This window comes from Tiliqua scincoides, chromosome 4 (assembly GCF_035046505.1).
Source record: "Tiliqua scincoides isolate rTilSci1 chromosome 4, rTilSci1.hap2, whole genome shotgun sequence".
NCBI lineage: Eukaryota > Metazoa > Chordata > Lepidosauria > Squamata > Scincidae > Tiliqua > Tiliqua scincoides.
Genome location: NC_089824.1, coordinates 77,857,186 through 77,929,274, shown reverse-complemented (window position 1 = coordinate 77,929,274; position 72,089 = coordinate 77,857,186). Strand labels below are relative to the sequence as shown.

Genomic DNA, 72,089 nt, shown 5'->3' with positions numbered 1-72,089 from the left:
TGGTCTAAAATAGCAATCTCCAAACTGCATGCTGGGAGTGCCTTCCCAGGCACAACCAGCACTTACAGTTCTGGCGCTTACAGCCATGCTGTGGAACTTTGTGTCCCCAGATTGGGACAATGTGACACTCTGACCAGTTCTGCCATCGTATGTCTATGGGGCAATGCCCCAGCGGACATTGCATCTGTATTTCTAGGCACACGCAACTGCCTGGAACATCATGTTGTCCTGATCTGATGACATGAAGTCCTGCAGCGCAGCAGAACTGTAAGTGGAAGTCATGGGAGGGTTCGCCCAAACCCTGAATCCGGCCCTGAATCATTGGCTAAAGAGAGGCACAGAGGATTAATAAGTGCAGAGGAGGCAGAAATAAAACAGAGAATATACAATTTGCTGTACCTGGTTCTTAAATGCTGGCATTTAATCAAGATCTGTCCACTGTTGGTAAAATTCTCTGCAGTTTGTGTACTCAGTCTTACTTCAGTTGGTGTTCACACATCAGCAGTTTAGAAGATTTGTTTAAACTAGGAATCCTTCACATGATATAAAATAGAGAATTGCACAAGAAACTGTTTTCTGTGTAATGTTTGCATCTTATTATAGAGATTTGCAAGTTTTACGGACTCTAAATGCCATTTAATTATTAGTATATTTCTTTTGCAAGGGGTTAAGTCAAAGCAATTAGTAGTAAAGCTAGTTAGTTGCTATACTAGCAATAGAATGAGATCTAAAATGTCTACATCTTACTTTGATTTAAGAGATTTATGGATAGGGCTATAAGTAATGAGTGAAGGGTCCAATCTATTACATATCTAATAGGAACACACACCCCATAATGTAAGTGGACTGATTCTTAATAAACACTAGAAAAATGCCTAACAATGGGCAAGAGGTGTATGGTAGAATGGCAAATCAGCACAGTATTTACCATTATAGGTAGTGGATAGTGTTTGCTTTTGCTGCACTATTCTTCAATGCAGTATTTCATTTTTTCCCTATAGGTTCAAATTGCAGCCACTGATTTATGTAGGAGAAAGCAAATTGATGTTTTCAGAACATACTTGGGGTGGGGGCTAAGCCCATTTCCTGCTTTTGTGCCCTCAGTTGTAATTAATTGATTCTGTTCAAATATGTATAAGACTTGTAGTGTGATTAGGTACCTTAAGTCATGCTTCATTTTTGAATGTAATCTCTAATGAGAATAACCTTAAATCTCTTCAGTAAACATTGGTGTATATTCATGGATTGGATAAGCAAAGAAAAGCTATTTTTAAATGAAACAAAAATAAAATTTTAGGGTTAACTAACTAAACTTCATGCAATTATTTTGAAAGCTGCATTCTTGTTTGGATGCTGATCACTACAACCTGTCTTCACAAAATAATTGCAGTGGATTACTCATACAGATTGACTTCTAAATAATGCATCTGAAGTTGTTTAGTTGTGTTCTAATTTAAAATGGTCCATTAGGTATAAGTGTTCAATTTTGAACTGCTTAACTTTCAGTGACCTCTAACGTACAATAGTTATGGGCTTCTTAAAACAAAATCAATTGCAACAATGAACAGTGGGTTTGTTACATCAGTGTAAAAACCCTACTGAATAGATCTTTTCTTCTTGAATGATCTTGACCAGTATTGTGTTTGGCAGGGGTGGGTAACTTGCTTAACACTGACAGCCATGTCAGAATTGCTTATGTAGTAGACACTCAGAATTCTGCAATTATTGGAGTGGAATTTTTAATAAGGAAAGTTGTCTCATCCCTGCTATACATATACTGTAATTTCCTACACATATATCACTTCTATGTAGAAATTCTGTGTATACAATGTTACATGCGATGACTGCACATGTGTACTTCACTGCATGTGCAGGAGACAGAAGAAGCGTGTGTGTTTGTCACTTACGCTGTATGCACTTTTTCCTACTGAGAAGTGATGTTTCTGTAGGGATCTCCTGTGCTTAAAGGCAGCCACCTATCAATTCACTGGCTGCATAGAGAGAACTTCAAGGGATACAGACTGACTTTTACAATTTTAAGGTATTTCCAAGATGTAAGCCAGCTAAAATAGTTTGTGGTGTTTAGACTGCTTCTATTTTGTGTCTTCTGTAAAGTGAGCACAAAAAGGGATGAATTTGACTTTTGTAGGAACATTTTCAAAAATCATACTAAGGTTAATAAGGAAACGAATGAAGAAATTCTTATGGCTTTTGAGGAAAAGGCATTTTTGGACTGAAAAATGTCAATGAATTGAGCTTCATAATGGCATTTGGAAAATGTGGATAAAGCAAAGTGACATTAATATAAGGAGTTGCTCTCTCTAAATGAATGGGGAAACCCATGTGCTTGCAAACTGTGTACAAAAATCAGCCGAGTTTTATGCTGGTTTGTTCTAGCTGAGACTTTATTGGACAGCCTAGAAGGCAGGAAGGTGATTTAATGTGGACATTCATTAGAAGAAGTAGAAGAATATATTGTACAAATAGAATGTTTCAATTTATCCTCTTAAACTATATGTTAACTGATAATGTGCTGGTGTATATTGCATGTTTTATATAATAGTTTAGTCCTAAAGAAAAAGGGATAACCATGTTTTTGTGTATAATATGCTGTAAATAATGTATACTATTTTTAATTTTATAAAAGCAGCTTTTTTAATTTCTCAAAATATGTACAAACCTCACTGTAAATAACTTCTTGAACAATAAATGTTTTTCATTGAAATTCTGGACTCTTTATTTAGAAGAAAGGCTTTGATATAATACACCCTCCCTATGTATTATGGAAGTGTTTGCCCTTGCTGCCAAATCTGTTTCTGATTTTGAATCTTGGGTTGAACATGATGTCCAGATAGTGAATCTAGTTCTGATTAATGAATAGGATACAGAAATTTCTTTCTTTACTTGATTTCAATAATATTTATGATTCAAATTCTGTTAATACTTTAAGTTACCATGAGCTTTTCTTTGACTGATGTGGGAAAGTTGGGAAAGTGGTTGTCTCTGACCTAGAGAATCTAACAGTATATGTTGGTCCTGGTACAGTAGTTCATAACCAGCACCTTGAATTGTGTCCTGAAGCTGGTATGAAGGCCAAAAGATCAGTAATTCATGTTTCCTCATGCTAGTTCGTGGTTAGACAGTTATTGCTCATTTTAAGACCAAATCCTAACCAACGTTCCAGCGCCAATGCAGCTATTCCAATTGGGCATGTTCTCCAACTTGCTTCGGGGGTGGGGGTGGTCATGAAGCCCTCAACAAGGTAAGGGAATGTTTGTTCACTTACCTTGGGCTTCACTGTGGTTGCATTGGCACTGCAAAGATGTATAGGATTGGGCACCGAGTCCCTTTATGAGCCCATCCAATCCACGTGATTAAAATTCCTCATACTGAAGGTCATATTCCTGGTCACATTTTCCTCAGGAGTATATCATGGCCATGGGGCCTTATCAGGAAGGAATGTTTTGCACTACATCATTGTTTCTCAACCAGTGGTATGGGTACTCAACCAGAGGTGGTGTCTGGTGCTACTCGCGGTGCCCCTGGCCACTTGCCATCCAGCAGCGAGACCAGGAACATGACACAACAAACAGCAGTAGGAGGTTTGGCTCAGTGGGCAAAGCTCCAAAGCATGTGTTTCCATGCTTGAAAAAGCCCTCCCATCCACCCTGATCCTCTTACTGGTGTTTATTGCATCACATCTGGTTTCCTGACTCAGAAGTAACAGGCAATGATGTCATCACCATTTACTTCTGGTGGTACTTAGGATAGGTGGATCATGGGAAGTGGTATGGTGGACAAATGTTGAAAAACACTTGCACTAGGATACAGTCACCCTTCTCCATAAGGTTAGCACCTTTGTTCCCTGAATGTAGACGCTCTCCTGGCTTGGTCTATGTCCTGATCCTACTCTAAAGAGAGAGACTGGCACACATTCAGGTGGATTCCCCAAACCGCCTGAGCTACAGTGAGCAACAGGCGTTCACTGTGGTGTCCTTTAAGAAGTTTTCCTGATCCAAGGTGTCCAACTCTACAATTCTGTTGCTATCAGAGTTCTGTTCTATCATTTCTTCTTTGGTGTAAGTGCTGTGAGTGTGTGAGTCTAGGACTCTTGACAACAAAGCTATTGTGGGTGGGTGGAGTTTTGCTTGAGGGAACAAAAGGTGTGCAGAAACAGACAATGGTTCAAGGGTCCCATGTCCTAGAGTCAAAAGTTTTTCTTTTCAAGTATGGTACCTGAGGAAAGTCCACCAAAGGTGTCATTCAAGCCTTCAAGTCCACCAATTTGGCATCTTTAGCACCCTAGCTCTAGCACATCTTTCCTGCCCCAAAATCCTTTCTCAATTTAGTATGAGAGCCACACCGCAGGTGGTGTAGCAAAGATTTTGTTGCTGTTCCTTGGAGTAGCAAATGTGGGATGTGCAGAAGAGTATGCTTATGATGACTAATAAGAGAATATATGCTTGAGAGCCACAGGACCCTATGGTTTTCCAGTGTGTATCCACATGTTCACAAACACTTTTCCATTCCATATGCCATTACCACTCCAAAAACTGGTGTATATCTAGCAAATGTGAAAGGGTACATTGAACCTAGCCCAATCCAGGATCTAAACCGCTGCCCCCAAAGCAAAGAATGAGGGAGAGAAGAAAGCTTTGGCGGTGTTTTGTTGAGCCTCTTGATGCCTCTGAGAAGCTTGACCAGAAAACCCCAGTTTTTCTAATCCCCCACCATGTTAGCCTTCTGTTCTTTGAGGCAAAAGGGCCTTTGTTCTGGTTTTAACCTGATACGCTAAAAAGGTTAAATTACTCACTGAAACCATGTGATCTTCCTAATCTAGGCTGCTGCTGTTTGTGCAGATTGTGCTGCAGTGAGTGGGGTGTACAGGCTTATAGCAGAGGTGACTGATGTAAGTTGAAAAATGTAGCTTGAGTGACCAATTAACCCTGGAAGAAACTGCTTGGCAGCATAACTACTCAGTTCACATTCTGAAACTGACCAAAATATGAAATCTCATGATGTATCAGATAATCGGGTCCAAAATGGGCTATTGAGTTGTTTGATGTCAACAAGAAACTCACCTAATGAGTGAGTGTAAAAATTTTTGAGGTTTATTGGTGGTGGCCATGGGCCAAAGCAGTGTGGTTGCAAGGCAGGAGGGCTGCCACTAGATGGTGTACTTGGCCCAGTAATTCTACACAGACAAAAGACAAGGTGAACATTTTCATAGCTGCAAGTATAGAACCACAGAAATCCATGGTACTGCAGGCTACCGAAGGTTTGGAGAACTTCCACAGAGATCTAACTGGCGACTTGATTTAAAGTGCTGAGCTGATGGGATCATCAAGTTAAAAAAGTTAATTAAACTGAAATTAAAAGTACAAAATATACTGGCAATTGGCATAGTTGACTTGAAAAAGATGGGGGGGGGCAGGTCCACTCTATTTGCTAACACAGTACTTGTTCTTCATTGCTAGTAGCCAGCAGTATGTTCTCAGTCTGTCCAAAGGCAGTATGTTCTCAGAAGGACTTTCTGACATGGTAAGCAACTGGTAGGGTTTGCAATTGAAAGGTTATGTTCTGCAGAAGTTATAGTAGTTGGCATCCCTCAGTCTCGGAAGACTATGGTGTCACGCTCTGAATGGTGGTTCTGGAACAGAGTGTCCTCTCCAGTGTGCGAAGCCTGGGTAAAGTAGGTATGGAGGATAGGCTGTTACCCATGCAGCAAATCCCCCCTCTCCACGTCGCTGAAATGGTCCAATGGAAAGGTAGAGGCCAATACGGTTGGTTCCAGCGGCATTGCAGGAATTTGCAGAACATGACTGTGTTCAGCCATGAACTGCCTCAGGGACTCCGGCTCCGGATTTTGCCTCAAGGTTGACTCCTGAAGCCTTTTCCATAACTGGATGTAGCCACAAGGCAGTGGAGGTTTGGGATCAGTTTTCCTTCTCTCAGATGAGCTGCCTTCCCAGGCTGACGAGTCCCATCTACCCGGTGGCTGTTTAGTCGCCTCTTACGACAAGTACAGCCAAACTGAGGGCCTATTCTTATCCCCAGCCCCCAGGGGAATATGCAGAAGTTATATGACATTGTATACCCCATTTTACAGCTCCACTTGACCTCAGTGGAGGATTTTTTTTTCCTGTGATAAATAGAAACCCAGTTCAGGACAGCGATGGGTATAGGGTTAAAATTCCCATTCACCTCCTCCTGCTGTGTTCCTGATCTATGGGTTCCTGATCAGTCCAAGGCAAGTTTCAGATATTTCAGTGAAACTTACATGTACAAGGAAGTCACCAGACTGCACTGAGATGATGTTTTGCCCTTTTGTGAGACCCACCACACTTGTAGTCTAAGTGATGTGCTTACTCTGGAATTGATGGTTTGAGGATCAAAGCCATAGATTTCCATTATCAAAAGTAATGACTAGGTTTTTTCTTCTTTCCAGGACATGCTCCAATTGGAGACTTGTGCAGGCATCATGAGAACCTGTATCCTAAAAGCTATTACCAAGCTACTTACAATGTCATCAAGGTTATTTGGCCCCATATCTCTTGCACATCTCTCCTGATGAGGAACAACCTGCTTCAGGGTCATCTACCAAGGCCCTGGGTTCAAGATAATCTGGGTTGGACAGCTGTGATGAGCAAAGCCTTCTCTGTAGTGGTGCTTTATCTGTGGAATTACTTGCTTCAAGAAGCTTTACATGTTAACTAGCTTGCAGTAGTGGCATCAGATGGGATCTAGCCAAGGGCCCAGACCCATCAGAGGACCCACCTCACTGAGCCATCCTATGAACCCTCTGAACCAATGGCAGTGGTAGGACCCAGTGTGCCTATAGGGAGTGGGTTGGGTGTGCCATGGGGTCCAGCACAGGATTTTGCCTTGGGGCACTCAGCACTGTTCACTATGCATGTTTTGAAGCACTCAGCACTGTGCATGTTTTGAAGGTGGCTGAATATGGCTTTCTAAATTACGAGACTTGTACACAGACTCTTGGGTGAAAAAGGAAGCTGCTGATAAGGATCAATGTTCTATTTTATTGACTTCCACTGAGTTGATTGTATTATAATATTTGTAAGTCGCTTTTAGAACATGTTTATAGGTTAAATGTTGAGGTGTAAACTTTTCAATAGATAGATCTCTAAGTTTTGAGAGATTGAGACTGAAGATGTCTGAGTAGACAGGGCTAAGTTTTAAAACATAGGAGAAAATTGAGTTATCCCTTGTGTGTGGAAGTGTATTTGCCTGTGATCATGTTGCCAGTGAAAATGGTTTGAGGGTAAAGCCAATTAGCAGAAGAAAATGATTTACTGACAAATTAGTTATAACATTTTCCCAAATTCCCAGTATGTTTTGAATGTTTGTGTTCTTCCTCAGGGGAAACTCTCAGTATTTCCCCAAAGATCATTTTAGTGGGAACAGATAGATACTTGAATCATCTTCAGTTTTTGCAGAAAAAAGACTTGCTTTCAAGCAGACTGACTGTATGGAACTTGATTACTACACCTGATGACGGTCCACTGATCATGCAAACTGACACCACTGGCAAGCATTGTGTGTAAGCCAATAAATCTAAAGTGTTATATCCTTAAGCACACCATCACTAGATGTGACTGTCATTGACTGATGAGCAGGCATGTGTGAACCAATTCTCATTTAACACACGAGGAACCAGGATTGAGATATACAGGTGCAGCCTATTTATCCACAGATTTTTTTTATCTTTGGATTTGTCTCAAATGGGGTGGGGGAACCGAAAGTCACACAGACCTTTGCCTCCTTTGCCCTGCGCTTGTGTCTCGCTCCATTTCCAAGCAGCCCAAAACACTGAAAAAAGTCTCTGCCTCGCCCAGGCAGAGAAATAGCCCTGGAAGAGGTTCCCCTTGCAAAGGAACAGTAACGCTCCTGGAGTCCCTGAGCTAGCAAAGACACTGAAGAGGGAAGGGGTACCCGAAAATCTCTGTATCCAGAACACGTGCAGCAAGGTGGAGCTCTCTCTCTCTCTCTCTCTCTCTCTCACACACACACACACACACACACACACACACACACACACACACACACACACACACACACACGGGGGCAGGTGTGGTAGCAACAGAGGGGATTGCTTTAAAAAACCCAGGGAGTGTTTGCCAAATCCCCCCCATTGAGATGGTGCAGGCAATCACTGACACAAGCCACCCCCCCATGGTGCAGGCTATCACCGACACAAGCAAGCCTTCCCACCAAGCAAAGCATGAGATATAGCCTACAATCCTCTCCACACTTTCCTGGGAGTAAGCCCCATTGACTACAAAGGGGCTTACTTCTGAATAGAAACACATAGGGCTGGACTCTTAAAAGTTCAGCGGGACAGTTGGCAACGGGGAGGACTGAGAATGGAGTGGAAGAGAGGGGATTGAAAACAGCTGCCTTAGTTTCCTTCCATCCGGAAGTGTTAGGCTGCAGTGTATTTGCATAACTCTATGGAATTTAGCACAACGCGTTTTTTGTTAATCGCGACAAGTCACGGAACTAATGCAGATAAATAGGCTCCACCTGTAGTGACTTATTGGGGGCCCAGCTAGTTGAGTTCACACTAGATGGAGATTTGAATACAGGCTTCTTGGACTATGTCCACCAGACCACAAATGAAGATTAATTTCTTCTATTTTCATGTGTTTCTCCACATCAGGACAAACAACCCTTTTGTCTGTTTTTACCCAAGCTGCATTACTTCTCAGAATGGTTTTAAAAGAAATGTTTCTTTGAGATTTGAACTATTTTCTCAAGAGTCTGTTAAGCACTTGGTAGTCTAACTCCTCACTTTTTGAACAGGATGAGCTGTAAAATTCGTTGAGTAAACATCACTAAAATTTCATCACTGTGGAAACTTCCAGGGGAAATTTGCTGAGCTATGGGAAATGCTTGATGCTGTCAACTGCCAACAGAACTGGGTTGACTCCTCCCACACCATTCATAAGAACATAAGAACAGCCCCACTGGATCAGGCCATAGGCCCATCTAGTCCAGCTTCCTGTATCTCACAGCGGCCCACCAAATGCCCCAGGGAGCACACCAGATAACAAGAGACCTCATCCTGGTGCCCTCCCCTACATCTGGCATTCTGACTTAACCCATTCCTAAAATCAGGAGGTTGCGCATACTCATCATGGCTTGTACCCCATAATGGATTTTTCCTCCAGAAACTCGTCCAATCCCCTTTTAAAGGCGTCTAGGCTAGACGCCAGCACCACATCCTGTGGCAAGGAGTTCCACAGACTGACCACACGCTGAGTAAAGAAATATTTTCTTTTGTCTGTCCTAACCCGCCCAACACTCAATTTTAGTGGATGTCCCCTGGTTCTGGTATTATGTGAGAGTGTAAAGAGCATCTCCCTATCCACTCTGTCCATCCCCTGCATAATTTTGTATGTCTCAATCATGTCCCCCCTCAAGCGTCTCTTTTCTAGGCTGAAGAGGCCCAAACACCGTAGCCTTTCCTCATAAGGAAGGTGCCCCAGCCCAGTAATCATCTTAGTCGCTCTCTTTTGCACCTTTTCCATTTCCAGTGCTCCGGTACTTGGAAACATAAGATCTGGATGTACTTGCCCAGCCCCCTGAATGAGATGGGTGGCCATGTAGGGTGCAGCAAAGGGAGGCAGGCACTTGAGAGAGACTGTGGGCTGTTATTGAAGTGAGTTGTGGTGGTGGTAATTTTTGTAAGTGAAGAGTAAGGAACATTTTGTATCTAGTCTGGTTACTCTTGCCTTCAGCCTTGCTCCTGTCAAAACATTGGTGAGAAGTGCTGCAGCCCACTCCATGGCCTGCTTGAATGCTACAGTCAGCATTGTCTTAAGTGGTTTCCAAATGGAGGCTCTTGGGAGGGTTAGGCATGCTGAAATGGCAAAATTGACTTTGCAACCCCAGTGGACCCCTTGAGCAACATGAATTCAGCCAAGAGCAAGTCTACACAGCCACAAATAACAGAATACCATTTGAATGCTCCTGGAATGGAAGATGGAGGCTAGGAGCTTGGTGCCTTCTAACCAGCACTCTCCCTCTGTCTCCATTGCATCTGCTGGGCTGGTGCTTATACTGGGATAATTGTTGCTGCCACCACTCAGGATTGGGGGAATTCAGACAGATGGAGGCTGTCTTGGCAAAACTTTTCTTCCAGGTTTACAGAGAGACCTCAAAATCCAAATCTCTTATGACTAGGCAGGGGTGGTGTGGGAAGACAAGACAGTCAGCTCTCTCCCAACTGAACTGTGCAGTGCATTTTATTAAAAATGAGTTGAAAAAGGGCCAAGGCACTGGAAGGAGAAGAAAAGGGAGGAAGCAAACACTTGCTAGGATGAGGTAGCTGCACTGTGCAACCAGGTGAATGGGTTGGACCAACAGTGAGCGGAACCGTTACAAGGCAAGCTGAAATAAGACAAAACACTAATGTCTCTTTCTGGGGATTTTCTCTAGCCTAAATTCCTGTGCTAGGTCAGGATCTCAGTCATCACCCCCACACTGAGCAAGACAGGCAGGTAACCCTTGTCAGTGCATCCAGTGTTTTTAGTCCAGTGTTTTCACTGAGAGACCTGTGAGTGAATGAGTGACTGATTGACCCTGCTTTTTATAACCTCTGGGTGTTACCTTAGATTTACTCTTGGGGTTGGATACTTGGAGTCACCCAAGCCCCATGATTTTCATGGGAATCAGAGCTTTATGGTTCCATGAGCTGGCTCAAAGCCAAGTTCTTTGTTTAGTGGTCAGTTGGGAAAGAAGACGAAGGTCAAATTGTAAACATACATAAGGCAAACATGGGCACTGTATCCAAATGACTCAGCAGCCCATTCAGACTGCAGAGACTCCTATAGGAGCCTCCTTAGATGATAGAGAGGTAAAAAATTGGTGAACAATAGGAAGAAATAAGAGATTTTCACCACAGCTCTTCTTGGTAAGGAGAGTAGAGCCCTACACAAGGAAAATGTCATCTGTATGGTAGTGGGCTAGGCTCTCGCTCTGAGTTTCAGTGGAGAACAGCCAGGGGGGAAGGGCTGTTCTACTCTTCCTATTCTAACCATTTTCCCCACTCAAACCTGATCCTCACCCAAGCTGTTTTTCACCCCAGGGGTCCCAGTATCTCTCCCCACCCCGTGATGTGAAAACCAGGTGTAGGAGCACAAAAGCAGCCGGATGGGAAAGAGTTAAACTGCATCCACCCACCTACCTAATTGTTCCTCCACTACAAGTCTTAGAGACTGTTTCTGATGAATTAAAACAGAATGAGAAAAGATGCACTGGGCTGTGTGCAATGTGTAGTTTGCCCATGCTGCAAAGAAAGCTGTCATCACTGTTCACATGGAATTCTAGATGAAGGAAAAAATACTTCCCAACCTTTTGCTCATGCTCAATAACTTCTGTATTGGACACTGCGCCTGCAGAAGTAACACATCAATGTGAGAGCCACATGCCAGTTGGGGAACAGTGACAGATGGCTCTGCACCTGCATAAAAGTATTACCACTGGTAACATAATCTGTCCAATTACTTCCTGCAAAGTGAAGATGGGTCAGGACCAGGTTAAACCAATTTATCTTTTCCTGACAATTGTAGAAGAGGAGCTGAAAACTAACCTTCCCTTTCCTCCTTAAATTCTACAAACATGTAACTTAATGGGGGATGTGGCTGGATTTACCACCTTTTTCCGTCATGTGCCAAGGATGCTTCAGAAGCTGATCTGTCACAGGAATGCAGTGGCATACACAACTTCAGCAAAGCTCAAACATTTTCTCTCTGCCTGGAAGGAAAAATAGCCTTGCCTTAGACCATTTGTCAGCCACCCACACTCATGCTTGATGGCACAAGAAATCCATTCCTTCAACAATGTACTATGAAACAAATAACTAACGACAAAAGCAGGCTTTCTGTAATGTCACAATACTGACAGAATACAATCACAGTCGTATATAATGAACAATGCAAAACAGAAAACTGAGAGCATACATACCCCCCCCCCCCCCAATATAGCTAGAAACATTGAGCTCTACAGACCAACAGGGGTGTAAAATTGCTGAAAAGTGCTTGGGAATCAAAGACTCTTAATGTACTGGGTAAATTTCAGTGAAAGGTCAGCATATTACTCCCATTTGACTGATTCGTATTCATAGGAAACATGACAGCCACACACAGAATAGCAAGAAGGCTGGTAGCCTTCTTGGAGTGCAAGTGGCTAGAGGAATGCTTTGACATCTCTTGTTTAGTAACCCATTTCTGCCCAGCCCACAGGTGTATACATTTGATCACTGTTGCATATATGCAACATTGGGCTGACGTGGCTTAACTCCTGAAGTTGCTACTCTAGGAAAAATAAAAGAGGAAAAAAAGCAGCACTACCTGTAACACTGATCCCATGACTTGTCCAGGATGAACACTAGAGAATACCTGTGATGGCTGGAAAAAAAGCTATCAATGACTGTAGAGTACAACCACCATCTTTCTTTTGTCATGCTGTGGTCTCATTCTGGTTAGGTGGACTTTTTCAGGATTTGGAAACTCTTATGAAAATCTACAAACATTGTAGTTGAGAGTGGGATGACTATTCATAGAGTAAGTAGTAACACTTGTAACGCGTGACCTGAGGGTCAAATGATATGAGCACACAAATGCCTTTTGGGGCCAAGTAGGGATTTTTTGCACTTCACCAGCTTGGCTTACAGTTGAAAGGTTTTTTCACTAACTTCTTGGCCCAGTCCTAAACTCCCGTGGCCACTGGTGTAACTAGTGTCACCACTGCAGGCCCACTGGTAAGCAGGACAGACTGTGAGCCAGTGGATGGCTGACGATCAGCCAGCCCACATAAACTGGATTGGGGGCATGGGAGTGAGGTGGGGAGGAAGTTGAATGGTGGCAATGGGATGGTGATGGGGGCAGAGGAGAGGGTTGATCTGGCCCAGGAGGGGGGTGGGTTTGGTGGTAGAAATGCATGCCAAACCCCAAACCCCTTTCTGGGTCTGATCCACCTTCATGGAACAATGAGGACTTGCAGCAGTTCTATTGCTGGCACAGGTCCAAGTTGTCCCATAGCAATTGTTGGGGCTTACCCTGGGGCAAGGGGACAAATGTTTCCTTTCCCTGAGGAGATCACCAGCAGCCAGAAATCCCATGTGGGGTACAGTGGTAGCCACACTGCGGCCACTGCCTCACATGGCCATGGATTGAGTTCTGCCATATCAAGGCAACTGCTGTGCAGAGGTGGTGTAAGCTGCACTCAACTTGGCAGGCCACACAAGCTGTGCAAACTTATGCTCTGTTTTACCCAGCTGTGGTTTTAACTCCATTCTCCTGTTACTTGAGGTGCTGTACAAGCATGTGGTGATCAAGCTTAATGTTACCCTCAATAATGTCTTACCCACAAGACCAAATGCAGCCCATGCCACCGTTCACCCAGGGCTTGATAAACTTGGTTTTGCTGCCTGCCTGGGACTGCAAGAATGGCAAAAAAGAAGTCAGGCGGTTGAGTCAGCTCGGGAGGTTACCAATGAGGTACACCTGGTGTGTGGTATGAAGATTCTTTTGACTATCTCAGATCAAAGTCACAAGGGAAAGACCACAGCCTTCTGGTCTTTATGTAATGAGAATTAAAATAATCACTGTTGTCCAGTCAATTTACAGCAAAGAACTGGAGTGTGGATGTTGTGAGATTTATTTTTTGCTGTGCAACCCAATTGACTTATCTAGGAAATAACAGTAATTTGTATCACATACTCCCTGCAACCCATTTAGGACATACTCTGGATGTACCCAGCCAACTGATCGTTTTCTTCCTACGTCCAAAGAAGCACAAGAAGTGATGGGTTGTTGTTTTTTCTTCTTTTCTGCAGCCTTGTTTTGTTTTTGGCTCTTCTGGAATGTGACACACATTGTTATTGTGGTTGCTTAAAGCAAGGCTCCAGTTTATCATATAGGCCAGGCTCATGAATAATTTCCCTGGGGGATGGGGGTGAATTCTTGCTTTGTATGGTGTTGCTTGGCCAGCCAGCCCGTTTCAGCTCTTGTCCTCTTGGCATCCGGTTGTAGAGAATGACCTTCTGTTCTCTCCTCATGGAGTCAAGTTGCTAATGAAAAAAAAAAACTGCCTTGTGCTCAGGAAAGCCCTGTGTGACGCCTGGCAAGAAAGAACAGTGTTGTTGGGGTTGAGGAGGCCTCAGTGACACACACACGGACGCATACAGGTCCAGAGCATCTAAGGAAATATGAAGAGGTGCGTGTTCCTGTTTTTGAAATGATGGAGCATGCTGACAAGAATGTCACCAATGTCCAGAATGCAGCACGTGCAAGGAAGACATCTGTACTGTAAGCACCAAACAGGAGGAGGAAGAGAACGCCTTCAGGATGATGGCTGGACGCAACCAGTGCAGTCCCAATTCTCAAGTTGCCTGCATTCGCATTGGGAACATGAAACTTCAGACTAAGCGGCTATCTGTGCACCATAGTTATCAGGAGTTGCCATAGACTGATATGGAGTATTGGAGCCCTTTTGTTCCAGCTGCCATCTTTTATCCATGTGTTTAACAGCCTCAGCAGAAATCAGCAGGTGAACTTTTCCCATCACTATGGCTGTCGTCATTGTCTGCACCACGTAAATATACAAGGTGAAGGCACAGATAATTGGAGTGAGGCACAATAATATATTTGCTCCTGAAGGGTCATGACATGATGCCTGAAATGTGGGAGAAATGTGAAGAACCTTTCTCCAAATGCCAGTTGTCCAGGGATTGTAGAAGCCTATGAAGGTATGCTCTGGTCTTTATGGCCATCAGCCAAAGGGACCCTGGGGACAGGCATTCCTTGCCTTCTAGATGACAACCTTTGCAAGGCAAAGACCAGCCTTGGCCCCACCACTTCCTAGAGCAGTGATTTTTAACCTTTTTCATCTCACGGCACACTAACTAGATACTAAAATTGTCACACCATTAGTTTTTTGACAATTGACAAGGCACACAATGCTGTTCCCCGGTGGCCCTATTAATAAATGACACTCCACCGAACCCCCGCAGCACACCAGTGTGCCACGGCACAGTGGTTGAAAATGGCTGGCCTAGCGTATGGAGCAGCTGCAGAGAGCATGGCTCCCCTTTCTGCCTGAAATGACCTCTGCTCCAAGTCCCCAGTTTGTCCAGAAACTGGGGAAGCAAGCAAAGGCATTGATTGGCCAGAGGACTTCAGGGTTGTATTCTATTCTTGTAAGCTGCCTGGGGGAGCATGTTGATCAAAGGGCAGGCTACAATCTATAAAGAATCAATAGAACAAGCAGCCTGAGGGAACCTCTGCTTAACAGAAAACAGCTGCTTTGATTTGGTTCCAAACTTTCCAGCAGGTTGCCTTCCAGGTGTCAGCCTCCAGGAGGTGAGCCTGCCGGCCAACTGAGAAGCAGCCTGCATTGTGCCACGAATCAGTTGGGTGGTGGCCCAACACATCAGATTCTGATGGGCTGCATCTTTGGCCACCATTATCCCACTCCACCTGATGGTTCAGCCCCCTGCTGCTTCAGAAGAAGAAATGCTGCAACTGCTGTGACCATCACAGGCCACTTCTCCAGTTCTGTGTCAGATGGATCGATTGACGAGAAATTTCCACACTAGCCAATGCTTCAAGAATTCTTGAGGTTCTCCAACCAGTGAGTGATGGCTCTTGAGTATTAAACCAGATCCCTGTGTTTGTTATACCAGGAAGAAGGCCCTTCAAATGCAGTTATTGTTTTGAGTTTCCCTTAAGCTAGAGCCTAACTCGGCCTAAGTTAGGAAAGCATTTCATGCCAAACAGATATAAAGTGGAAGGACTGGAAAGGATTTAAATTGGAGAGACAGAGGCGGCCAAGGAGGCTTGCTTTGAGTCTGGCAGGGAGTAAATGGTAGGGAGGTGTTTCCGGGGGAGGAGGGACACTGTAGGAAGGCAAGAGTTCATGCCAGATTATTTTTTTCTTGTTAGCCCCGCTGAAACCAATGAGACAACTGAGAGCATACATTCAAACTCAAATATGCACACACACTCTCTGTATAAAGCCTTCTCCTGCCTGGGCTGGAAGGATATTGAGGGTCAAGTCCTCTAGGTTCTCTCTCAGTATTTCTTTGATCCAGGAATCAGATGTAAAAAAACATTCCGTCCAAGGAATTTGAAACAACAGAATGCCGCTGAGCAGGAAACAATGCAACTTGTCCGTCTTGGGGTTGCATCCTCTCCACCACTCCACCCTTAGGCTTTGTTGCCAGGACACACCCTTGTAACCACCTTGTCAGTGTGTCAGATGTATTACTACAGAAATAGACCCTGATTCCACTGCCCACACGTCATAGCAGTGCAGCTGTAAACACAACCCAGCTAAGTTGTCAATGCATTCTCTTCTGCGCATGCGTGTGCACGCATGTGCCTGTGTTTGTGTGTGTGTGTGTAATATGTGGGATGGAGTCACTTTTAACATATTTTGTTTGACTGAGTGCATTTCACAGTGAGAATTTTTGGAAAACAATGGATTTGGCTCTGTGGGTTTTGCTAACTGCAGGAAAGCATTGCAAAGCCTGCTGGTCTCGTGATGTCCAAATTTGTTTTTCAGGTCAAAACTAGTGATTCTGATGACAGGGTGGGAATTTTTCTCAGACGATCAATATCCACCTTTCTTTTGATCCTGACAAGTCTGTTCTCCTCTGGCAGCCACTGTTGTTGCTTTGCTGCCGTTCCCCCCCCACTGCGTTCTTCCTGGATTAATCACACGCATGATTCCTCCTGATCAAGGATCACACAGTGAATGAAATAGCCTGATAGTGCAGTCTTGCCCATCAAATTTAGTTCCATTGCATGCTGATGTTGCCGAGGACAACTGTGGGTGAGTGCAATGTAAACCAACAAGTGAATGTGTATTCCTCAGGAATGTTGAAAAATAATGGGGGAAAGGGAGGCATTTTTGGGCAACATTGAAAATGCTCACAAAACACAGTGAATTTTTTCAGATATCCAGTTACAAACGTAGCATACAGCGCAAGCAAAACAATTCCCTGTGGGTCTGCTGCAGGCTATTTTCCACGCGTTCCTGGGAAACCTACACCAGCCAGATCCACCTGTTCAGTTGCCACAGATGTGTTTTGGAGAGAGCAACCACCACGTTCAGGGGGAATCACCCCTTTGCTAGGATTATTCTGTTCTTTCATGCCACTCCATCTTCTCAGAGGCATCCCAGCCTATTAAGTGGGAGACTATGCTTTGCTTCTTGGAAAGATACAGCAAGCTTCAGGCTGCTTTTTACAAAGGCCTTATGCAGTCAAGGTGAGGCATTAAGCCCTGTTGATTCTGACTGGAGAGTTATTTGTTTTTTATTTATTTATTTTTCACAGTTTAATACCACCCTTCCCCCAAGAAGCTCAGGTGGTGTACATGAGGTTCCTTCCCTTCTTTCGTCCTCACAATGCTGTGAGGTAGGCAAGTCTGAGAGATAGTGACTGGCCCGAAGTCACCCAGAAAGCTTCATGGCTGAGCAGGGGTTCAAACCTGGATCTTCCAGGTCTAAGTCCAACTCCAGAACCACTACATTCCCAAACCAGTAATGTACACATTAGGTAGACATGTAGCTTTCTGCACATGTATGGGACTTAAAGAACTTAACTTAGTTGGAAACATGGCCAGCATCTCTTTCTGAAACATTCCTAACTTTGAGGCTCACATTTTCTGACCTGTACAGGATTCTTACATGCTGAATTCAAGTACACCAACTGCCTTCTTTCCTCCTGCCCAGTTGGCTGAGCTGTTTGTCCTTGATGGAAACTGCACAACCACCAACACCAATCGTAATTGGTCCAAAGAAGCTCAGAGTTGTTGCAGACCGCTGGGAATGAGACTGGGCCCTTCCTTCCCCCCCTCACTTTGTCCCTTCCATAACACAGGAATATAGTAATCAGGGAAATATGTCTTTGCTGCTTAGCAAAAGGGTCAAATCCATTTAGGTGGAATTCCAGTCTTGCTCCAATAACAATACCAGGAAACCTGGGGAAGAGGGGGGTTTGCTTCTGCAAATCTCTGACAGAGGATTGTTGAAAGAGTTGGCTGGCATTCGGCTGCTTTCTGTTTCTTCTTTGTGCTGGAATGCTGTGCGACTTCCAAACACAATGGAAGATCCGAAGCTCAAGGCAAGCGAAGCAAAATTACAGGAACCTCTCCTTTTATCATGAGCATTTTTGGCTTGATTCTCCTTTTTTGTCTAGGCCATGAGTTGTTTACGTTAGCTTGAAAGGAGCACCTAATTGTAGACCTCACAGGAGGACCTTCCCTCCATGGCGCAAAATCAATGCCCAGAAGAAAAATCTCTGTGTCGTGCTCCATTTGTACTGTGCAGTTAGATAGAAGAAGTTTGCATTGGCATTCAGGCTGGCCACATTAGCATTAATTGACAGGTTGGCGACACACTGAAGCACAACCCATGCAATGCACATAATGGTTGCGCAGACATAGGCACGTCTTGCTCATGCAATATATTTTAAAGAGCTTGAACAGTTTTCTGCAATGTTTGCAGGTATGTTCCCAGGTTGAAAGTGGGTGAAGACATTTTTCCCAGACTGTGAACGGATTCCCAATCTTTGTTAGAGCCTCAACTCAGTAATGGGGGCACTCCAACACAGCGGCGTGGCTAATGATCATGTAGCCCAGTGCCAAGCTCAAAATGTTGCCCCAGAAGTGATGTCACAACTGGAAGTGGCGTCATGCCCGGGCTTTTAAAAAAATGAAAATTGAGAGGAACCACCTCCTCCCCACCCACTTACTCGCCACTCACTTGCTCCACTATCTCCGCTCTGTCAGTGGCATAGCTAAGGCATCTATCTGCTACCTGGGGTCAAAGAAGAATTGTAGCCACCACCACCACCACCACCCCCAGACAAAATCAAATTTAAGTAAATAAATAAGAAGTGTGCCTCTGATCAGTTCAAGACACTGTGCTGGGGTGAAGAGGGATAGTTATTCTCCGCCTGCTAAATATAAGAGAGGCACCACTTGAAAAAGTGCCTTTTTACCTTGTTAACAGGGGTAACTGTAAAGTCTTAGAGAAATAATAAAGAGACTTGAATAAAGTCTAAGGAGAAATCTGAGGACCAAGAAAGGCGGTATAGAAATACCTGTATTATTATTATTATTATTAACTAGGGGTAATTATGATGCATGGAAATGAGAGCTGACTCATATTAATACCTTATTGGTTTCATGCTGTATCATAATAACATGTCATTGCAACATGTTAGTAACATAATAATATGTCATTGTTTCTCAGAATAATCAGTCTCATAAGTCAATTTTGAGTTAAGAAAATCCACTTTTTGTTCCATAAGGCAGTGACATTTTCATTTTCTGGTTAATTGGTCATAACTTTTGATAGAATACAGATATTCCAATGCAGCTTGCTTCATTGCATTCAACATTAAATTACCTTTCCAGTGATATATAACATGATGGTATTATTCATACATACCAAGATTTTCATAATTGTGGTCACTAGTGTCAAACTCACCTTGTTGCCCCTCTAAAGCTTGATGCCCGGTGCAACTGCTACCCCCTGCAACCCCTGAGCTACGTCACTGCTCCAAAAAACATATGGTGTGCGCCATACCCCTTCCCCACGCCTCATCTGCCAACACAGAACAACACAGACTTTCACCAGTTATATAGTGGCTGTTGTGGCTGTTGAAATTTACCCCAGGCAAGGGGGAAAATGTCCCCTTACCCCAAGGAGAATCTGTGAGCCGATATTCCCCCACAAGATGCAGCAGAGCCTATGCTGGTCTGCTGTATTGGCACAGGGGAACTTAGTAGGGTTGGACTGTCCATCCTTAATGTTGCCAACAGCAGCAGAAGACATACATGCCAAGTGGAAGATACTTAGCCTTACTGTTCTGCAATGGATGGAACGAAGGAGGGGTTTGTGCTGTCAGAACTATCCCAGACTGCAGCAATTATGAGCAAAAAGTCAACAAAGGTCATCCAGATCAATAGCTACGTGGATCAATAGCAGTGCAATGGTTGGGAGTGCTGATTCCTATCCATAACGCAATGCAGATGGAAATACACACCCACACTGTGTCATGCGACTGGGGGCTGCATCAGGCACCTTACATCTGATTCCACATACTGTACATACCAGAGTGCAGCTGTTTAGACACACATCTGCACCCAATATGTATGCACAGTCCCTAATCCAGCAAGGAAATGTGTATGCTCAGGTAGCATCTATGCTCATTCCTCCAGTCTGAAAGAATGATGGTGTTCTTAAACAATGTTCTCTTGAAAAGCTGGCAGAGAGAAAGATGCAGACCAGAGGACAACTCTATTTGCAGACAATTTGCAGGTGGCCAAAGCGTCATTCCCACCACAGATGGCAGCGCATTCTAGGAATGACATGTGGTTGATTTTCTCAAAAGCCTTTTCCTTTGCCTAGTTTTGCAGGCAGCTTGCCCTGGATGAACTCAGGTGATTGGAAGGAACTTGCTTGAAGGAAATGTATCTCAACAACAGCAGATGGGAACTGCTTTAAACAGGAAGAAGCTGTTTCACAGACAAGGCATCTTGGTATGACAAATCCACACATTCCACTGGAAATCCATCACGTCAACATGCATCTCTGGCATGAATGTTAAAGTTAAGCACTTTAACTTTTTAGAAAATGGATTTAACCTTATCTGGATTTTTGCTATGATTGTATTTCAGGTCGGTCTAGTTTCCATGGGCATAGTCCACTACAGAGGTTCACAAACCTTTTAACACTGCGACCCACTTTTTAGGACAATCTGTCAGGACCCACCAGAAGTGATGTCATTAACCTGGAAGTGATGCCATGGCATCAAACAGGAAAAATTTTAACACCTGCATATGACCAAATCAATTCAATCAAGTAAGTAAGTATCTGGCCTAGATGCTTTTAAAGGGGATTTGGACAAATTTCTGGAGGAAAAGTCCATCACAGGTTACAAGCCATGCTGTGTATATGCAACCTCCTGATTTTAGAAGTGGGTTACCTTGGAATGCCAGATGCAAGGGAGGGCACCAGGATGCAGGTCTCTTGTTCTCTTGTGCTCCCTGGGCATTTGGTGAGCCAGTGTGAGATGCAGGAAGCTGGACTAGATGGGCCTATGGCCTGATGCAGCAGGGCTGTTCTCAGCAGCGGACCTCCCCAGCCCCACGCTCGGGGCAAAGGTCCATGATGGCGCCCCCTGTGGGCTGTCACCACCTCCCCACTCACCTGCTCTCCTCCCCACTCGACCCCCCTCGCCTGAGGCTCACAGAGCCTTGCACGACCTTAATGCACATTGGGGGAGCTTGTCTGAGGTTCCCCAGTGCTTTAAACTGTGCTTCCAGAAAACCGGAAACACTGTTTTTGGCCCTGTCGGGAGCCTCAGAGAAGCTTCCGCAGGGCCCTAGTGGCTCGTGCCTGGGGCATTTGCCCCATTGGATCTAATGGCAGATCCACAACTGGTTGCTCTTATGTTCTTAAGTAAATAAGTAAATCAAAAGTTTACAATAAGTATAAAAATTTATTTAAAATAAAGAAGAACCCTCCTAACCCTCCCAAGCAGTTGCTGATCTGTTTAAAAAAAATTCCCCAAACATCCCAAAGGCTGCAGTCCTATCCACACTTACCCAGCAGTAAGCCCCATTAACTATCATTGTTAAAAGCATATACATAGTAGCCACACGTGGCACTGACACGCTGGCACACACCGTGCCCAGGCACTGCTAAGCCATCTGCAGCAAACATTGTCACCCCTGTGCCATGGTGAGTCTGCATATGGGATAGTGGGGGAGGGAGGGGATGGGCAGGGGGGAAGGAACACAGGTAAGGAAAGAAACAGTGGGACCCTACTGGCTTGCGCCCATGCCTGTGGCTGGCTCCTCACCCCACAGCCTGATGCCCAAAAGGTGGTTTTGCTCTCACAGCAAGCAGCAGGGCAGACTACTGTTCCTGCTGCTCCACACCCTCCCGGGCCACCACCAGAATGAAGTCCCTGCTGTAAAGAAAATGGCACATGGTGTGAGAGTGTGGCAGGACATGCCTTGGACCAAAGACTGCTTCTGGAATTCCATGGTTAGCCAAATAGCCTGGCAAGAATTGCTGCAAGGACCAGCACAGGTGCTTGATGGTCTGTGTGACTTGGAACCTGGTTTGTAGAAGGGGGTCCAGTGTGATTAGGTTGGCAGGGAATGTTCTGCAAGTGCACAACCACAAAAAGGTAGGGAAAGACCTTTCCAATTTCCAGATGTAGAATTTTCAACTTTAATAGAGAGCAGTGTGTGTGTGTGAGCGTGGGGGGGTGTACTTCCCACAGATTTTCTGTTGCCACCTCTTTCTCCTCCTCCAGCTTCCCTGTATATTTATGTTCAGAGTTTCAAAACAGACTTTGTATGTGGGTTAAGATGCACAGAGGCCTCCATAGAAAGGACCACACAGCCCTAGAGAAGCTGTTTGTTTTCAAGTACTGTCACAGAGCCAGGAGTGGGAGCACACACAGTAGTCCCAAATATTGGTTTTGGCAGCTCTCTGAAACATGCACAAGAGCCATTGTTTGCTTCTGGCAACAAAGAACTGTTTAGAGTATGTAGCTGTTTAGAATCTGGAGGATGTTTCTTATCAGGGCAGATCTGATATGAGGTTGAAATTGTGTGGTAGAAGCTTGTAAAAAAATATCAAGACCAATTTTTTTTTTTTTTTTTACAAAAATAGATTAATCAACTAAATTAAAACTTTTATTGATTTATCAGTGGGGAGCAATTTTAATAGGCGAGGGCATAGATTACCGCATTTATTTCTTTAAAAAAATTCTATTACAAGAGAGTAGAGATAAGGAGGCACATTTTAATCTGTGGGGCTGCAAGTGAAAGAACATGCTTCATTTTTGGAGGCTAGTTTACAGCCCAATCCTGTCCAACACTGATGCAGCAAGATTGCCAGGCCCACGCTGTATCCAGTGTTGAATTCAAGCAGGTGGGAGGTCTCCCTAGAGTAAGGGGACATTTGTTCCCTTACCCCATGTGGCACCCCAGCTTGCCAAATGGGGCTATTCTGATCTGCGCCAGCTATTTAGAACTGCACCAGTGGGCCCAGGGGTTAAGATGTGGCAGAGGCCTATTTTGCTGTCCCACACTCTCCCAGGCCTGAACCACCCCCTTTCCGCCTTCCTCCACCCCAAAATACCTCTCCCCACCTCTGGAATGCCCTCCCACCACCCTCCCTATGCCCCGCCACTACCTGGCCCAAACCTTACCTCCACCTGTGGCTGTCAAGCAAGAGTAGCACCTCTGTGACAGGGCAGGCCTTCCCCCCAGCCCCACTTACTCACTAGGTGTCAGAAAGCACTTTACAGCACTTTTACAACACCCAGCTCTGGCACTTTGGCCACATTGCCTGCAGTGCCCAACAGTAGGACCTGATTCTTAATTATATCTAGAAGTACAATATTAAAGATGGCATTTTTTTTCTAAGAAAAAGGGTTGCTTTGTTTAAGAATGGCAAGCTATCTCACACAGGCACTTGCATAAAAATTGGTTGGTCAAATGCAAATTGATTGAAACTGATTAGGTTGATCAGTTAAAAGGCAGATGATTAAACATCTAAAACTTTCACTGGGTTGACAACTGAACTAAAAATATATCACATTTTTAAACACCTTGCCAAAACAAATCTATGACCACCAGGCAAAATCCAATGGAAAGTCCACCTGCTCAAGTTACATTAAAATGAATGGGTGAAATGCTCTTGCCAACATCCCTTCATTTCAATGGGGCTTAAGCTGAGAACTTCTCAGTGGAGCCCAGCCCTAAATCAAACCTACAGAGCCTAAAATGTGACAGATGGATGTGTTTATGTACAGTATATAAAAAATGAAGATCTACCATGAACAATCAAAATAATCCTGACCCCAAACATTTTGTAGCCCTAACTCTCCCACTAATACTAGGCCCATTTAAGATCCTTGTCTTAAACCAGCTCTATGGATCCTAAAGTATATCTGAAATCCTATGCACACTTACAAGAGAGTAACAGCCCAATCCTAAGCTTCCCTAGCACTCAGGGATGCAGTGGTGCCAAAATTGCAACCGCTGCATCCAGTGGGGCCAGGGAAGCACAGCCAGGTCTCCTTGGGGTAAGGGCCTGCCACCATCTCCACCCCCCTCCTGGGCTCACTCCTGCCCTCTCCCCACACAGTTCTGTGCCCTCCCCATTCTCCCCCCATCCCAGAACACCCTGCCGCCAGCTGGCGGCAAAACTTTGAAGAGCCCCTGCGACATGTCCTTCGGCCCCACGGCACCACGCCAACTGTCACTGGGCCCATTTCCTATTAGACTGGCATCTGGGCTGAAACAAAGCTGCCCCACCAATGAGATGTGATGAAGAGGTTGCTTCCGGTAGTGGACTGGTGGAAGCAGCATAGTCTAGTGACAGTGGTGTAGCTAGGTCATTTGATGACCGGGGCCCATAAATTTTTGACAAGACAAAATTAATTATAAAAGATTGATTAATTGATTAATTGATTGATATTTTCCACATTTTATACCACCCTTCTTCTAAGGAGCTCCGGGTGATGTGCATGGTTCTTCCCCTTCTTAATAACTATAGTCTACCATTAATCCACTAAAAATCATCTGAGAGCCCAAACCTGTGCACATCTACTTAGAAATAAGTCCCATTATACACAATGAGGCTTACTCCCAGGTAACTGTGGTTAGGATTGCAGCCTAAGTCAGCGACCAACAGCAACCAACCTTCCCACCAGTGGCATCACTAGGATTGGTGTCATCCAGTCTGGCAATTCAAGGTGTCACCCCCATTAACTTTATTTATTTTACTATAGAACAGTACAGGTCACCCTACCAATCAATAACCAACAGAAAAACAGTGGCTAACTTGATGACACTCACACAACTGAATAGGAGTTCAAGTATTAGCTCCGATACATGGAAAAGGGAGCCAAATAATCATCATTGTTTATTTACAGACACAGACCCAACATTCATAAAACATTTAAAACATTCAAAAACATTCATAAAAACATTTTAAACAAAACTTTTATAAAAAAGAAGCAAGAATCTTCTTTCGTGTTCTTTGTGCTGAAAAAAGAAACTTGGTCACTGATTCGGTTATGGACTTATTCTTATCAGCTAAGATATATTTTAAATACCATGTAAGAGTCCTACCTGGGAGATTACACATAATAGGGTTAATATATCTTGTACGCTCATCCCTGTAAAACTTACATACAAAAAGAACATGTTCCAAGGTCTCTAGTTCCATATTATTACAGGGACATAATCTATTTTCATATGGCACATTATTATCGCGTCCTTCCAAGACTGCAGATGGAAGACAATTAAATCTAGCTCTTGTAAAAATTTGCAGATATTTTGGGATGGTTAAATTGTCCAGATATCTAGCACTTTGATTAAATTCAAAATTCAAACCAAAGTGCAGTGGTGAGCAAGTCTTGCGGGTGCTTGACATGACATGCTAAAAATCAATATCTTTAATCTGTTTTTCCATAATGGACTTAAGTGTGTTAAACTCATAACCATAGATAGAATCCCCAAATAGGCCCAGGAAAAGCCAAATCATAATAACCTCTTATTGGTTCTATGTCCGCCCCGCTCCCCTCTAGCTACAGTGCTGTCTAGTGACCCAGTGCAAGGGAATTTTATTCCAAAGAAGGCCTACCAGCACCTAAAGTTGTAGCCTTTGCAAAACATTGTAACACCTCCTTCTTCTACAAATCATTTTAATGATCTGACATTGCAGGAACTAATATGATACCCTAGGATGTAAGCTGTAGCAAGTTTGCTACCTTGACTCTGTTGGAGAGAAGCACGAAGGGGCATGAGTGTGTTTCATAGTCAGAAATTGTTTCCAAAGTCCTACTGACATACTGTCTCGTGTTTCCATGAAAATATTACTGTGGTTGCAATCCTATACACACCTACCTGAGAGTAAGCCATATTGAATACAGTAAAACTTACTCCTGAGTAGGCATGCATAATTTGCCCTTCCAGATAGTGAACATGTACAGTAACCATATTTATTTGGACAGTGTGAGAGCTGAATAGGATCTTGCTTCCACCAATGTGATTTTTTCACCAGCAGGTGGTGCTAAATGGTTTCACTTAAATCTCTCTCTAGTGTTCTTTTCAGAATTCTTTGCTTCAGACTCAGAATTTTTCCCTGCATCCAGATAGTAACACTGACGATACAACTAAGGCAGTGTTTCCCAAACTTTTTCAGCTGGCAGCTTCCTTGACTTACTGGGCCATTGGCTGTGGCTCCCCATTAGGACTACACTCTTATACGGCAGCAGGTTTTTTGCAAGGGTCCATGGCTCCCCTGGCTGGTTTCCGTGGTTCTCTGGGGAGCCACGGCTCACAGTTTGGGAACCACTGAACTAAGGTCAGGGGAAACTTGAACTGGGCCAGTGCCCACTGAGGAGAGGAAGGAAGGAGAAGCTTTTCCATTGGAACTGTTTTCTGGTGTTTCTGTGGGCTTCTGAGAAATAGCTGCTCTTTGGTAATTGGCATTGCTCCTTTTAGGTGGAAGTTAGTCCACCCTCTTCACTTCCAAGGCCTTGGCCAGATGAGGTATTGCGTACTGCAGGGGTGCTTGCAAGGGGCAGCCAGGTCAAAGCCAGTGCCTGTCTGAGGACCCACCTGGCCAAATCACTCCCAGTAACCCCAGTACCAGTGACAGCAATGACAGAAGTCAGCCAAGTGATTTGTGCCACTCTGTGCCCAATGCCCTCAATCTACAAGCTGAAGTATCCCCAGAGGCCTCTGCACTGTTGCTTAGGTGGCTTTAAGGGGATTAGGCAAATCCATTTTGTCTATGTGGAACTTCTGTGTTCACTGCCAGCCAGTATGCCTCTGAGTAACAGCTACTGAGAGGAACATGAGCAGAAGAGGGTTATGCAGATATCTTGTGGTCTTGTATGCTCCCTGAGGCATCTGGTCAGCCACCAGGAAGCTGGACTAGATGGGCCTTTGGCCTAACCCAGCAGGGCTCTTCTGATGTTCTTAGGGTTGTTGCCTTTGTGGCCTACTTGTGGCACTGTGGCAACTGTGGGAAACAAAGCACTGACATTTGTGGATTATTTGGTCTGATTTGGCAGGGTACTCCTATTCTCCAAATGTTCTTTTTTCTTGCCTGTTTCTTAATAAGCAAAATCTCTGTCTGGGGAAGACCCTGCAGGGCTCCTAAGTTCAGCTGTTAGGAAAATTGTCTGATTTTAATTTAGTTCATCCCATTACAACTCATGTAGCCCTAGCAACAGTCTTTTTTCCACAGAGTAGCTGAAAAAAGATCCACCCCAGAAATTAAAAGTCAATGTAACATGTACGACGAACTCATCCCAAGCTTTCTCCCTTCCACACTTCATGTTCAACAACTTTACTGTTAAATAGAATTATTATTTTTCAGATTTTTATTCCTAGAGCTAAAACACAAGCAGCCAATCCTAACCAAAGGCCCACGCTGCAATGCAGTGGCACTGGTGCAGCTTCCACTGCATCCAGCATGGGAATAGAGGCTGCTGGAGGTCTCATTGAGTCCAAGCAGCCACTATGGGGTTACTTGGGTTCCTTCCAGCAAAATCGCTGGCACAAGTCCAAACAGCCCAATGTCGGGAAATCAGGTCCAGGAAAGGGGACAGGATACAGTGGTAGCAACTGCCATCATTCCTGCCCCCCTCCCAGGCATGACCCACTATTCCCTGCCATCCTGCACCCCATTAAACCCTCTCTGCCTCCATTCTGTTCTTCCCTTGCCTCACCACCAGTGTCTAGCTGCTCCAGTGGTTGCTGGCTGACTGGCACCAGCAGGCCAATGCAGGCCTGGCACCTGGGTCCTCTGATGAATCTTTTAATATTATTTTTGCATCCTTCCTTTTCTCAAGCATAGAGCAGCAGGTGCAGATGTTTTCTTCACAACAACCCTGTGAGGTACATTGAAAGAAGGAAATGCTTCATGGATGAATGGAGATTTGAACCTGGGTTTGCATGATTTAAATTTTGCATAACTGGATCTCAGATGTTCCATTAGACTCTCAAATCTGCGATTTAACTCTTAACATCCATCCATATATAAAAATATGTATTAATATATGTATCAGCGCATATTTCTATATACATATATTTTATATAAATATAAAAATTCTCTAGTTTCATGCAATACATAGCAAAGTAGCATGGAAGCATTTGTGTACAGCTGGGTTCTGTGAATGTGTGGGTGTTTTTTTGCTTAGCAAAATTTTAAAATGGCTAAAAATAAATCTAAAAAGTTTAGAGCTGCAGATGATTACTTTGTTGGCTTCTATGGCTCCTTGCTTTGTGTGTGTGTGTGTGTATGTGTGTGTATTTTTAAAGAAAGTTAAAATTTAGAATCCAAGGGCATAATCCTAACCAATTTTCCAGCACTGGCATAGCTGTGCCAGTGGGGCCTGCGCTGCATCCTGCAGTTGGGGGGCAGTCATGGAGGCCTCCTCAAGGTAAGGGAGTATTTGTTCCCTTATCTTGGAGTTGCATTGCCCTTACGTCAGTGCTGGAAAATTGGTTAGGATTGTGCCCTTAATATTCTGAACCACAATGTAAATACTCTGGTTAAGAGTTTCTTGATAATTCTCTGAATTGCTTTCTACCTCCATTCTTCTATTTTGGCTGACTGCATTCCTCAGGTGAAATTGAATGGAGATATCTGAATTTTATTTAATAAGATTGCAATTTTAATTTTCCTATTCACGTGCTTTGGTGGTACACTAACAGTGCCATTCCAATAATGTCTACTCAAAGGTAAGCCCCAATGAATTTCAATGAAACTTATTTCCAACTGCAATTCTAGGCACACTTCTCTGGGAGTAAATCTCAGTGAATTCAGTGGGGCTTCGTTCTGAATACATAGGACTGCAGTGTAATATTACTGTAATTGAGTATGTTTAGAACTGGAACTGAAAATGTTCAGCAGTGATGGCACCAGGTTGTTGGAGGCCCTAGAGTATGGAATTTCTACACCAGGTTCCCCATGGCACATTGGGCCTGTGTGTTCTACTGGACACCCCCACCCCCATTTACCCTGATGCTGCCCCTGCCTGTATGCTCAAGTTCTCCCATTTCTTCTAATGGAGGGTGCTGATCAGCATATATTGATCATGCTGATTAGCACGTATTGACATATTTTCATGAATCTGCTTCCCAAATGGAAGGAAATGGGGATAGCTTTGTAAGCAGAGGAACTCCATGCATGTCACAGGGCTTCAATGCCCTCAGCTACTTCCTAGATTAAGATGTATCTTTTTACATTGGCAGTGAGGCAGGAAATGCACCCTTAATGCACTCACACTGATAAGAACTTCCCATTACCTGACCAGGGCTGCACTTTGCAGTTCAATCTGCATGGATGAGAGAGCACTTAGGGCCCAATCCTATCCAATTGTGCAGTGCTTGTGTAGCCATGCCAATGGGACGTGCGATACATCCTGGGGTGGGGAGGCAGTCACAGAGGCCTCTTCAAGGTAGGGGAACGTGTTCCCTTACTACGAGACAGCACTGCAGCTGCACCAGTGCTAGAAAGTTGGATAGGATTGGGCCCTTAGGCTGCAATCCCATACAGTTTCCTGGGAGTAAATCCCATTGAACTAAATGGAACTTACTTCTGAGTACACATCCCTAGGATTGCGCTGGAAGATATATCTGGTGTCCATGGAATATTTGTTTCATTTACAGTTATACAAGAATTTATTTAAATCAAGATGGCGCCTAAAAACAGGCAGCAAAACTGCTAATCAGATTTTTCAAATGCAACAATATGTTGCTTTTACAACAGTGTGTGTATGCATATGTGACATAATTTCTAGTCCAGCTCAAAAGCTTCAGCTTTCTGCCAATTATCTACCTAATCTATCCAATTGTCAACATTTCTAGCTCTCTTTCACCCCAAGCCTAATGGGTGCCACATTTCCAGGGTTGGAGAAAGAAGCCAGATCATTCAGGACCATCAAAGCCTTTTTGCTATAGCCATGATGACCTATGGAATTTGTCAGGCAGAATCTTAACAACATTCATGCTAATTGAGACAGCCATGAAAACCGTGATATTATGTGTCCTTAATATTTCCAAAGCTGACCATTAAAGGATACTTTGGATTATGTTCATTTCTTTATTTGTCACTTCAGAAGAATTGTTCCAGGGTTCTAAGGCTTAATAAGACTCAGCAGCTAATAACAAAATAAACTAGCAAGTGAGGCCAGTAAGCAAACATAAGATATGGCAGAGATTGACGTTAAATAGAGCTGTAAACCATATTCTTTGTCAGCTCATTCATGTCATCAAAATGAGATTATTTCGACTCAGGATTACCATATCTGAAGCATCAAAGAGAAAACATGTGACTGGTAGGAATCTTATTAGCTCTTTTTTGAAAAAAATGTTATGCATATTCACAGTTGAGATTTCTTTGCTGCAACTATATTGATTTCCCTGGGCACGTATAGATCTGTTTTGATAATTAGGAATGAATACTTATCCCATGACACAGTGTTGGAAATGAGTTATTGTGCATTTTTTTTCATTTATGGCGGTTTACTGTTCTTCCTTAATCAGCTATTTTAATGCCACCTTCAGTTTTCTTCCGCGAGTCATCATGCATTATAAAAGATTCATTTAAAGACAGACAAACTGTGTTGGTGTGAATCTCCTTTGAAGCATGTTTGGATCCACCAGCTGATTTAGCCGAATGTCTGGTTTATTATTCTGAACTCCAAAACTGATGAATCGGGTTCTCTGGGCCTTTGGCACACACTGATGCAGCCAGCAGCACCAACTAAAGTTAGAAATGCTGCAAACTTGCAGCAATCCTTTCAATGCAGATAATGCTCTCCTCCCCCCCCCCCCCCAATCTTGGTGACTCTGCAAGGATCAGTCTGCACTGGGCAGCCCATAAAAGGGTTTCAGGCCCTGGATGCTTCCATACATGCACTGGATATCTGGGTGCACATGATATTGTGAGAACTTTGTTGTCACCAGCCATGTAATACATTCAAGAACATTCAAAATCTCTGAGTCAGCTAAGGCTCTCCCAGTGTAGACGGGTCTCTTTCACCCACCCCCAGATGACTCCACAGGGATGGCAGAGGTGATGGAGAGGGTGCAGTGCAGATCAGGAGAACTGGAGAAGGCTTGAAGGAATCTATACTCTAGTGTGCACCAATGCTTTCATTGACACAGGATCAGAGGCATTCCAGCAGACCCAGCATAAGGCCCGACAGACCAGGGGACATATGTTGATCCAGGGGAATGACTTTCTAGAATCCAGTGACTTCCTACAGAATCCTCAGAAGAATCCTACCCAGCCAGATCCCCAAATCAACACCCTGAATCCAGTTTTTATTTGGAATCCTGTGGCATCTGTGCGTTCCTTAGAAGACAATAAAACTTGGACAGGAGTAGGAGATGGTTTCGCTCAGAGAGATCTTCCTCCTCCACTTGTGTCAGGAATGTAGGTAGATAGCACTCTGGCACCATTCAAGTTTCATTTGCTTTTCCTCTTGTAAGTATCAACTACTACTACTGAATCACCTGTGCAAAGGTATAAAAGAACATATTTGCTTAATGGAGAGCAAAGGAGCAAAGACTAAACATAAAGCAATGTTATTTTACACCTGGGAAGAGAAGTCTACTAACTTGGGGGTCAGCAACTGATATCCCCTAAGCCAAATCAAGTCCCAGAAATGAAAGAGGACTGTGGCAATAGAACTTCATGGTGGGCAACAGGGGAAAGAAGAGAAGTTGTGGCTTTGGCCCATTTCCTGGAGAGGTTCTGCAGCAAGTTTCTTGCAGACTAGAGTGGGTCTAACCTTACCTGTGAATAATAATAGTAGGTAACCTGTTCCACAAATGTGAGCTAAGACCCCTGTCACAGTAATTGCATCCACAGATTTCCCTGGAAATTACCTGGCAGGTCCCAGACCAATCCATTTTCTTACTTACATTTTTAGAAGCCACAAGTATAACAATAATCCCAAACACAAAAAAGATTTGTTTTTATTTCTCAAAATATAATAGGCAGCCCAATCAGTAACTGCCTCAGTTGTGATACAGCAGCACCAAAGTGGCACCTACTGTATCCTGTGGGCAGAGGCCTCCTCAGGGTAAGGGGACATTTGTTCCCTTGCCCCAGGGTAAGCCTATGCCATGCTGTTGGGTCTACTCAGACCAGCTGATTCAAGTCTGCATGGACCCTTCTAGGAATGAAGAACAATTGTATGTCTTTTGCTTTGCCATGTGCCTTTGTATATCTGTTTCTTCCAGTGGACTTCTCCTTAAGCAGCAATAAGTACTGTTTGCCCTATTACTGGCCAGGTCTAATTCATAAGATTAATTTGTGGTTTTAGTTTGGATTTACACATTCACTTAGCATGCCAAACCATGGTAAGTTCAACCCATATATCTTTTCTTTCATCATGCATACTGGAACACATGTATGTAGGGTAGAAAGTTAGCATGTATAGGAGTCTCCTACTACTAAAAATGACAATGACCAGCATTCCCCCTCTCACATGTGTGCCTATATGATTGTGGCTATACATGGCAGCTGGGTTTCTAATGTGGCTTACTTAGTACATTTCCATTTTTAGCTTTAGTCTCTTACTATGATTTAGATTGAGGTGGGTCATCTTCATTTCTTAGTTGTCTTTTTAAAAGCAATGATCTAAAGACAATAAATGAATATGACCCACCTAAGAAAAATGCTGTCTTTGGCACAGTGTAAGTAACATGTGAAAAGAAAAAGAAGGGGACCAGCCTCTTGCTGGGTTACTGGTGCTATTAAGAATTATTTTCAGGTGATGAGACAAGGAAACTAAAAGAGATAATTACCTTTCTTCATTTTTTAGTCTGCTGAACACATGAGCCTCTGTGAGCCATGAACATATGAATACATGAGCCTATGTGAGTCAATAAATATTTGTGGTGGGCTAGTAACTGTTTTTTGCAAGACTCACCCCAAATCATGCGGCAGAGAAATTCACCTGCATTATATGCAAGTAAAAGAAAGACGCCACTCCCAGCAAAAAAGGCTGCCTTGCTGAATGGGCTGAGGGCTTCAAAGACAGGGTATACCCAATTCCCAGTTACAAAGTGAATCCACAAGAGCCTAGAGAAATGGAAAAGTGTATTTTAGTTACAGTATTTCAAATGTAAAACAAACTTCATGACTTATCCTTGAGGTCTTCAACATGGAGGATGACCTGAAAGAGCTAGTCCTTTTGTGGTAGGGGTGTTTACCTGTACATTGCAGGGGCAACTATAAGTTGCACAAAACAGCAAAAATCTAAATGCAGATAGTCTGATAGAATTAAAGTTCAGTATTTGTTTAACAGCATGATCTTCTGTTTGTTCACAGCCCAGATGAGTATGTTCCACAAGTGGAAGGGTTCAGGAGCTTCACCACCACCATGCAAGGTGTTTAAACCTTAATGTCAACTGGGATTTTTGGATGCAAACACCTATGCAAGCAGGCTTTGCTTACAGGATCCTTCCACAGTGAAAAAGATGACACCCAAGCATAGCCTACATACAAAGGCCTTAACCTCACATTAGAGGTTTTAATACAATCACCTCAGGTACCAAAATGTTTTTGGGTGGCCATGTCCTTCCTTCCTCCTTTTCTTTCTTTTGTGGAGAACCCAAAAGAGGTGAGAAAAAAGCTAACAGGAGTTCAGAAGTCAAAAGAATAATTGGAAGCTAAGGGATGGTAGTTGAATATTGAGTTTCCTGGGATCTATCATTGCTCTTGGGAAATTTTTTTTTGGGGGAAAGATGTTTCCAGAAAGGTGGAGGGCTAAATATGCTTCCTAAAGTCCAAATACAGCCAGTGCTATAAAAGGTCTAGCAAAATGGGAAAATGGGAGGCTAAGTATAGCCTCCTAAGAGGGAAAATGGGAGGGTAAGCATATTCCACAAGGGACAGGTCTTCCACCCAATGAAGGAGACAGTATTCAACTTATTTGCAGTGTTCTCTTATCATAATGGGCAACACTGCCACAGGAGGAGCTGTAGCTATGATTAGAAAGTTCTGGTATGTGGAGGCGTTAGACAGGAGCTCTGAGAGAAAGCTCACCTGCCCCATCACACACAACACACCCCATCACACCTCAACACAACACACAGATAGCACAAATCACAGCACGTGAATAACTGAGCAAACTAGTACAGGGGAAAGGAATGTTGATAAGCACCATGCATAATCTCATTACATGTAGGATTTCATTAGGCTAAAAAGCTCCTCAAACCACCGAATATATAGTTGTATAATGCCGTTGTTCAATAGCTCCAAAGCTCTAAAGTCAGATCAGGAGTGCGTTGCAGCTGAACAGTGGGGATTTCTTTCAGTGGGGATGAGAAAGGAAAGTCTTTTTTCACCTTCTTGGCTGCATGTAATCACAAGGTGAGAAAAAGAATTCCCTCTTGGCTTCCTGCCTGTAAAAGAGAAGTGCCAGGGTGGCATGTGAAAGAGATTTTGCTTGTAGAAAAATTCTTACCAACACAAATAGGCAACCATTGTGATTGTTAACAAGCTGAGCCCTTTCCCCTTTGATGGATAACGGCGAGGGGTAATCAAGAGGTCCAGCAAGGTCAGTGGAAGTATTGAAGTGTGCTGGAAGGAAAATACAGCAAGTTATGCAAAGCTGTACTTGGGGTGAAATGACTGCCTTTTGTTTCTAGAAATGATGCTCATCATTACATAGGAACACTTGTACAAAACTACTTTCTGAACTTTCTGCAGCATTGCTAATTTGGCTGAAGTCTGGCCAGTCTGCAACAATTCACACATCATCACTCAGATTAGCTCTTGACTAAAAGCATTTGATGTGCTACAACAGGGGTGTCCAAAGTTTTTGGCAGGAGGGCCACATTATCTCTCTGACACTGTTGGGGGCCGGGGGGGGGGGAAAGAATTAATTTACATTTCAAATTTGAATAAATTTACATAAGTTTACGTAAATGACTATATTAAAGATGAACTTATATGAATGAATGAAGGTCTTGCAATAGCTCAAGGCCTATAAAAGGCCTGGCACAAAGCAAGGCCAGCCTTTCCTTTGCTGCCCCTGCTGCATCACAGACGTGAAACAGCAAGCAGTGGAGGGAGCCCTCATCCCACAGCTCACGCTCAGAGGTCAAACAGTCGCCCTCATGCTGAAAGCAGTTGCATCGGGCCAGCATGGGCTCCAACAAATCTCTAGAGGACCAGAAGTTCATTAGAGACTGGGGGCTCCCTGAGGGCCACACTGGGAGTTCTCAAGGGCCGCAAGTGCCCCCAGGGCCAGGGTTTGGGCACCCCTGCTCTACAAGATGGGGTGGAAAGTCCATGGCCAGTGCACCTGTGAGACTGGGTGAAGTGTCTCCTTCACACAGTGGGCTGGAAAGAAGCAACCTTGGGGGGGGCACAACAAGGTTCCCTGCAGTCCACTGCCTCCACTGGCCTACCACTCAACCAACCACTTACCCCGCTGGCCATGCAGGGAAAGGAAGAAGATTTCCACTGCCATTCCCTATCCCATATTCTCCCCCACCAATGTTCTTCCTTGCTGTTTCCTTCTAAACAAGCTGGGTAGTCAAAGCCTGTGAAGAATTTCTGCTCTCTTTCTCTCTGTCATTCTGGCTTCCACCTTGTTTGAAAGAGACAACCAGGAATACGCTGAGAGGACAAGGACATGCTGGTAGTGACTGCTGAGGGTAAGGAGACAAAAGTAGAAGGGGGGTGGGCAGGTGCATGCAAAAAAGGGGGGAGCAGAAACTTTGGCTCTGCACTGGCTCAGCCCTGGTTGGTTTCCAGGTAAAACGCAGAAAAAAAAATAACATCAAATGTTTGTTATGCTACAAAGTTTGATACCTGAAGAGTAGCACCTTTTTGATATCCCTTTTTAAATGGGGCGCCCTCTCCACCCTGACATGGCACCTTTTCTAGTGGCTGTTGCTGGTATTGCTTCTGCATCTCATTTTAGACTGTGAGCTTTTGGGGGACAGGGAACCATTTACTGATGCAGTTTGCTATGTAAACTACTTCTTGTTGTAAAAAGCGGTGTATAAACATTCTTAATGAAATAAGAAGAAGACTACTATGACTGTAATTATGATGGGGCAGAGGAGAGTGCTTATGGATTTCAGGGACGCTTGGAATTTATCTTTGTTTTTCCTCCCTTCTTCTGCAGTGGTGCTTCTGCCAGTAGAGGCCACAGCACAATGCACCAAGGCAAAGAAGCAGCCTTCTTCCCTCATCAAGGTCCAGCTTAGCCTGGCCTTTGTTCCTTGGCACCTGCCATGCTGCCTTGGTCACCACCATTAACACCCCCTGCCATACGTCAGCCCTTGTTCTTGCTGCAGAAGCCATGTTTGACTCACACTGATCCTTCCAGTGAGTGCCTCCCCCAAGAGGACAGGAGGGTATACTTCACCTAAAGGTCACCATGAAAAATACCACAGATGTCAGAACTCGCTTATCTGATTCTACGTGGATAACACCTCTTTAAAGAACTCTGCAGTCTCCATAGTCGTCCTTCATACAATATTTAGATTCCCCTTGATTAGATTCCCCTTGATTATACTCTTTCTATCACTTTTGTACATGTTGCTCCACTGCTGCATATCTGAAATTCTGAAAGGAAACTATGATCAATAAAACTAAACTCATTGGCTTTTTGGGCCACAGGTCCTGGGATGATTAAGGTGGGCTGGCCAATGATTTCAGATTTTTCATTTCTGCCTGCTTCCATGTTTATTTGCTCCATTCATAGCCGCTTACAGCGGAAGAACAATACATTCAGAAGAGTCCATGAGTTCTTGGCTATTAATGTTGATAAAATCAGATACCAAAACACTGCATGATTGGTCACTTATTGAAAAGTCTTCCTTTTGCCAGTGGCTTTCAATTAGCTCTGCAAATGAATTCCTTTTGCTAGACAACGGAAGGCTGACTGTAGTGATGTCATTAGCAATGGGCCATATACTGTGATTTAAAACTAGCTGAAAACCCCTTAAATGCATTTTGTTCTCTTCTCGGAAAAGTAGTCCCTACTTATAGGAATTTTTAATATGGCTGTACGCACACCACACACCATGAACCATTAAAGGCAATTAAACTTCATTTCCACTATAATGCATTGTTTAATCTAGCATTCATTCAAATAAATGCAAGCTTTGTTCTTGGAGCAAATAAAAAAAATGCTGTTTAAAAGCAAATCCTCATAATTAGGCCTGGATTGACACCAATTTCTGATGGCTGGCAAAAATGTCTAGAAACAGTGACTCATTCTTATATTTTCCATTAACAGTTTTCTTTTCAGTTTCACTTGTAACAAGTAAAACTGACAAAGGAAAACAATTATCACAGAAGGGGGAAGAAGGCAATTCATTCTCAGGATTTTTTTTTCCCTCCAAACCCAGGGCTGATCAGACCAAGGGTTGCATGTTGTAGTCTGACCATCAATGAATGGAATGCATAAAGAGTTTTATTCTAACTGCACATGGAAGCCTCGTCTCATTCTGTGGAGTTCTGTGTTTTGACTAATGTAGTCAGATAGTTTAATTATAAGCAATGCTTTTTGAACAGTTTTTTAGCCTTCTGTCCTTACTGGGACAGAACAAGAGCAGTATACAATTACATATATAGATTGATTTTTTTTGTTAATCTGCATTTGGCTGAAGTAGTGTTCATATTTTCTGCCTTTAGAGAATACTTTCACATTGACTTGGTATTGCTCTATGTCTGCATGGGAATCCCAAGAGCTGGTCTGAATGATCCTTTAAGTGCCAAAGTGGCCCCATATGATTATGGTTGCACATGTTCACAGCCATTCCCCTCACTGCTGTGTGTGGGCTCTTTTCTTAATTGCTTGGGGGGAGAGTGATCTGGCTGGCCCTTCTACAGGCAGTGCTAAATTCACTTACACAGAGGGACTTCATCCAAACCACCCTTGCATGTGATTAACAGAACTGGCCCAGGAAGGAAGGGGTCAAGACATCCAGGGGAAAGGAGGTTTGGCATTTCAAGTATTGTCCAGACCAATGCATGGATGTTACAGAACAGTCTGGGAATAAAACTGAAAGACCCGTCCTGCCTCTGAATTACACAGGCCAACACACATTTTGCTTCCTTAGACGTTACACCAATTCCTGGGTATATTTGGGGTGCCGATTCCAAAAATGGCATCCATTTTGCCCTATCACATCTAGTTTTGGAGACACGGCATTGCCTCTTTAGTGAATGGTTCAAGCAGCTTCCTCATGAGGAAGCTGCTTGAACCATTCACTAATGAGGCTATACTATATCTCTAAAACTAGATGTGATAGGGCAAAATGGACGCCATTTTTTGAATCGGCATCCCAAATTCATATCAAACCACCATAAAGTTTGGGAAAAACTTTTCTGACCCTCAATTTTGTAGGCCTGTGTTATGAGAAAACTCAGGGAAGAGGAGAGGTCTGTCACTTTGTGCCAGACAACCAGGACAGGAGAATTGTGTGGTCCCTAGTGGCTATCTGTCAATTGCACTGATGAATTACTGAATTACAAGCATATATATGGTATGCAAACTTGCTTCATTTCACTAGTCTGACACATAAGAACAGCCCCACTGAATCAGGCCATAGGCCCATCTAGTCCAGCTTCCTGTATCTCACAGCAGCCCACCAAATGCCCCAGGGAACGCACCAGATAACAAGAGACCTGCATCCTGGTGCCCTGAAGACACAGTGACTTCTGAACCTGTTAGATATCAGGAAGGGCAAAGAATTAAGCAAGATACTGATGCTCTACTCCCAACTACCAAAAATTTTTAAGTGACCACTTCTCTGGGTTCCAAGATTTTTCAAGCATACCTTTTCAGTCGTAAGGATTAGAGCTTTGCCTATTTAAAAAAAGGAGATTCTCAGAATGCTGATTTATGTTCGAAATTCTACATTTTTTTTTTCTGCACTCTCTCAAAACTGCAGCACATATACAGATATGCATGGTCATTTGTGTCTGCGTGGGTTTTTCTGTCTGATGTAGGTCTCACGCTTCCTATTCTTGCAGCTTGTGATAAACAAGATGCAATCACTGATAAGAGGTAGTATGTAGAGGAGGAGCCATCAACCTCCTGGTAATGCTGGAGAAGAAGAAATTCCTTAGGGTTTTGTAACATGAGCTTTGTAATTATTGTGTCGAATGGCTCTGAGCTGCAACTGTATTATACTGAAAATAAGCAGTTCAATTTTCTTCTTAAGAAGCCAGTGTCCTGTTCTTTTGGAAGCAAGGGAACACCTAGTGCTTTATGACAACTCTGATGAGATAGATGTGAGATGGCAAGCTAATGACATCACTGCAACAGATGGGGAAAGTATTTTTCTACCTTAGGCAATTTTCCTGGTTATCTGCTTTCTTAGCTAGTATCTCAGGGCCAAACTATATGGCTTAGCCCTGACAACCTTGTTTTGCTTTTGCCAATAGCATTTGCAGAAACCCCTGGTGTGGAATGGGACTGCCAAGGAACCCAGACACCACAGGTATTTGGCTCACGAGGAAAGCTCCCATTAGCCCTAGGGGGAATTTTCCTCTTGGGTCAAAACGGAGCCGTAGGGTGTGTGTGAACCAAGTCAGAACCATGGCAGTGGCAGACTTAAAGCCCCTCTCCACCCTCCTACTGTAGTCCTTATCAGGAACCCCATCGCTACTGGCAAAAGACAAACTGAGCCTGTGACATCACATGACATCACATGTTGTTTGGCTCTCAGTCAGCACAATGGATAGAGAAGACACTTGTAATTCTGAGAAATGTGGGGATCTGTTCTGCTTTCTTTCTTCCATCATTTCAATAGTACATGGCTGAAGTGGCACTCACATGGGCAGCCTTGAATACAGTAAGACATGCTGGCACAGGTGTTTGGCACTGAGTGAACTTTCCCCAGTTCTTCACAACTCTTTTGTTGTGTCTCATCTTCAATCTTTTCACATCTAACTAAGGGCACAATCCTAACCAGGTCTACTCAGAAGTAAGTCCTATTTTGTTCAATGGCGCTTACTCTCAGGAAAGTGTGGTTAGGATTGCAGCCTTCGATACTTTTTGTAAGTTAGTTCAAATTGCTTAGAAAAAGACAATTTAAAACCATGGAAAGAACAAAAGCCAAGGGGATCTATCATTTGGTGCCATGGGTAGGATTAATTTAGAACAATTTGCCTTTTGAGTGAATCCTTTATTATTTCCGGAAAATGGGCTCATTCTAGCTCATTCAAACACAAAAGATTTAGATGGAGGTGTCCTTTCATTCAAGCAGGTTCAAAATTGTTTTGGCTGCAATCCTGCACCCACTTAGGATAGTTAAATCCCACTGAAGTACATGAAATGTAAGCAGCTTAACTAGGAACAGGACTATAGCCTTTGTCTCTTCTTTTTCACTTGCCTTTCTGTAGATATGAGCCCTCTTGCACTTTCTAGTATGTACAATTTAGGACTTAAATTATTTTTCTTTGCCAAAGCATCTTAGAACAGAGCTTGGTTTTGTGATTCTGCAAGACTCATTGTGATTCTGCCAGCAATCTTACAATAATTTCCCTGTGCAACTTGGTAATGTGGATTTATAATCTCAGACTTTCTCCTTGGAAATAAAAAAAAATGACATGAAGCCCATCATTAAGAAAGAGGTTTAAAATCGGAAATGTCTTGTTTTTATCCATGCCATCACAGGGAGAGGAATACTTTCTGTTTATGACTGATTTAAAACCCATCCATTAATGCTTACCATTTAAGATAACATATAGTTTGGCCCGGAGCTGCTGTTCTTAAATTCAGCACATCTGAGACCCATAACCCAAATATTTCTAAATAGACTTGGTGCTGCTCCCTGTCCCTATTTGTGTGGAGGAAGGACTTCAGTGGGGCTTCTGGCTACAAAGATAGACTTTGAAGAGTGTGTGCAATGCCAGGTGAAACCTCTTAACACCCCAGAAGGGCCCAGTCAGGTGCCCAGCATTGAAAGGAGGGGGTTACAGGAACTCTAGCTTATGGTTTCTCCTCCTCAGGACCAACAGAAGAAAAGCAAACCAATTTGCACAAGCCACAGAATTTGCTGTTTCCTGACACAGAACTGGGGTCATCATTGTGCGGCCCATTGATATTTTTATAGCGCTGCCCTGCAATTGTGTCAGCAGGGTAATACTGTGGCAATGTGCAGGGGAAGGCTGAAAGAATCCAGGCTAAGCTAAGGCATGATTATTTCATTCATTTTGGCTCTTATGACTCAGTCTCATCCTGCACTTTTCCTCCCACCTATCCCCAAGAGGACACATCATGAAGTCAGTCCACACCCACAGCTTTGAGTTTACTGGCAAAGGTTCATTCACAGGCCCCTTTTCTTTTCTTCCAAGTCAATTAAAAATGAGACGTAGAACGTAAGCATCGAAATCGGCAAACAGCTTCCCTGTTTGATGCTGCAGCACACGCATGGCCAAGCTGATGGACAGCCTCCGACGTACCTTTTGGGTTCTTTCACTCATTCCAAAAAACAGCCAGACGTTCAGCTGTATTCCCAGGGAGGCTGCATTGTATAACATTCTCTTAACAGCAACAGCAGCTTCGTTCCTTTATATGCACTGCAGTAACCCAGAAAGTTTCTCTCCAACCCTCCCTTTCCTTAATTTAATGACTTCACATCTTTCCATTGACTTAAACTTGGCACTGAACTTGGTTCACTGACATTTCCCTATGAGCTTCAAGGCTCCTTTTGACAATTCACACATCCACTTCTGGTGTACAGTTCCACATACACTTAAAGGAATGGCAAATAAGCATCACATGAAAATGTGCAAAGGGATTCGGCATGTAATGCCCTCCCTCCTTGGAGTCAACAGGATTTCAAAGTATAACACTGGCTGTCTTGTGCTTACCTTCTGGATTTCCTGTCACCCACCCTGCATTACCACTCACCATAGCTTGGTTCATCCATGCGGGAATGACAAAATCAATGCTCTTGGGGTAAACCAGCTCCCGATCATAAGCATATAGTGTCCAAAACATAGCAAACACAAACTGAAAGAAAGAATTTATTAAGAAAAATAAGAATAAGCAATAGCAACGGGTTGGGCATGGAACATGTGTATTGGAATCGCTGAAGAACTGGTGAGGAGGTAGATGTGGTGTCAGCAGTGGCCCCTTTAAGGGTAAGGCCTGGGCATCCAGCAGAGTGTGCTGCACAGCTGCAGCCACTTGAAGGCAATAGGGCCCTCAGGGATATAAGGAGCACCTGAGGCAGAAAGGTTTGGTGGGTTTTGAAGGAGTGCAGGTTGGAGAGGAGACTGACTTGGTTTATGGAATCTGACTGTGGATTGTGACTGGACTTTGGCTTTGGACTTGGATACCCTGATGGATTTGACTGACCTACCTGGAACCTGACCTTGGACTGTAACTTGGCTTATTGGCTCTGGACTCTGATTTGGCAACTCTGAGACTCTGACTTTTGCTTGCTGCACTGGTGAGTTGCACAAGGGAGGCTGATCAGCCTTAAGTGGGCATGAGGCCAAGTGGATTGGGATTTGGCAGAACAACGTGTGAAGTAATAAGAAGAGAAGCAATGAGGAAAGGCCAAAGTGTTTGGGGTTTTTTTGTTTACAAAGAGAGATGGTGAAGGCAGGGGAAGAAAGAAAGGTGCAGGATATCCAGTACAGGTTAGGGGCCAGAATTGGCTCAGCCAGAGGCAAGGGGAAACTTTTCTCCTTACCCCTGGGTAAGGCACCCTGGCCCCAATGGGTATCCTTGGAGTTGCACCACCTCCTCTGAACTCCCCATAACTGCTGGATCCCAGACCCACCTCCCACTCCTGCTCTGCACCCACCCGCCCCTGGGGCCGCCCACCACCTGCCCTTCCCCTGCCCAGGAATGCCTCCCTCCTGCCTTCTCCCCACCCACCCCAGAGCCTTTCATCAGCCCAATTGGGGTGACGCAAGGCTCTCTCTCTCTCCACAGGCCGATGCGCCTTAAGGCACGTTTGCAATCCTCCTAGGCCGGCACAAGGGACCTGCACTGGCTCATATGCAGCTCAGGATTGCACTGCACAATGGTCTGCAACCAGAAATGGGATCCTGTAAGGGCAACTGAAGAGCAAGATACAAATGAATTCTTAAAAACTTAAAATGTAAGGATTACATCACAATCCTGTGCATGTCTATTCAGAAGTATTTCCTATTGTGTATAATGGGGCTTACTTGCAGGAACGGGTGTATAAGATTGCAGCCTAAAATTATTCAATTCTATTTGAACGCTGTGTTGATGGCACACTGACGCCAGCACAATGACTACTGTATCCTAAGCCCTTCTAGACAATGTCATGTCAGCAAAGCCCTCTCAATGGCACAGCCCATCCCAGTAAGACCAGCTGGGTCCATGAAAACCCCGACACAACTCAACATCCACTGAGTGGTGTCTTGGCATTGGTGTGATATCCAAGGAGCCAATCAATGCATCCATGCAGCTCCAATGCTGGCAGCCAGAGAAGTGCCACCATAGTGAACTGAATAGGGGATGGGGCAGGCGCAGGGCCAATCAGGGGCCACTGCTAGGGGGATGCCCTCCACTAGCTGCTAGAATAAACACCGCAACAGGCATCAACACTAACCATGGGGAGATGCCCCAAGGACACCACAAACACACCACAACATGACAAGATAAAACATGGCTGAAGTGTGTCACAGAACCCCCACCTCCTAAAGAATTTACAAAGAAGCAAAAGCAAAAAACTGCACCCAGGATTTGTGTTCCCTTACTGCACTCATATAATCACACATATCCAAAGAATATGTTTTTGAGCAGCAAGTGTGCATCTAGACCAAAGGTAGAAAGATAGTTCCCCTTGGAAGAGGGCATCCTTGCGAAACAAGCTCACAATCTCTCCATGGCAAGAGTTTAAGATCCCAATCCTATGCATGTCTACTCTGAAGTAAGCCCCATTATAGTTAATGAGACACTCTCTGTAAGTGTGGCTAGGATTGCAGTCTGAATCTTCGTGGGGGCATTCACCAGCTAAAAGAACCCCTTTTTGCCATGGGAGGGACTAGAACAAGGCAGAAGAAGGATGCTGGTAGCTCACTGCACAAAGACACAGGTCAGGAGCCTGGTAAAATAGGCTGGAGCCCAGTCAAGGGCCAGCCGTGCCCTGACTGCAAGGCACTCACTTTTTGCCCAGAACACCCACAGCAGGGACAAAAGAAGAGGGAGAGGTAGTTCTCAAACCCATACCAGCTGCTCCATAAAGCTACTCTTTAACCACCCAGCGACAGCAGGAGACAGGCAAAGAGCATCTTATCTGGCATTTAATGACTTGGAACCCAAGGAGTTATGGAGTGAGGGTGCTGCAGACCTTGAGAACAGAAAGGCCACCACCACAGTGCCCCACCCTGAGGCCAGCTAACATATGAAACAATTAAGATGGGATGAAGAGATACCTATTTTTTTGATAAAAAAGTATGATCAAGATAAAGTTTTTAATTGTATGGTAGCAGTAATAAAGCAACACCTGCAAGAGAAACACATAGATGGGCTTGCCAATCATCTCCTCCTCCCAGCAAGGCTGCAGTGCCATTGCAAGTTATCCAACAGACAGCCAAGAAACAGAGACCAGTGAGGTTTGGATGCACCAGTTGGCTCACTGTCTGCTGTGAAGCTTTCAAACCTACAGGGGCCTGGCTGGAACTAACAGGTCAAACATCTCAATGAGCAGCAGCTAGGCTCAAACTGGGCACTACAGACAGGCTGTAAGCCTCCCTTGCAGTTTGTGGGACAGCTGCCTGTGGGGAGCAAGGAGAAACACAATGGCAGGGAATAGGCAACAGCATCAGTCACATGTGTTTTCTGGATTGAGATGCACACTTGCTGTTGGAAAGGGAAAGCGGTGCCTTGTAGGGGGTGAGAGTGTAGTGGCTGGAGACATTACCTTTCCCGCTTGGGGGTAATGGGGCTACAGTGGAACTTGCATTCTGCCATTCCCTGCCTGGTGCATGGCAAATTGGGCAGGAGGCTTTGCCTCCCAAGCTGCTGAGCTCTGCCCAGAATGGATTACGTTGAGCGGCAAGTCAAATCCAGCTAGCAGGCCATAGGTTGCCAACCTCTGCCTTAGAGCAGCCATTCTCAATGGAGGCCATATGGCCCCCTAGGCAAACCCTGGCACATCTGAAGGGTCCACAGACTGAAAACTGTGAGAAGTGCATGTTACGTTTATCTGTTTGTGTTGTATCCTTGTTTGACGGGGGAGCCCTTGAACCTGAAAAGCTCCTAAAGGATCATAAACAAAAAAGGAAAAAAAGGTTGAGAGTGGCGACCTTAGAGGGTAGGGCTGGAAAGGTTTGCCAAACCCCCAGTGGCCAATCTGTGCAAAGTTTACTGCGCTGAAACAATGACAACATAACCTCTGTTTATGAAGAACAAGTTGCAAATTTGGGTAACAGACTTTATCTACTGAAGAATCATTTCCAGTGGGTGTCCCGGGGGTGGACTTCAGTGCAAGAAATGGATTTCAGTTTTGGTTACTGACAGCTGAAAGCTGATTTGGGTTTTCTTGGTTTTGTTTCCTCTTCAAGCTGTCTACATTAGAGCAAACCAGGGACACGGGAGATGAGAAAGGATGTTCTCAGCTAAAAATAGCATGCATTGCTTATACAGCAGAAACAATTCCTGTTTTTAGCTCTTTACCTCTCTTCATGAAAGATGGGATGGCACAGGTACTTCTTGTACGGGACATAGTTGTCCCGAGTATGCAGAAATTATGTGCCTTAAACAGGCCAGGTTGAAAATCTGCAAAACTTGATTTTTTGCAGATGGGATGGCACAGGTACTTCTTGTACGGGACATAGTTGTCCCGAGTATGCAGAAATTATGTGCCTTAAACAGGCCAGGTTGAAAATCTGCAAAACTTGATTTTTTGCAGATGGGATGGCACAGGTACTTCTTATGGCTCAGAAAGATTGGCATCTCCTGCACTGCTTCTGGGTCTGCCCAAGGAAGTATTCCCCGCTGCACCCAACTTCACCAGCTGAGTTTCACATGTTCTGGTTAGAAGGTTAATCCTTCTTCCACTACCTGGCTGCACATACACCAAGAGGTCTAATGCAACATAAATACAGGAGGGCCTTTCATAAGAACAGCACTTACCAGTAAGTGGTTCGGCCCAAGCCTGTGAGCCTGTACTAACTGTGAGGAGAACTGGGGCCTTCAAAAAGAAAGCAATATTATTTTCTATGGAAAAGAAGCATAATAACATAAATTAAAATAAAATAAAAATTAAGAAGATGAAGGGGAAGATGCAAATAACAACTGAATAGACACACCAGTGTTTTCCCAAAATAAGCCTCCCTGTTCTTGGTCTAGAAGCAAATTGGAATAACAAAACCTTGGCTCTTCAGGTTTTTTCATTCAGACAGAAACAAAAGATTGTTAGAAATTAAAATGGTTGTTTTGGGGTTGTTTTGTCTTTTAAAAATCAAGTTTTGCAGATTTTCAACCTGACCTGTTTAAGGCACATAATTTCTGCATACTCTGGACAACTAAGTCCTATGTCTCAACAATCTAGCCTGACTCATACCATGAAATATGTGGGAGATTTTTCCACGTGGTTCTAATACCTGTAGATGGTACTATAAATATATTGGGCAAATTAAGAAGTTTATTCTCATATCATTTCAAGAAGCCTCTCCTTCTCAAAGAAAAGGTCAACGCATGATCATATGACTTTACAACTTGCACGAAAAGTGAGATAGCAGCGCAAAAAAGCCAAAACAAAGCTTTCCAAACTCCTTGGAAACAAACTGTACAAACTCCTTGGTTTGGAAAGCTAGCACAGAAAGGAAACCAGCTTTAGTCCAGCCTGCTGCTTAAGATGCTAGCTTTCCACACACAGTTGCTTTTTGAGAAAGGGAAGCATTTATGTATATGATCCCCAATTGATAATATGAAGTGGTAAACTTTTGTGAAGTGGTTTTTTATTTTGTGCAATGTGCAGTGAGAAATGGATAAGGCTACAATCCTATACACACACTTACTTGGGAGTAAGTCCCATTGAATTCAGTGAGATTAACTTCTGAGCAGACATGCCTAGGACTGTGCTGTAAAGCCCACCTTGTATATTGTGTCATCAGAAAAGAGAACTGGTCCATCATGTGGAAATCTATGTGCTCCAGATGTGGGAGTCATGCATGAGTCCTTTATGGACCTAACAACATGCAGCAAAAACCAGAAGTGTGACTGTGCTACTGCACATCAGACTGTGCTCTGTTTTGTAACATGCTCAGTGTTACCTCATACTTAAGGTGCTTATCTGGATTTTGTAAACTAGGACCTAATCAAGTTTTGTAAGTTAGGACCTAATATTCAACTAGCTTCATAGCTGAGAATAGTTGTCAGCCTTTTTCTTTGTTTTAACTACGTCACTTGGTTTTTCAACACTTACAACTGACCTGTGTGCACTATAAACCAGAATACCAATAATAATTTCTACAACAATAGTTGTTGTTATGAATTATCATCATATATCTGAAGCCCCAGCACTCTTTCATAATAAAGATAGCCAGTATTGTTAGTGTTCTCATAATGATTGCTGACTTTACTTGTAACTTACCATGCATATCGGAAAAACCAGGGCACCGAAGAGCAAGTCTCTGAAGGGAAAAATGAACTTAGCAATTCGGAATTTCTTCATTAGTACAAACGCATCAGCCAGTAAGGAGATCCCAAAGAAAATAACCTGAAAAAGCTAAATTAATTAAAGCTAATGAGCAGATCTTCACTCAGTTTTAATTGTACATGCCTCAACAAACTCTCTTTTTGCACTTAAGGGAGCAATTTTCAGGTTGAGCCATGAATCAGCACCATGGAAATTGCTGCTGACTAAATCTATCTTATTTACTGAAAGTGTTTTAATAAATTAGTTCAGTTGGTAGACTTTAAGACTGCCTTGTTTAATGGACTTAAAAAAGGTTTTATAAGAATAGGCAGCTTTGTTTAGCCTGGATGTGCAAAGATTCATTCACTTAAAAACCTGAAAATTTAGCCTATATAATTTAGCTTATCTGCAAGTTTGTAGTACCATAATATCATACAATTATCCATAATATCATACAATTATCAGAGGCTATAAAAACCGTGGACTCCAACCCCTTGCCAAGAGGTGGGAAAGACTATCTGACAGCAACGGGATGAGGAAAAAAGTTAACTCACAGTCACATAAGCAAACTAAAAGCCAAGTCTGTCACAAAAGCATTCTTGTAAGGATACAACTGACTGCAAAATTATGTTAGTTACATAGGGAGTCTATACAGTTACACAGGGAATTAGTTACACAGGGAGTCTATAAAATACATAGATTTGGAGCCCAATCCTATCCCAACCTAACCAAAATAATCCTATCGTAACCAAGTCCTATCCTAACCAAAAAGGTGCACGCAGTATCCAGTGGGGGTGCTTCGGAGGGGAAAGGGAAACTATTTCCTTTTATGCCTCCGTAAGCCTCCCACTTCACAATGGGTCTCCTTGGACCTGTGCAAGCTCTTTCACTGACGCAAGTCTGATGAGAAGAAAAGAGCAGGGAGTTTTGAAAAAGAGCGGATAGGATTGGTGTGTGACATTGCCGCTAAATCCACCCTTCCTACAGCCTCCCCACCCATGTTCCACCCTCCCCCACTCATCACACCAACCTACCTTTGACGGGGGGACCTGATGGACCCACTGCTGTGTATGGCACAGCTGCGGCCTTCCCATTGGCACTCCAGCATTACCTCAGGGCCTAATCCTATCCAATTTTCCAGTGTCAGCGCAGCTGTGCCAATGGGGCATGCACTGCATCCTGTGGTGAGGAGGCAGTCACAGGGGCCTCCTCAAGGTATGGGTACATTTGTTCCCTGACCTCAGGGCTGCATTGTGAATGTGCCGGTGCTGGCAAGTTAGATGGGATTGGGCCCTCAGCGTGCTCTTGCTATTTTTGCAAACTTGTTCAGCCAGCGCTTAGAGCCCAATTGGATTGGGCTGAAAGGAATACAATGTGAAATATGCAATACAGGTATATAAAAATAGATATCTACACAATTCCACCACACTCATCAAAAAACAGAACCCAAGAGAAGGAAGTGCATGTGAAGAGGCAGAGCTATGCAGATAAAAGTTGTGTCACTGGCAGCTTCCCTTCTCAGGCAGACAGAAGCTGTGGGGACTTTGCTGTAGGTTGGAGGGAAAACTGTTCAGTTTCTCTCCATGCCACAGACCTGACCTAGATTGGTGGCTGCTATAATATACACGCACACACACTTCAGCTGAAATGTTGGGAGCCTGGAAAGTGAGACCAGAGGGCAGATTTGACGCCAGTGGTGATCCTTGGTGCACTTTTGCCTATACACATACACATAAAAATGAACTGCCAGAGGGCAATTGGGTCGTGTCAATAGGGACTGCACAATGGGTTGCCATGTGTGCTGTCCTCTTATACCATATGAATTTGGATGAAGATCCCTGATTGCCCCCCCCTTTTTTTTTTGCCAATTTTTCCCTTATTTTGGACCTTTAGTTAACCTCAGAGGCTTCTGTGATGCCTTGGGCTGATGAGCAGTTCAAAGCCAGTAGCCATGTTTGCCCTATTGAGTTGTTTATTGTTTGGTTATCTTCCTCTTCTCCAGTGGACCAGTAAACGAAGAACGATTTTGAACCAGCTCATTGGACCATGAAGCCCACTGATTTCTAAGAGTGGGAAATTCAGCCCCATATGTAATCTCCCTGGCTAATGCCCATATGGCGCTTGTTTCTGGTGAGTAAGATAGCATTACAGACCGACAGCCCAATCCTGAGTTGCCTGAAGTGTGGGGCTGCCGCGGTGCCAAAACGGCTACCATGGGATCTTATGTGCACTGGGCAGCTGCCAGTGGCTCCTTACCCTGAGTAAGGAAAGTAGCCCAGCAACAAGGCTACTCGATTCTGCGGTGGCTCTTTAACTGGCGCAGAATCAAGGAGTCCCATGTTGGGTAATGTGGCCTGACACAAGGCCCCAGATCCAGCACAGCTGAGTGTCACCTCCTCCCTCCCTGCCACGTCTTTCCTGCACCCTCTGCCCACCCCGGAAAGTCTCCTCCCCACCTCCCCCCACTCACCTTGCCATCACTAGGCAGTCCAGTGAGCACTGGGTGGCAAACGGAGGCCCAGAGCAGGCTTACTCGGGGTTAGCTCCAGCACTGGGCCCACGGTACTGATTGTAAATGTGCCTTACGGCATGATTGAAACAGTGCGCACCAGCAGTAAGCTGGTGCATGAAGTACAGGATTGGACCCTAAGTCTTTCAGAATACAATGGGCTGAGTTAAATAAGTAACAATATTTCCAAACACCTTTGCCCAAATATAGGTTACATAAAGTGGTGTCAGGCACCCAGTTTGGATATTTGTCCAGGTCTCAGTCAGCTGAGAAGGGAATGAACTGCTCTGTCAACCAGATCCCCCAAATTCCAATAGTAGTTGGTTTTAAGGGAACCCCCAGATTTGAAGTTAATCTGTGAGAGAGGTTTTCCCAAGTTGACCTCCTTCTGTTTCTGGCTCTCTGGTTTTGGGTGGTAGCAGCATAAACCGCCTCTCTCAGTCCAATCCCAGTTTACCCAGTGGTTTATCAACAGATAAAAAGTAGGTGCTGTTGCTAAGCGCAAAGCACTAGGCCTCTTTTGCCCTCTGCCCTCCTCTGAATGGGTGAACTTATCTCCGTACAAATCTAAATAAAACATCAAAGTGTTCAGTGCTGCAATCCTGTACACTTGCATGTGGCTTGACTTCTGAGATGCACAGTATTGCACTGTTGCAGAAAGTATCAGGTAAAATTGCCACGTTTCGAGGCAGTTGGCGTATCTAAGATATGGTACACTACAGCATGTATTTTGGGCGCCACTTGAGGGGAGGGCACCAGCTGCCGCTGCGAGTGTACACATGCTTCAGTCACTCCCCAAATCAGGAAGGGACTGCAGCATGTGGGCACTCACAGTGGCAGCTGGGGTCATTTTCACAGCAGCGGCTGAGGCAAAATTGCCCCAGTCGCTGCTGTGAGTGCCCGGCATGTCCAGGTTGGCCTTGGGCAGCAGCCAACCCTTGATGCCACCTCTGTTCTGCCATGCCAGGAAGAATGCCTAGACAGGTCTGCTGGGGAGAGGGTCTAAGGCAGTGATGTTCAACCTTTTCCATCTCATGGCACACTGGGAAGGCACTGAAACGTTCAAGGCACACCATCAGTTTGTTGACAAACTGACAAAGCACACCACGCTGCTGGTGGTGGGCTCACAACTCCCAAAGGCCCTACTAATCAATAACCCTCTCCCAAAATTCCTTGGCACACCTGGAGACCATTCATGGCACACCAACGTGCCATGGCACAGTGGTTGAAAATGGATGGTCTAAGGACTTTGATGCAGCCAAACCCTCTCTCTCTCTCCTTCCTTCAGAGTTCTGGACTTGATTGATCAGACTTGAGAGTCCTCTTTTGCACATCCAAGAACGGGGTGCTGGCTGTGCGCCACCCCTACATGCTTCTGCTTGCTGGTGGCAGCACACCAGAGGCTCCCTGGATGCCCTCGCCTTGCGAGCGGCAGGAAATCTGCTTGTCTACTCAGAAGTAAGCCCCAGTGACTTCAGTGGGGCTTATTCCCTGGAAAGGGAGTGCGGCCGCGCAGTGCAGCCACCTGTTTGCCGAGGCACAGAGCTGCTCTTGGGCGGCGCTGCCTTTGCTTACCAGGTTGAGCACGGTCAGGAACTTCCACTGCCCGCCGTAGGGCACGATCCCGGCCACCGAAGTTGCTCGCCCTCTGCTGCTCGTCAGCTCGGAGATCGCGTACACGAGGAAGGCGTACCAGGCCAGGAGGAGGCCGTGGCAGTAGAAGAGGCTTGAGGTCTTCATGGCTGAGCCGCGCCGCGCCAAGCCGCTTCGGGTGCCTGCCTGCCTGCCTGCCTCGCTCAGCGCTCAGCGCTCAGCCCATTCATCGCCCGCCGTCAGCGAGGCAGCAGCGACAGGAAGCCCGCGGCGCACGTCACTGCGCTGCAGCCCAGCCCGCGCTGAACTTTGCTCTCCCGCCGGCCCGAGCAGGCGTGAAACGCCCGGCTGCAGATTACTGCGATTAGTTGCCCCGTTGCATAAGTTGGGGAGTCGGGGCGCTTGCTCCGCAGAGGGGGAGGGGTTGGCACCGCTGCCCACGTGTGCAAGGCTGCCATGCCCAGAGGGGGAGGCCCCACGGCCTGCAGGATCCTGAAGCGCCTGCTTGGGGGGTTTGATCTCTCCATCAAAGTGACTTTTCTTTTTTCGAAGGGCCCAATTCTATCGCCGAGGCAGCCATGCCAATGGGGCGTGCGCTACATCCTGTGGTGGGGAGGCAGTCACAGGGCTCAGTCCTGTCCAGATTTCTAGGGCTAGTACAGCTGTGTCAATGGGGCACGCACTGCATCCTGTGGTGGAGAGGCAGTCACAGGGCCCAATCCTGTCCAGATTTCCAGTGCCAGGGCAGCCATGCCAATGGGGCGTGCGCTACATCCTGTGGTGGGGAGACAGTCACAGGGCTCAATCCTATCCAGTTTTCCAGGGCTGGTGTAGTGGTGCCAGTGGGGTATGTGCTACATCCTTTGGTGGGGAGGCCGTCACTGAGGTCTATTCAAGGTAAGGGGATATTTGATCACTTACCTCTGGGCTACATTGTGGCTGCATCAGTGCTGGAAATTCGGATAGGATTGGGCCCTCAGATGTCTTGAGGTGTGAAGGAAGGATGTGAAGTCTTAGCGTGCAACAGCTGTGTCACATTTTGGCTTGGAGACAAGCTGGTGCAGCAGCAGGACTTGACCCTTTTTTTTTTAAAAGGCCATTTGTAGGAAACATGGGGGGAAAAAACACCTCATGCTTCACCTTCTGTCTCCACATAGAACTCCATTTCATACTGGAAATACATTAACACAGTTTTCAGATGTGCAAAGGAGATGTACATGATCCTGGTCAGGGAAAGGGCAGGCAGAAGGAAGAAAGGCTGCTGCAGGTAATGATGAATGGGGGGGGGGGCGACATTTTTTAATGGAGCTGCTGCACTGACCTGCTTGTTTGCTTAGGGCCCAACCCTATCCAGTTTTCCAATGCTGGTGCAGCCACCATGTAGTCTCTAGGAAGGGGAACAAACATTCCCTTACCTGGAGGAAGCCTCCATGACTCCTCCTTCTGCAGGATGCAGCACATGTCCTGTTGGCACAGTTGCACCAGCACTGATAGAATTTGACCCTGAATCACATTAATCACCATGTGAAGGGCTTCTCTTGATGTGGCAGCTAGTAAAAGGGGTGGTGGGAGAAGTTGCCGAAGGCTAGTAGGAATGGAAATGGTTGCCAATATTATTAGAAATAGGTACAGAGGCCATCAACGTGGGCCTGTGTTCAAGAGTGCACCCTTCAAAGCTCGGCAGCAGGGCCTCTGAGAGAAATTTTATCAGGAGTACAAAGTTCCCTTTGGGCCCCTTCCCTTTTCCTTTATTGGATCATAATTTCATACAATCCTTAGATCATAATTTGTACCAATAACAATTTATAAAATGATGTGAAAAAAGGCTTACACAATGTGTGAGTGCTAGTCTTCACACAATATATGCAAACATTTTCTAAGATCTCATAAAATTTCCAGCTTCCCTTCCATGGCTTCAAGACCCCGTTTTTGATCACTTAGGTTCGATGTACTCCCTGAACTCCCTTCTCAAAAGCCCTAGTGAGATTGGAAAATGTAAGATCCCCATAAATTTTGGGGGCCCCATCCTTTGTCTGCTGAGCCCCTTTTGTTATCCTGGGCCTGGGTACAATTTACCCCTTGTACCCCCCTCTCATGGGCTCTGCTTGGCAGCTTTGTCCTATTGCCTGGCAAAGCCTGACCCACTGATTTAACCTTTGCATCATGTTCCCAACAAAATCTCTTCACCTTCATTACTCAACTCCAGCAGAGTTGCCAATGTGTTCTTTGTGAAAAAGCAAATTCATGGACTAGAATTCATGGCCTAGAATCTGGCAGTTGAGTCAATGCTAATAAATCTAAAACTCTTCTGTATCAATTAAATGCAGACTTTTAAAGTTTTAAAAACTTTTTTGTTAAGTTCATACTGTGCCTACAATGACTGTGGGCCCAATCCGATCCAACTTTCCAGGGCAGGTGCAGCTGCAATGTAACCCCTAGGCAAGGGAACAAATGTTCCCTTATCTTGTGGAGGCCTACATAACTACCCTCTCACCACAGGATGCAGTGCACACCCCATTGGCACAGCTACACCAGGGCTGGAAAAGCTGGATAGGATTTGGCCCTGTGTCTGTATTGCCTTATCACTTAATTTGGATGCAAATTTGGTCTTCACATCCTCTCATGCTCTTTTTACACACATGCACACACATATGAAAACTTCTGGGTTAAATCGCCTATATTTAAGACTACATGTGGGTTGATGGTAATTCAGAACTAGGAGGTAGAGAAAATCTTTTCAGTGTGACTACTATTCAGCTGTATGAGTTGTAAACTCTTGCTTATCTCTGCTGTAGCTCATTAGAGATTTACCTCTCCTAACCTGATTTCACATGTGATCCATGTGTTGGTTGGTTTGTTTTTTCTTCCACCAATTGAGAAATTGTGTAATTTGGTTAGGTTGCAGCAGGCAAAGAAAATTCCTTTGCTGCTGCAACACTCAGGATAGATCTGTCACCATGGCTCCAGGTCTAGGCATGATTAATTGATCAGAGAAGTCAACAATAGCCGCCCTGGCAATCCTTAGTGGGGTAGAAAGGTGAGATATAAATTCTATAAATAAATAGTAAATAAAGAGTCTTGTGGCATTGAATAGACCAGTGTTTCTCAAGCAGTGGTACTCCTACCACTGGTGGTACTTGACGTGGTGCCCAGTGGTACACGTGGGACCCCCAGACTCCCCACTGCATGACCAGCAACACAATTTGACAAGAAGTAGTAGGAGGCTTGTTTCAGCAGGCAGAGGTCCAGCATGTGCTTTTGATATGTTTGAAAAGCCCTCCCTCCCATCAGCCCTGAGGTGCTTACTGGTGTTTGTTGCATCGTGTCTGGCTTCCCAATTCAAAAGTAACTACTGATGACATCATTGCCAATTACTTCCAATGGTACGTCCAATAAGTGGACCATACAAAGGTACGGCAGGGGACAAATGTTGAGGAACACTGGTATAGACTAACATATTTAGCTTAAGCCAGTGTTTCTCAACCAGTGGTTTGGGGACCACTGGTGGTACTTGAGGTGGTATCCAGTGGTACTCGTGGGACCCTCCGGACACCTGCTGCCTGGCGGCAAGATCAGCAACACAATTTGACAAGCAATGGTAGGAGGCTTGGCTTGGTGGGCAGAGTGCCAATGCATGCTTAAAAAGCCCTCCTGTCCACCCTGACCCTCTTATTAGTGTTTGTTGTGTTATATCTGGCCTCCCAACCCAGAAATAACTGCTGATGACATCATTGCCAATTACTTCCAGTGGTACTTCCAATAGGTGGAACATGCAAAGTGGTATGGCAGGGGACAAACGTTGAGGAGCACTGGCGTAAGCTTTTGTGGTTTCATGGATTATAGTCCTCGTCATCCAATATATGAAGTTGAATTCTCAGTAGGCAGGTGTCTGTGTGTATGCACAGGTGTAGAGAAGAAAACGCTGGCAAGCAGGAGTGTCAGATGGTAGGAGTCTCATTATCCTTTGAAGAAGAATAGTTCTGCAGTCCTGGAAGAGTAATACATTGGGATAACTTAGCATCAGCTCACTCTTCCACCGTTACCACACCTCTGATACATGACATTTCACTTCCAATCTGTATCCCACTGTGATGAAATTAGTTGTACAGGGTCACTTACAGCCCAATCCTAAACTTATCTTGCCAGTTTATTGCCACCGCACACTATCACAAATGGACCATAAGGCACATTTGCAAGAGTTAGCACTGGCTGAGTGCTGGAGCTGGCCCAGTGCAAGTCCACACTGGGTTAGTGCCAATGGGAAGCTGGCAGTCTGCCAGACAGCAGAGAGGTGCGTGGGAATGTGGGGGGGGAGGCAAGGAGGAGATGTTCTGGGGCAGGGGGCAGGGGAGGGTGGTAGGGAGGCATGGCAGGGGTAGGGAGCAGGGCAGGAGGAGGGTGGAACTGGTGGAGCTTGAGCTCCTCCAAATTCTGAGCTCTGTGTCGGGCTGCAAGCCTGACACGGGACTCTCTGATTCTACGATGGCTGAAGAGTTGCCGCAGAATCAAATAGCCCCATTGTGGGGCTACGTCTCTTACCCAGGGGAAGGGGACAAAAGTCCCCTTCTCCTAAGGAGCTGCTGCAGACTGTCCAGTTGTGCGTTGGATGCCGCGATAGCCATTTTGGTGCTGCTGCAGCTCTGGGCAGCTCAGGATTGGGCTGTCAACCTCTGAGGAAACAAAAGTTCTGGGGCAAGCAAGAGAGGGTTAAAGGAAGTGACTAGGCATGGAGAAAGCAGGAACTTGAGTCCAGTACAAGGATGAAGCTGTGGTTGGCTTAAAATGATAATGAAGAAAAGAAATTCTGCGTTTCCTCATCTTTCTCTGGCCAAGCCTATTGAGTTCTGCACAGGACTCTCAGTCACATGCTTTAGCTTCTGAACAGCAAACCTAGGCTGTTCTTATAGATTTTTATTCCTTGCATTAATCATTTAAGGAGAAAGCCTGTTCAGGGCTGTCAAATCAATATCTGGCTTCAGCCATTTGAAATTCTCCAGCATTTTTTCTGATTAAAGTGCCCTGCCTTTTCATTTGTTCAAGAAGCTTCTTACATCAGCTGATCTCAGTAGCCTAACAGCCTAAACTTAGCATCAAAGGGCCCGATCCTATCCAATTTTCCAGTGCTGGTGCAGCTGTGCCAATGGGGCATGCACTGCATCTTGTGGTGCAGCAGCAGTCACAGAGGAGTCCTTAAGGTACGAGAACATTTGTTCCCTTACCTTGGGGCTACATTGCGGCTGCACCAGTACTGGAAAGTTGGATAGGACTGGGCTCAAAGTCTCCTACAAAAATTTCTCTGATGGTCCTTTAGAAGCCAGAGGGAAGGATGAAGCTCATGCCTTGCTTATCCAAAGTCCCAAACCCAATCACTGGCATCTATAATTAAGAGAATCCCAGAGAGCAATACTGGGAAAGGAAAGACCTCAAATGGGAAAAGCAAACTTAAATGAGAAGGAGCTGCTTAGTTATTATTATGCTCTCAAGTGACTTCAGTGCTAAAATGTCATCATCATTGCAACAGGTAAACACCATAAACAAAGGAAAGGGCAAGCATGAACTAAAGATCTGCACCCACCTTCATGGAAAACCAGGAATTGTGTCTGTTGGGTCTTGGTTTGGGAGTTGAAATCCTGAAATGGCTCACAAAGCACATGCAGAGCTTTGGAGTTGGCTTTTGAGTCCAGTCTTGGATTCTGCAGAGAGGCATACAGCTCCGAAGTAATAAGTAATTGGCAGAGGAGGAACGAAAGGCACCACGTACAGGAGCAAGAGGGGAGGAGGCCTCAAAGCGCAGAGAAGATCACTTACTGCCTCACGCATTTTGGAGTGACATCAGGGGTGACTCTTAACTCAGGTCTTTTAAGGAGTCACAAGAACTGTCTTCCACACCATTTCAGCGTATTAATTGGCTTGAATATTTGAAATGCCTTGGACAACAAATGATCTTCTCTCCACTTTGAGGTTTATGTCCCCTTTTGTTTCTGGAATACTTTGTTAGCCAGGCACGTCAACTTTGTTATTAATGAGGTTATGAGTGTCTGTAACACTTTAGAAAACATCAAGCTACAGCCTTTTAATACTGGGAGAAGGCACTGCACTAGTGCAGCAAAGAAACCCACAATGCATTATAAGAAAGGGATCCTATTTGTATATTGGGTACCGTTGCTTGACGTGCCTAATTCTGCCAATCTATATGTTGAAGACCAAACTGGTGCTTGGGTTATTTGTGTTTATTCCCCCGTCACATTGTTCATTGACAGTGTTGACCTTTCAAGGTAGCAGGAGACAAGGAGTGGAGGTCTTGGGAAGAGACAGGAGTTGTGAATTGCTTCTCTTGTAGCTGGCAACTGACGACCTGATTGGTTATTACTGGATGATACCATTAGGAGCTGAACTGTTGTTGGGTTAGATCCTTGAGTTAAGTTTTCTAAGCCTTGTAGTTAGAATTCTACTCTTTAGTTTGGATCAGCTGAAATCACATTTTCCAACACTGATGCAGCCATGCCAATGGTGTGCATGCTGCATTCTACAGCACAGGGGGCAGTCATGAAGACCTTCTCCAGATAAGGGAATGTTTGTTCCCATGCATTGTGGCTGCATTAGAATTGGAAAGTTGGATAGGATTGGGCTGTTAGTGTGTGTGATGGAAGCCTGGTTGGACAAGATGGGAGGGGCTGACTTTTCCCAACATTTTCCCCAGGTTCTGGGATCAACAGCAAGCAAGGCCAGGCCTACACAGAGGTGCTGGTGTGTATCATGAATTCAACTCCCTTTCAAGGTGCCCTGTCCAGCAGCTGTCTAATTTCATATAAACTGAAATGATGGTGGGAGACTGAATAGGGGATCTGGAGGTGTACTAACCGACCCACTGCCCAACAGTTTCCCTGCCTGAGGTGGGTGTCTTGGGTGTGGTGTTGGTCTTTCCCTCATTGATTATCATGGGGGATTTCAATATCCACACCAAGCCTTCCTTGTCTACTACAGCTCAGAAATTAATGACCAGCCTCACATTTCTTCTGATTATTAAAAAAAAATACACCATACATTAGATCCCTAAAGCAAAGCTATCCCTCCACCTCCACAAAGCATTTATACAAGGCTGGAAGAGCTTGTGACTCACGGATCAGAACTCCATGAGCATTGTGTTAAGAGGGAAAAATTGAGGTTATTAATAATCTGGAGAGGCCATAACAGACCTTTAACTATGGAATCTCTTGCAGCAGAAAAGAACTTCACTGCCACCTAATGAATTTACTATGTTAGTTCTGAGCAGTAAATATAGAGACTCAAAGTACTCCAGCTATAGAGAAGAGTTATAACTGTTGTCTTCTCTGCACAAGGCCTCGAAGATACATTAAAAACTGAATGAAGTCTGGTGTAGAGAGCAAAGGCAAAAGGCATAAAAGTGCCTCTAAACATTGAATGCTACATAAATCCACTTGTTCTTTCTTGTTCATTTCTAGAATTTTAAAAGCCTTTGGCTTCATAAGAGAAGAGTTGAGGCACTTACAAATTCACAGTCACACTAAAAAGCATGGACATTATAACTTTTTATAATTATATAATTATTTTTAATTATTAATTATTAACCTACTTTCAACTCCACACTGTGCAAGCAGTAAATGCATTCTATGGGCTCCCGTACCGCACCTTGGCCTCTGTCCACTCACACTTTTCCACAGTCTTTCAGCCTCGCCATCCTCTTTTTATATTTATAGTTGCCGAGAAATGATCTGATAAGGGAAACGAAGAAAAACAAGGAAACCCTCCTGCCTTCATCTCCAGCTGTTGGGTGGGGGAGAGTGTAGCAGTCCCTAGACTGATAGTCTCACAGTCAGGAAGGGGATGATCTTGTGGAATAAATTATGCAAGCCATTCCACATGCAGTATTCTACTTTGGAATTTTGGCAGGTCAAACTTGCATTCCAACAATAGCACAGCAAGCCTGGGATGGCTGGTGCAGGCCGCCCCATGTACTGGCCAGAAGGAGGCACTGTGGAGCTGTGTCACTTGTCATTTGGCAATCTTCGGGCCCAGATACCTCCTGCAACCAGTGGCGTAGCTAAGGGGGTGCGGAGGTAGTAGTCGCACCAGGCAACAAGCTGTAGGGGGGCAACAAGCTGAGCTTGACACTAGTGGTCAAAATTGTGAAAATCTTGGTATGTACGAATAATACCATCATGTTATATATCATTGGAAAGGTAATTTAATGCAGAATGCAGTGAAACAAACCCCATTGGAATATCTGTATGTTATCAAACGTTATGGCCAATTAACCAGAAAACAAAAACACAACTGCCTTAAGGAACAAAAAGTCAATTTCTTTAACTCAAAACTGACCTATGAAACTGGATGTTCTGAGAGCCAATGACTTGTTATCATGATACAGCATGAAACCAAAAAGGTGTTAATATGAGTCAGCTTTCATATCCATGTATCATAATACAGCTACTCCTGCTAACTGATAAAGAGGCACTTTTTCAAGCGGTGCTTCTCTTGTATTTAGCAGGGAGAGAATAACCGTCCCTCTTCACTCCAGCACAGTGTCTCTAACCAATAAGGGGCACACTTTTTATTTATTTACTTAATTAAATATGATTTTGTTGTGGAGGTGGGGGGGGCTGCAAAATCTTCTTTGATTCCAGGTAGCAGATAGATGCCAGCTAAGCCACTGGCTGCAGGAAGGTGGCAGATCAAATGGGTGGTAAACTGCTGGGGGGAGGAAGCATGTTTCCCCCCAATCTGCACTTCTTAAACAGCTCTGGCCTGGTAACTTCCGCTTGTGACATCACTTCCGGGGCATCATTTTGAGCTCTGCGCTGGGCTACACGTTCATTAGCTACGCCACTGCCTGCAACCACCTGTGACTGTGTTTCTGCTGCTCGTCAATGAGTGTGGAAGATGGCTGGGCCCAAAGACAACTGAAAAAAGGTGATCCGGAAGTGGGCTATCACATGTAATGCAATGTCATCACCCAGAAGCTTGGGGGGAGTGATATGATGACATCATTACATCCAGTGCTTTTTTTGTAAATAGAAAGGTGCAGGAACTCACAACTTGTTAATCTTTTATTTATTTATTTATTTATTTATTTATTTATTTATTTTTAAGCCATTTTTTATTGGAGAAATAAAATATTTTTTATGTGTTTCCCCCTAAAGATGAACTTACTTCTGAGTAGACATGCATAGGACTGGGCTGTCAATCTCCACATCCCCTTCCCCCTAGCTATTTTTTCTACACATGGGGAAAAATACTGTACAGGTGCACTTGTAGCGTGTAGTATGTAGTATGGCACTACTTCGAGGAGAGGAAGCAGTGAATGGATTCCGAAAAATGGCTTACATGAGTTCCATGTAATAAAATTACTCTAAGCAACTGTGGGAGTAAGAACAAAAAAGGAATTCTTACACGAGAGGGGTCCTTAGGTGCACATAGAAACAGCTACGTTTGCAAACAAGTGATTAAATATGGTTTAATTCAGGTATCAGAATACTCTGTCTTTGGGAAGGCGCTTGGCATGCAATTGTATGTTCTCTGCTGCCCTGAGCAGCTGCTGTGCATTGCTGAAGAGGAGCTGCAAACGCTGGCTGGCGGAGGGCATGCTTGTGGGGGAAGGAGGAGGAGGATCTCTGGCAAAGCTGGACAGCACGTTGTACACACGTAGAATCCCTTTTCACCTGCCCTTAGCATGTGAAAACGGGGTGCAGATATATATCTCTGCCAGGATTAAGAGCCCAATCCTAGGTATGTCTACTCTGAAGTAAGTCTCATTCTAGTCAATGGAGCTTACTCCCAGGAAAGTGCCTAGGATTGCAGCCTAAGAGCCCAATCCTACACATGTCTACTCAGAAGTCCACTTTAGTGAATGGGGCTTACTGTGGATAGGATGGCAGCCTCAGGGCCCAATCCTGTGCCTGTCTCCTCAGAAGTCAGTCCCATTAGAGGCAGTAGGGCTTCCTCCCAGGAAAGTGTGAACAGGACTGCAGCCTCAGAGCCCCTCCTGTGCCTGTCTACTCAGAAGTCAGTCCCACTAGAGGCAGTGGGGCTTCCTCCCAGGAAAGTGTGGAGAGGACTGCAGCCACAGAGCCCTTCCTCTGCCTGTCTACTCACTGCAAGGCTATGACACTTTCTTGGGAGTAAGCCCAATTGAACACAATGGAACTTCTGAGTAGACATGTTTGGGCTCTCAGGCTGCAAGGCTATGCACCCTTTCCCAGGAGCAAGCCCCATTAAGCACAATGAGACATACTTCTGAGTAGACACACCTAGGCTCGTGCTGCAGATTGGCACCGGGCTGCACCAGCCAGCTTCCTTCCCCTCCTCCTCCGCCAAGCCAGTACCTGGGTGTTCCGTGGGTGCCGCAGCCCATCTCCCTGGCTGGCTGGCTGGCTGGCCGGCTGTCTGTCCTCCTCCTCAGCGTTGGCGCATGTCCCCCGCGCCCTCCACCGGCTTGGAAGCTGCGCTGGGAAGCAGAGCACAGGGGAGGGGAGGCAGGCTGGGCTCAGGTGAGAGCTTGGAGATGGGGGCAGGAGGGGGTCGTTGTGTGGTCAGGCAGGGGCCAGGCGCCCGCCCACCCTGCACCCTCCAGCACCCACCCAGTGAATGCCTCTATTTTGCTCCCCCCTCCTGGAATGCCTCCAAAGGGGAGGGGCCCCTGCAAAAAGGTGCTGGAACTCCGTCCTCCCGCGTTGCATTAGGAAAAAAGCCCTGATTACGTCACCTCTGAACTTCTGGGTTGCTGAGCTGCAAAAGGTAAGCCACATACCGCGTGGGCATTCTCCACCCGAACACCTTTCCTCTCTACCAAAACTGTTCAGAATCAAACATATCCTTGTTAAATCAAGTCTTGCCAAGCAAATGCATTTTAACTCTAATGTGTTCAGGTGTACATTCAGTAGACTACTCATTTACTAGTAAATTTGCATCCTGATCTTCAGCCAGTCCCCAGAGCAGCTCACAATATTAGTAAAATGCCACTGATCCAACTGGAGCAGGCATCTGATGTCTTTGGCTACCTCCTTTTCTGTCCTGGATTCCTTCCAATTGGTCTTAGATTGGCCTGTGAAATGGAGGACAGCAACCGTGGCTGGAGTAGAAGGAGGCATCTCGTCATTCTTCATCCTTTACTTCTTGATTCCTTCCTCTATGAAGCCTTGGCTATGAAGACTTCATGGCTATGTCACAATTTATGTCTGCCTCTTCCTCACTCCCACCTCCATGCGCTCCACAGCACTCCATGCTCTGTCGGCAGCCATTTTGCAACAGCAGAAGTGTCTTCTGCTGTTGCAAAATCCTCTGCAGTACAGCCTGATCTGTCATAGGATTGGGCTGGCAGTGGAGAGAATACTGGACTTGGATTGAGATGGGCAGCCTAATCCTATCTACATCCTCCACTAGTGGAACACATGTTTGCCTATGGAGCCAGCAGGATCCAGGAGGAAGTGCCCAGATTCCGCTGTAAGTTGTGCGACAGTGTTGCACACTCCAATGGTGCTGGGCAGTACAGTGAGGCCATCAGTGTATTCACTGGTGGCCATGCATTGAGAACAGAGAGCGTGGGTTTGGTGGCATAAGCATGCAGCCAAATTCAATCACTCTCCTCTCCCTTTCCTCTGCCTTTACTTGCCTTGTTCCTGTACCAGCAAAATAGGTAATACAGGACCAGGGAGTCCCACAGGGTCTATGAGTGGTTTCCCCAGGCTAAGTGAACAAAAGTTTATGTTGTCAGAGGAATTTAATCAGGGGGTGCAAAGTTTCTTTTGGGTCCCCTCCCAAGGGGGAGGGGAGCGGTAAACAGAGTGGGGAGGTGGCAATGGAGATTAGCAGAACAGGGGCAGGGAGGGGGCAAAAGAGAGCAAGTGGATGGTGGTGACAGCCAGAAAGACTTTGGAGCCCAGGCTTCCAATGCAGAGCCCAGGTCTACCTGCCCATGCAGCATCAGCAGCTAGAGACAGATACAGAAAATGAAACACACTCTTAAATCTCCCTAAAATCTTTTAAATATAGAAAATCACTGTGGAAAATTTAGGCTCACACCATGTGTGGCAAGTGTCCTGTGTGTACCAAAGCATACTTCTGCAGTAGCTATAGTCCTGAAGCTGTGTCCCAAAGCTCCTACACACTCCTTCATGGTAAGCGGATCCACAAATCAAAGAGCTACTGTAGCAGGTCAGATTCCTCTCAAATCTGGTTAAAGAGTGTCAAGTACGCATTCTGGTTAAAGAGTGTCAAGTACGCCCAGTGCTTATGGTTTGCAGCAGCCATCAGCATCCCACATGGGAAGCAAGTACAGGTGTGACTAGAAAATGTAAGATCCCAGGAAATTTCTGGGCCCCCTCCTTTGACTCCTGACCCCCATTTTGACCCTGGACCCAGGTACAAATTACTCCCTTTACCCCTCTCGTATGGGCCCTGACGCTATCTTTCATAGCTGAGCAGAGATTTTATCCTAGGTTTACCATTTGCAAACAAAATACTTCAACCATGTGTGGCACAAGGCTGTACCTCTCTGGCCTCTCAAAGTCGAACTTTGGTGATGGGAACTATAATGAAAGGGCGGGCCCTTGGAGCACAAAGGGAACACTACACAGGCAACCTCTTGTGCCTCACAACATGTATGGGACAACTCTTGTCCCTCACAGCAAGACACAGTATTTGATTAACATTAAGAATTTTTAACTCAGGTATTCTGCTCCAGGAAAACTGTGGAAAACTCTATACAAAAACAAGCACACCCATGATGCACCGATGTCTCACTGATGATGGCCTTACTCAGGATGCCAATTCATGGGTGATGGGCTGAGTCAGGGTTTCCATGGACACTGTTGGTGTTACTGAGAAGGGCTGCACCAGTATTACTGGGAGGGCTGTGCCAGCATGCCATTGCCTGGAGGGGCTTTGGATATGGCAGTTAGTGCCATCAGTTCATTACCCGAATAGGATTGGGCTGTTAGTTAAACTTATAGCCTATTAATGGCCACAGTAGATCATATTCAGGTTTTTAAAAAGAGGTAGGATCATAGATGAAATGGTGTTCTCTCTGGGGACCAATGGTTGCCTAGTCATAGTGTTCTTGTTGGCTAGTATAGGGGCAGGGTTACATAAGACAGGGGCAGCAGCTTGGACATTCTGGCTCTGATCACTGCTCAGAATAATCCACTTTCTGTTCCTTCTGATATCACTGCTTCCACCTTTATAGCCATTGCATGACTTTCACTCCAGCAAATATGAAATGCATCTGCATGCATTGCCCATGTTTTATTTATTTTTGTAGACAAAGAGAAGCCTGAGTAGGCTGTGCCTTGGTGAGTGAAGCATACAGCGTTGTTTGATTATACTTCAGAATAAAGGTGCTATACAACTGTAGGAATATTATTATTCCTTAGCACAAACTCCCATTTAAAGTCAGCAGGAGCCATGTGATTTAAAGCCACGAGAAGCTATTTGATCGTTTACTCCTAATTTGCAAATTTATGAAGCAAATCTCCCATACCTGGTGATTAGTCCCTTTGGCAGCAATTCCCATGCCATGAAAATAGAGGCAGTAATGTACACATATTGTAACTCTCTCTGTGTGAGTGGCTGAGTTCTCTGAGTCACAGGCCAAAAATAATGCACTGCATTTAAACAGTGTTCCTTCTATGATGCAAACTGACAAAAGCCCGTAAACTTTAAGGAGGTCCTGTCAAAGACAGACTAAAATTATACCTGCCAGCCAGCTGTGTTTTGGCCAGCAGAGATATAGGGCTATTTCATATGCTCTCATTCTGGTGAACTGACATTTGAAAATATGATCCTGTCTAGTCAAATAGAACATACAGTCAGGACTGTGATATCTTAACGTCTCCCTGCTTCATTTATTTCAGGAATGAAGCAGGAAAGGAAGGATATTTATGATCTCTCATGGCCCAGTCCTGTCCTGGGCCGGCCCACAGCTTGCAGCAGTGCTGGTATAGCCTCTGCTGCATGCTATGATCTGGCTGGGGACTAGGCAGAAACAGAGAGGAAGGTAAAACACTTGCTTGCCTACCTATTCCAGCTCTTTGGCTGGCATGAATCTTGGGTACAAAGGGATGGGCCAGGGTCATAGGATATCAGCACCACCACTGCCACCAATATGTGCCATAGCCTACACTTGATGTGCCCCTGGATGGTCCTGATCCCCACCCTAATCATCCTCCGGAATGCCTCTCTGCTGCCTTAGGGCCCAATCCTATCCAGCTTTCTAGCACTGGTGCAGCCACAATGCAGCCCCAAGGTGAGGGAACAAGTATTCCCATACCTTGAGGAGGTCTCTGTGACTGCTGCCCCATCACAAGGTGCAGTGCATGCCCCACTGGCACGGCTGCACCAGCACTGGAAAATTGGATAGGATTTGGCCCTCACTTGCTCAGGAGGGGGCTCCAAAAGCAGTTGACACACACCCAGAGCTACCAGCCCTTTATGCTGGTGGCCATGACATGCAAACTGCTGCAGTGGCTGATGAACTAGCAGCCCAGGCCTTGCGCCAATAGAGCACGAGTTCCAGATAGCTCAAGACCAGATAGCATTGGGCTATAAGTTAATTTAAGCCATACCTTTTACCAGGACTGGTGATCATTGAACCAACAGAGCTTTTATTCAGATGGTTATACTAATAGATAGCCAATATTGAGTGCAACTCCCTCTCCCTTATAGACCAGGGTTATGGGTATTCTGCAAGCCTGTGTAAGTGTCAACATTTGGTACTCAGTATACAGTATCTAGCATCTTGAGAATGTCATTTTTTTCTTCTTTTAAAGCAAGTTCTAGACCTTGTGACAGGTATTATATTGTAGTCAGGGGGTACTGGAGCTCATTTAGCAGGAATAGTGATATCCGTCGGAGCACTAAGATACTGCCTTCGAAACTTTTGTTCAAATAACTTTAGATAAGAAGCATCAGACTTGGCAAGAGGCAACCTGGGAAATTTGTCTAGGAGCATGGATGAGAGTCTAGGCTAGGGGCGGGCAAACCCCAGCTCCTTCAGGGACCCCCAATTCAGCCTTGCAGGGAGTCTCTAATGAGCCTCTGGCCCATCGGAGACTGTTGGAACCCGCACTGGTTCACAACTGCTGGTCACGACTGCCAGACGCGAGCTGCAGGCCAAGTTAGAGCAAGGCCTTTTATAGACCTTGAGCTCACAAGACCTTAACCCCCATTTCCTCTGAGCAAATTATGTCTCCATGTGTTTCTAGCTTAGTCTGTATGTTTTCACTGTGCAGGAGGTGTATGGCAAACAGTTCACAGTTTTTATGTGGTTCTACATGTGTTCATGTGTTATTGTTCTCATGTGTATTATAAACTCAATAAAATTCATTCATTTCTTCAGATATGTTGCATGTCTAATATATTCATTTATGCAAATTTATTCAAATTTGAAATGCAAATTAATTCTTTTTCCCCCTGGTCCCTGACACAGTGTCAGAGAGATTATGTGGCCCTCCTGCTGAAATATTTCCCCTCTCCTGGTTTAGGCCATTGCTTTACCCAGAGGCTACTTGAGAGACAATGGCTGCAATCCTAACCACACTTTCCTGAGAGTAAGCCCCAATGAACAAAATAGGACTTACTTCTTAGTACACCTGGTTAGGATTGTGCCCAATATGTATCTCATGTACGGCTGCAATCCTATGTACAATTTACTTGGAAGCAAGTCCAACTGAACACAGGAGAAAAGCTAGCACTCTGATATACCTTTTCTATTTATACAGGATACTTTTAAACTCAATTTTCCCATTTTTAGAGATTCAATTTGAAATATTGCAACCCGCTCCAACAGTCTGGGGTGAAATGGGCTCATTCTTTAAAATGAAACATAAGTGTTAATGTAGAAATAAGTGGCAGAAGAAGAGAACACTCTATTGAAAAAATGTGCAGTTGAATGTTGCTTTTGTTGTTTTTGTATAGTCCTAGTGAAGTGTGGCTAAGAGGGATGTCATGATGAACTCTTGCACTTCCAAATTTGCCATGACACCAGTACTTATGACTGCAGGTGTTCCATGTGCATTGGCAATGTCTGATGACATCTTCAAAGTCAAAGGGGGACTCTGCGACAATACAGCGTTCAGATGCCAGAGCTGCTAATTTGCTAAATTGATATTGGTTGGCAACCTTCAGTCTCGATAGAAATTACAAAATGACTGAAAAAATCACTCGCCAAACATGTTCAGGGGAAGTTCTATGTCAAAGGGCAGGGGTAGGCAACCTATGGCCTTTCCTACCCATGAACACGAAAGAAAGTGGGCAATTTCAGCCAGGCAGCGCAATCCTAACTGGATTGCACTGGAACAGGCAGGCTGGAAGACCTGGAACCTGTATATCCAGCACAGGTTTGGGGCTTGGCCTGAACCAAGGAGAAACTTTTCTCCTTACCCTGGGGAGAGCTGCAGCAGACCCAATGGGTCTACTCGGATCTGCGCCACCTGATGAAGTAGTGCAAATCTGAGCAGCCCGGGACTGCCCTGGGCCACCTGGGAACAGGGTCAGGATCTGGCATAACTGCTAGATCCTGGCTCTGCTTTCCGTTCCCCACTCACCCACCCCATGAATGCCCACTGCCCGCCCTCCCCCCACCCCAAAATGTCTCCTCTCCACTCTCCCCACACACCCCCAGACCCCTGCGCCGGCCAAGCTTGGCTGATGCATACTTACCGGGTCTGGGGCTCATGTTGGTGCGGAGAGGCCAGTGCACATCCATTCTTCCCTCAGAGTGGCACAAAATTGTTTGATGGCACTTTTGCAACACCCCTGGGCCGACACAATGGACTTGCATCAGCCCAAGCGCGCTTCAGGATTGTACCCTTATTCTTTCAAGCCCATCCCCAGATTATCACAAGCAGAATGAATGAAAACAAGCACCTATATAGACGTGATTAATTTCTATACAGTGCAGAATTTGGCTTAGGCTGGCACTGAATGTCACATTTGCCAGGGAGAACACACAACTCAGCCTCTGTAGGCAGACAAGATGGTTGATAGTAGGGCAAAACAAGTAGGGCTACCCATAGAGTTATCACTGTTCTGTCACTTACCTTTTGGCTGTTATGCTGTGCCAGCATTTGATAACTGTTGCAAAGGGGAGGCAGGAGCACAGTGCATTGCCAGCAACCTCCTGGATACTCTACCCATGGAAAAAGAGGAATCTTCATCCTTGGTTGTTTACTCCAATTTAAATTTGCAAATTTATGATGCAAATCCCCCGTACCTGGTGATTAGATCTCTTCATCCTCAATTCCCCAGCCAGGAAAAGAGAGGCAATAACATAAGCGTGCTGTTACAGCTTCTCTCAAGAAGTGTCTGGGTCCTGTGAATCACAGCCAAAAATAAGACATATGACGAGAGCGTGCTCAAAATTAGTTAGACAAGAATGTGGACAAAGTGCATCCTCCTATTCCGATTACACAGGAATAGTTAAACTATTATAGCCTTGGTTACATAGTCTTGGTTATTCCTATTACATAGGAATAGTTAAACAAACATAGCCTTGGTTAAACTCAGAATTGTTCACATTGATTGGCAGCAGCTCTCCTGAGTCTTAGAAAGCCCTACCTGGAGATGCCAGAGATTGAGCCTGCAACCACCTGCAAGTGCTCTACCACTGAGGGTACCAAACACCTATGGCAAAGCTAAACTGAGAGTGCCAGACAGACTCCTTTATGCAAGTCACCGTACAATTACCAGTAGTTTGGGGGAAAAAATATCTCGCAGCTGTGTAGCTACAGACCCTGAAACCTAGGGTGATGTCACGCAACATCTGGATGTCATACAACATCACAACATCGCTTCTGAGTTCTCCTGGAAGAGGACGATGTGGTGCCTTCACAATCTGGCTGCCACCCTGAATCTACTGCTGCCTCACTTCAGCCTGCTGCAGACAGACCTAAGACCACCCTTTGGACAATCAACTGGTCTCTAAGCATGTTGTTCATCTCTGATGCACCATTTATTAAAATTGATGCTGTGGGAGAGATGGGCTTAAAACAAAATGGAAAATATCTCACAAAGCAATTTCCACCTTTCCTTATGTCTTTGCAAAAAGCCAAATATTGTTTTGCAACTAGATGATGTTATTATGTAAAGGGATTTGTTTTGAACACACCAGGAAAAAGTAATGATAATATTAATAATAAATTATTCCATTCTATGCAGTCCATGGTAATTATAATCAGACTTCTGCAAAATATGAACAGGTTGTAAACTGGGGGGGGGGAACCTTGTTTATACAGCTAAAATAAGTTATCCAGAATATAGGTTTTAATCAACTTGACTTTGCACACAAACATATGAGGGGTTTTTGAAATAGCTCTAACGTCTCTGAAACCATGTTAGTGAAGAAATTCTCTTTACAGGCACACTGACTCTTTTCGCAAAATTCTCCACAAGCATGGTGACTACTTCTGCTAAAATTGAGGTGTCCCCCTTCCCCACTTTCATCCCTCGCTGTCTCTGAAGAATTTGCCAAGCCTCATGATGTGGACTTTATACATAGTCTTCCCTATCACCCTGCAGCTGGCAACATTAGGTTGAAATTCTCATAGCATGCTGTGGGGCAGAGCTGCGCCTCTATGCTACATGGGACATTCCTTTTTCTGAGACAGCACTTGTGGCTAAACACTTATGGAGGCTTAATTCCTATTAGTAAGAGGGGATTTCCACTGGTGTAATATTTCACTCTAGTTAATGCACCTTGAACAAAGTTCACTGTGGCATCTTTCTGCAGAACTGAATTAAGTTCCTCCTCATGTTGAAGCACACATGTGCTTCACCTGTTTGTAATAAGAGATTTCTGTTGGCTCTCAGCCCTTACTCTGCAGGAGTGTCTTTATCAGTCTCTGGTTCAAATATCCATAGGGCCATGAGGTGTGAATGCTTCTCAGTCTTTAACGTAATTATCTCAATCACATTAAAATCCAAAGTAGGGGGACACATTTATCAAGAAAAATTTAAACACCACAAAGGAGTGAGCAAGTTCTCAAGTTCTAGAGATCTTGTGACACTTTAGTTGGTACTAATAAACATATTGCCCTACTTCAGATTTCTTTTTTCCCCCTCTAAAGTTCTGACTATCTATGATTTTTTTAATAAGACTCAATACTGATAGCTACATTTTGTGAATGGAGCATACAATTACACAATGCTGTAGCTAAGGGGGTACAGAGGTAGCAACTGCACCAGGCAACAAGCTTTAGGGGGGCAACAACCTGAGCTTGACCCTAGTGGTCAAAACTGTGAAAACCTTGGTATTTTCAAATAATCGTGTTATATACCATTTGATGCAGAATTTAACACAGAATGCAATGAAACAAACTGTGAAAAATATCTCTCTTCTATCAAAAGTTATAGCCTAGATAAAAGTGGATTTTCTTAATTCAAAACTGACCAATGAGACTGATTGTTCCAAGAGCCAATTAGGTGTTATCTCAGGCAACTAACAAGGTATTAATATGGGGGAGAATCTGGAGGGAGGAGGCAGAATAAGTGGGCAGTGAACTGCTGGAGGGAGGAAGCAGATTTTTCCCCATTTTCACTTTTTTAAAAGCCTTGGCATTATGTCGCTTCTGGGGCATCATTTTGAGCTCAGAACTGGGATACATTAGCTACACCACTGCGATTATGTAATCACTTCATCAGAACACATATTAAATGTTTCAGATCAGTTAATTGTCTTACTACATAAGAGAGTTCCATTTTTTGGTTCTAAATCTATTTCTATCTTTATCGTCCTCTTAGGGTGATCAGATGAAAGTACTGCCACAGCCGCCTCCATTTAGTCCAGGGGTGCCCAAACCCCAGCCCTGGGGCCACTTGCGGCCCTCGGGGACTCTCAATGCGGCCCTCAGGGAATTTCCAGTCTCCAATGAGCCTCTGGCCCTCTGGAGATTTGTTGGCGCCCGCACCGGCCCGACGCAACTGCTCTTAGCGTGAGGGCGACTGTTTGACCTCTCGCATGAGCTGTGGGATGAGGGCTCCCTCCACTGCTTGCTGTTTCACATCTGTGATGCAGCAGAGGCAGCAAAGGAAAGGCCAGCCTTGCTTTGTACAAGGCCTCTTATAGGCCTTGATCTATTGCAAGCCCTTCATTCATTCATATAGGTTCAGCTTTAATATATTCATTTGTGTAAACTTATGTACATTTATTCAAATTTTAAATGTAAATTAATTCTTTTTCCCTGGCCCCTGACACAGTGTCAGAGAAATGATGCGGCCCTCCTGCCAAAAACTTTGGACACCCCTGATTTAGTCCATACAACAAC

The 72,089-nt window shown here is 44.8% G+C and overlaps 1 protein-coding gene across 1 annotated transcript; it reads right to left on the bottom strand.

The window, feature by feature from the left end:
- Window positions 1–29,917: 29,917 nt before the first annotated feature.
- Window positions 29,918–52,142, bottom strand: ADTRP (androgen dependent TFPI regulating protein). Its single transcript, XM_066625621.1, has 6 exons — window positions 51,796–52,142; window positions 47,667–47,801; window positions 41,993–42,094; window positions 34,571–34,686; window positions 33,032–33,183; window positions 29,918–31,607 (listed from the first exon to the last, which is right to left on the bottom strand). The coding sequence occupies exons 1-6, from the start codon at window positions 51,958–51,960 to the stop codon at window positions 31,561–31,563; spliced, it is 717 nt and encodes a 238-aa protein (XP_066481718.1). The 5' UTR covers window positions 51,961–52,142; the 3' UTR covers window positions 29,918–31,560.
- Window positions 52,143–72,089: the final 19,947 nt, after the last annotated feature.

Excerpts from the sequence above, each read along its gene's own strand:
- ADTRP (XM_066625621.1), bottom strand. The coding sequence starts at position 51,960 with ATGAAGACCTCAAGCCTCTTCTACTGCCACGGCCTCCTCCTGGCCTGG. Across the intron at positions 42,095-47,666 it reads TGGTTTTTCCGATATGCATG|TTTGTGTTTGCTATGTTTTG; the intron begins GTAAGTTACAAG and ends TCTTTCTTTCAG. Across the intron at positions 31,608-33,031 it reads TCTCTGCCGCATGATTTGGG|GTGATTCAGTAGTAGTAGTT; the intron begins GTGAGTCTTGCA and ends ACCTTTGCACAG.